The 62,801-nt window shown below is 40.1% G+C and overlaps 1 protein-coding gene across 2 annotated transcripts; it reads right to left on the bottom strand.

Moving 5' to 3' along the window:
- Positions 1 to 10,137: 10,137 nt before the first annotated feature.
- On the bottom strand, positions 10,138 to 51,896 carry syt9b (synaptotagmin IXb). 2 transcript variants are annotated; one of them, XM_062420668.1, is made up of 9 exons: positions 51,749 to 51,896; positions 34,609 to 34,784; positions 32,911 to 33,119; positions 32,086 to 32,626; positions 18,691 to 18,811; positions 18,359 to 18,530; positions 18,142 to 18,271; positions 14,426 to 14,432; positions 10,138 to 10,199 (listed from the first exon to the last, which is right to left on the bottom strand). In XM_062420668.1, the coding sequence occupies exons 1-9, from the start codon at positions 51,894 to 51,896 to the stop codon at positions 10,138 to 10,140; spliced, it is 1,566 nt and encodes a 521-aa protein (XP_062276652.1). The 2 variants fall into 2 exon arrangements, with proteins under 2 accessions (XP_062276652.1, XP_062276650.1); XM_062420666.1 differs by lacking the exon at positions 14,426 to 14,432 and having other exon boundaries at positions 10,138 to 10,215.
- Between the last annotated feature and the right edge of the window lie 10,905 nt (positions 51,897 to 62,801).

The raw sequence follows: 62,801 nt of genomic DNA, 5'->3' as shown, positions 1-62,801 counted from the left end.
TATGTTGCATCACGTACTGTAGAAAAATAGAGTGGGCTGTAATTTGATATAGAGGAAATGACTACCAATATGGCAAGTGTAGCTCTCATTAAGTGTTTCATCCCAAATTGGCTAATCAGACTTTGAGGTTAATAACCGTGTGCGTTCATTAGAGCAGCAGAAGCCTTCTCTCTCCTTGCCACTGCCTTTTCCTCAGTAGCTGCCATCTTGTTTACAGCGAAAAAACTGGAAGCAACAGCAGCAGCTTTCTGTAAGTACTTTAACACAGAAGTGAAGTGGCTTATTATGGCCCTTATTATGTTTCAAAGTGCCTGGTTTTCAGATCAGTCTTTCAGACAGAATGTTTTCGCCTCACATTACTTATGGATGTTTCACCACTGGACCATCTGTCAAGTCAAGTTGAAACATTTTACATTTGTGTGCATACATGCATGGTTTTTTGGGAGCTTACTTCGTTTTGCTTTTCTCACTGAATATTACCCGCTCTTCTGAAGTATATTTAAAGGTGCAATGTGTAGAATTTTATGACATCGATGGGAATGCACGTGACAGAAATGGAATATGATATTCCTATGTATGTTTTATTTTCTTTACTGCTTATCTTCTACAGGGAGGATAAGCCAATCTCAGCTGGCACTGGGTGAGATGCGGGGTACACCCTTGACAGGTCACCAGTAATTCACAGTGCTAGTACGTATCATAGAGACATCCATTCACGTTCACATCCACACCTACAAGCAATTGAGAGTCACCAATTAATCTAACCTGCATGTTTTTGGTCTGTAGGAGAAAGCAGGCCTACCCACAGAGAACCGACACAGGCACGGGGAGAACATGCAAACTCTACACAGAACGCAGAACCCTCCAGCTGTGAGGTGACAGTGCTAACGACTGCACCACTGTGACCCCAAGTATGTTTTCATTATTGTATTATCACCTCATAATGAGAATCGTTGTTTTCATTCCTTAGAATTAGACCTTTATATCTACATAGGGAGCGGGTCCCCATGTGCACCATGTGTCCATGTTGCACCGCCATGTTTTTACAGTAGCCTAGAAGAGACAAACCAAACACTGGCTAGTTTCTCCTACACACTTGGAAGGGCAGTGGGAAGGGTATTCAATTGGTTACAATCTGCAACATCACTGCTAGATGCCACTAAATCCCACACACTGGTCCTTTAATTCAGTGTCAGTTGTGTGTCAGTTTAGGCTAAGCATTCTGTGGATTGGGCTCCTGTAAGTGCTGTTTACTTACAAAAAAAAAAGAAAAGAAAAACCTTCTGTCAAGCGCTCTCTCTCATTGCACTGGTACCTGGTCTACTACTCTAGAATTTGTACCATGGCTCCTTCAAAGTCACTGCCCTCTAGTTCTTGATTGTCTTGCCTTGGTTGCAAGTCACTTTTTTAGTTGCGTCTTTGCATTGACTTTGTATGTAATCGTGCTGCTTCTAAAATTTGTTTGGCATTCTGTCTGAACACACAGTTATGCAGCAGTTTATTGAGGTCAGACTTTGAACTGACAAATTAGAGTTTAGCCCGTGGCAAAGCAGCTCAACCTATCATGGGGCATTTTTGGACGATAGATGTTATCATGAGTCTCATCTCGCTCTGAACGCCCCCAGCAGCCATGGTAAGAAGAGTGAAAAACATCCACAGAGCAATACACACCTTTCCAAAAGTGCTTGGCAGCAGCTTTCTGCAAATTGCCTTTGAGAGCTCAAGAGGGATAAATTAGGTGGACAAATGAGCCCCATATGCAGGCTAGAGGTGCTTCAATGTTGGATCAGTTTTAGTGCTTCTTGATAAGTTGAATTACATCCAAGATGTACTTTATCTTCACTAAAGCCCCTGATTTTGTAAACAAGGCAGATTCCTCAGAGATCTGTATGAGCTGAGACTTGGAACGGCGGAAATAAATGACTGATAATGTCATCACAATCAGCATAAATACTGTGTCAGCATTCTGTCTGGTTAGTTCTATCTGTAGCAGTCTCATCATGGAAACACTTTTCAGGTCCCTTGGAGCCTTTGTACACTGTGAAATTGAACTGTCACCCTCATTGTATTAGAAACACAGAAAGACTCAGACAGAATATTATCCCAAACATCACTCAGACTCCACATCACTGTGGCTTTATAGTCTCGCTGTTGGCTCAGCTTTCACTCGCCTGAGAGTCTTGTTCCTGTCTTCCCTGCATTGTCATACTTTCAACCGCAAGACAACAGGGGAAATCTTGTTGAATGGCTTAATATATTTTTCCGATTCTTTTCTTCTCATTTCGTTCCACCAGGTTAGCGAAGATATTCCACAGGGGTAAAATAAGGTGTTATTACAGGTCAAACAGCAAAGTGCCTCTTCAGCAGGTGTTTTGTAGGGTGTGAAGAGAGACGAGCCATTGTTATAAACTGAAGATTTTCCGCCAGCAAAAACTGTTCAAACATACAGTGCAAGCATCACATGTTTGAGTGTGTGTCATTAGCTTTGTGTGCCTCTCTCTCGATCTGCACCATGAATTTAACCTTTCCCCTAATCTGACACTCCTGCTGCTACTTCTCTGCATGCCACCTGTCTTATTAAACTTGTAATGTTAAGTAAATTAGATGAAGCACTCACTGATGTTCCAAAATGTACTGCAGATATCTTAGCAACAGGATCCTTTGTTCTCAATGAGAAATATGTATTTGTGTATGTGATGCAGTGCTAAAAATAATTGAACACAGTATGTTTAGAAAACTTTCTGTCACACATTGTTTGAAGTCAGAACTGAGAAAATTAGTTGTTTTTTTGGTCCATTTGAAAACCATTCTGTACTTGGTGTGTTATGCTAGTAGCGGCTAATGTAGCCTGAAGCTACTAGCCTCTAGCCAGCCCAGTCTTATGGCAGTTTGTGAAATAGTCACAAAATTACTTTCATTACATTGAATTACTTTCATTAAGTATGCACAGTGATTGTGATTTGACAACCACTCTGTAGTCGGTGTGTTTTGCTAGTGGCAGCTAATGTAGCCTGAAGCTGCTAGCCTCCAGCCAGCCCAGTCTTACGGCAGTTTGTGAAAGAGTCGAAAAATGTAATGTACGGATTCGTGGACATGGACACAAATTTTTCCAATTATTTGACACTCAACACACCGTTGAAACTAATGTATTTGAACTGGAAGTATATTTTGTGCCCACGCCACATTTGAGTGACTGACGCTATCTATGACGTCAACATAACATACACATTTCCATGTTTGGAAGTGGCAGGTTTTCATCAGCGAGTGTCAAGTTACAAATCGGAAGTAACCTTAATAACTTCATCATTTACGTGATTTTAAACCAAAGCATGATCTTTCTCTAACCCTAACCAAGTAGTTTTTGTGCCTAAACCTAACCAGACCTTAACCACAGCATTGTCACACCATATAACATAATTCTTTCTAATAAGTGATTTGATACATATATAGCACACTCAGGAGGGCTGGGTCCATATGAGGTTATTGAGTGCTGAGATGGCAGACGGGAGGAGTTTAACTGAGCCTGATCTCTCAGAAATACGTGAAGGGGGCACGACTTCTAAACACTGAATTTCGTGATGGGGACATCCCATCACGGAAACAATACCAACAATACCAATGTAAAATCAATAGGAATCCTTTCATGGTGGACAAACGGATTCCCCGATTCAACAACGTCACGTAGTGGGCGATAATTAATACTGTTTTCTAATCTATAATTCTTTTATTTTATCGTTATTTTTAATAGTCATTTAACTGAATTTATTATAGTGCATTAAATACGATTTTTTGTTATCTAAAAAAGAGGTTGTGTATGATATAACTGTCATTTTGGTGTAATGAGGTAGTTATTATATTTATTACCACTGGACTTTAACTTTACGTTATTAAAAAGGGAAATACTGTCCTCTTTTAGCATTTTACCACATGAATAATATTATAATCAATAGTTTTATAGGCTGTTATTAGAATGAACCAGGGAATTCGTGTGTCCACCACGAAAGTGGATTCCCATTGATTTTACATTGGTATTGTTTCCGTGAAGGGGACACGAAAAAATTTGACACATTGCGTGTATCCACCACGGAATTCAGTGTTAACAGGGGTCGTGCCCCGTCGCATATTTCTGTGAGATCATGTCGGTTTAACTAGTATGTTACCAGGATTGATGGTTTCCCACCAAAAGGTACATAACAGATCCCTTTGTATCTTTTGTGTTTGTACTCCTGTTGTTACGTCTCAGTTGTATTTTCAAATACCGCTGTTAGACCAAGTGATCAAAAATAACTATAAAAGATATTTGGTGAAAATGAAATCCTCCCCGTATTGAGCTGTGTGTTGGCAGTCACAGTAAACTTGCTGTGGCACTGACGAGCTCTTATGGGGCGTTCAGACCAAAAACGTCTGACGCGAATTGAGCAGCAAGTCTACATAGAAAATCAATGTGAATGGCGCGATAACACGCGATTTCATATCAGGCGGCGCGAATAAGCGTCTGAAGCGAATGAATGAATCAAGCGTCTGAAGCGCCGCAACATCCAATCAGCGGCGAGTTTCTCCCGACGTCACAAGAGCGAATGAAGCGATGATCCAAAAAATTATATTTATGATCAAGCGGCGCGATAGAAGCGATTTTTTTCGCATCAGACGCTTTTGGTCTGAATGCCCCTTTACTCATTTACTTCAGGTGGCTCTCGCCTACAGTTGCTGCTTTGTGTGAAGCACACACTGTTAATCACCCTGTGCTGAAAACAAATACCTGCCACTAGTCAGACCAGCAGTTAACCTGTAAGTAGGGGGGACTTGGTTTGATGCACCGCAGCAGACACATATATGATGCTGTTATGTGATGAACTAAAATTAAAATTAACTCAATTAAATGCTTAAAATGACCTGCATTTATGTCAATATCAACTTTTGCCCTCTATTACAAAGTTGGAGGTTGGGTAGCAGGGGACAACATAAATCCTAAATCCAACACAAAGCCTGCCTTTGGAGACACTCGCCAATAATCACCCAACATCCTGAGGAAGAAAAAACTCACCTTGAGTTACTGTGGAAACAGTTTACCAAAGAAGAAAATTTGGATGCCGCCTGAAGAATCTTGATGATGTTGTGATTGTAACTCCCAGATTGCGCTGCAGCTGCTGATATAACTAAATTTGAGAGGCTACAAATGAGACACATGCAAAAGCACATGAATTGGGGAGTGACAGTGGGAGCATGCAAATGTTTGAGGACATGAGCAGTGTGTAACAGAAACAATAACCACCAACAACTAAATACATTGTACCTACTACTATGGGCTGAGATATATATGTCGGGATGGAGATGGTCAGAGTGAAAGTTGCAATGACCAATATTTTAGGCCTAAACTATGGATCAAATGATGTGTAATGTGATAAGGGTCACTCAGTGATGTGCATACAAATAATTATCACCTAAATCTATAGTTCCCCTCTTCTCTTTTGCATCTTTAGGCTAATTGTTTTCATTTCGAGACAGGGAACATTTTCTAACTGCTGTCAACCTTAGTTCTAGACACAACATGCAGCTGCTTTCAGCAAAAAAGAGGCTCTGATAAATCTACTTTATACCACCAGCACAAACAGCAGACAGACAAAATTAATGCTACTTTATACTTCCACCGCTCTACTATACTCCACTGCATTTATCTGACAGGTTTAGTTACTTTTGAGATGATGATTTGACACAATGGATAATATAACAAGTTTTTAAAATACAACACATTGTTAAAGATGAAACAAGTGGTTTCCAACCTTTTTGTCTTTTGACGTCTTACAAAAAGCAGTGTGTAGTCAGGCTGACATTTCAGATGTCTATGAATTGTTAACAGCTCCACCAAATAGTGATTTTTCCCTCTAAACTTCTCACATGGTTTCATTTCAATAAATGTTCAAATTATCCAATATTTCAGCAAAAATCAAAGATTAAAGAAAAAGTCCAAAAACTGAAAACACATTTGTGTATCAGAACTTTGTTTTTCTTCTTTCCTCTCCCATTAATCATCTCACCACCCCTCACATTTATCTGCTCACCCTTTGGAGGGGCCCCACCCCTAGGTTGGGAACCACTGGACTAAACTAGCTAACTGTAGGCCTACATAAAGTAGTGTAAACTAGCTCCACCTCCAGCAGCTCCAACAGTAACATGCTGCTCTAACACTGATGCTTCACTATTAATAATCTAATGATGTCATATATAATAATATATCAGTCAGAGGGACCAAACCACTATTTTTATAACTATATTATGTTTCTGATACGTACAATATATAACAAAACTGAGTACACTCCTGCTCAATATCACTGAACTATGAAATAATTACGAATCCTTTCCATTTAATAACATTGTATTTCTTTTTAGACAAACCCCAAGAAGAATTAAGCCCATTCACTTGAGAAACAGAATCATAATTAAACTATAATGAAAGGTCCATATTTAAGAACGAACTGTAGCTAAAATTAGCACACTTCATTAGTGAGGCTCCATTCTTTTATTTTTTTCAACATTTTTATGCCAGTCTTCAATCTTCCTGGGCAGGGATGATACCAGCCTAGCACCAATATGTGGAGAGATGTTCTGTTGTTCTTCACATATGATTCTTTTCAGCTGCTCTTTGCTAGAGGGGTTTTGCTGCTCTATTTTCTTCTTTAAAATACTCAAAGTGTTCTATTGGATTGAGGTCAGAGGACATACTAAACTCTTGTGAAGTCTGCGGTGTACATACACTAAGAATGGACTTTAAAGTTAAATAGGTGACATCTTGTGTATGGCAGTTAAAGTTTTGACATGAAAATATTTCTATATATTCTGGATTTTGAAATGATGAAGGCGCAGAAATTAATGAAGCAACGCGTTAGTTCATGCAGGACACGGAAGTCATACGCATCACATCTAGAGGAGTCTGCCCCTTGTTTGTCTTCCTAACAAAGTTCCTGGTCATTTTGTTATCTTAAAAGAAAGAAAGAACTACATATATCACACCATATATGTATATACATATGAGTGACAACCAACCCCGAAGAGAATGTGACAAGCATCCCCAACTGGGATCTTTTGCTACCAGTAAAGCTACCAAACATCTGTTTTAGCGTAGCTAAGAAAAAAACCTACCTAACTATTGCTCTCTCTTCATACTTTTTAATGGTAATAATTGTTTGATTATAAACTCGTTGTGTGAAAGCCCAGAAGAGAAACACTGAAGAGTTGGATATTTACATTTTCACATGAAAAACACTAAACGTCCTCTCATCTCAATGTCAAGCAGTTTACTCCAGAAATGACCTCTGAAGTAACATCTCACCTAAATTCTGAAACGTTCAGTACCAAAACTTTTTAACAGTGTCCTCTAGGGCCCGAGATCTGATGAATGTGACAACCAACCCGTGTGACAACCAACCCCGTTCTCCCTTACTACTAATAGAGCATCTTAAAACATGCCTAGAGGGGATCTTTAATGAGCACGGCTTTTAGGTTATTGGCAAAAATCCCAGGAACATTTCCACATACACACCACAGACACACCAATATTTTGCCTTTCAGCATCTCGGCCACCATGAGGTCCTATGTCAGTGTCAGCACTAGTGAAGGTGTGTATGTATGTTGTCAGAAGCTTTTCATAGGTCTTTCAATCACAGCGGACAGTTGGGAGAGCTCACAGCACAGGTGTGAAGTGGAGGAAATAAAAAGCCTGAGGGGGGGGATATGTTTGTGTTTATATCATCTGTCTCGTTCAATCTCTCTCACTCTCTCTGAAACATTTCTGTTTCTGTTGCACAACCCCCCATAAACCAACCCATGCTATATATAGAAATATTTATTAATAACATCTGAATGGACCATTTACACAATCTGCCTTAGTTTCATAGTACACCTTGTGTTTTACAATATGATTAGTATCTCACAACAAAAGAGATATTAAAAATGACTCACAGAAAAATGATGCATGCATTGTACCTACAAACACAGAAGAAATTGTCATTGTTATTTGTGACAGTGTCCAATACAAAGACATAAACAATACTGGCATTAATTTGAATTTTCTAAAAACAAACACTGGCTTATTAAAACAACTACAGGGTGTGGTCTAAATTCAAGAGGAAAAGCATGGTCTCCTCACAGTAGGATAGGGCAGCTGCAAGTGTGTTTTTATAAATCTATACTGATGTCATGGCAAAGGAATGATTGATTACTAATGACAACATGATTCTGAGTGATCACCTTCATTATTTGTTAGACATCTTTCCAAATGGAAACCTTCTGCAGTGACAAAGCCCCGATCAAAAAGGCACAAGGAATTTCCCACTGGTTTGATAAGAGTGATGTTAGCTACACAACAAGGCTTTCTGAAAAGAGTGCATCTTTCTGAACTGCAGCTTTATAGTTAAAGGATAATTCTTCGTAATAATTTTAATAGTTTAATATGTTTCACAGTTTTTGCCATCTCTTTTTTTATGGTAACGCTGTCTCTGCCAGGGTCCCTTAAAGCTGCAGTGCGTGTTTACTAGTTGCACATAATTTGATTTCCTGCTAATTTAAATTAGGCTGCACTAACTGATATTTCATATTAATAATCAAATTACTATGTGTAATGTAAAGGGTGTCACTCAGAGTAAAAAAAGTTACCACCCAACTTGATATTCCCTCTTTAATTCTATACATAACATTTTGTCTTTAACAGTCTACAACGTTATTGTTTTGATTTAGTCTTGTGGCTCTCATTAACTTAATTTTCCAGCAGCAACAAAGCTCTAAAAACCCCACTGTAAACTAAAATACTTACCTAGCACCAAATGTTAGAGACCAAAACAGAACTAGAAGAGACTAAATATTAGACTTTCATTCATCTGGTGGCCAAATTAATGACATATTCGCAATTTATCTGCTAGATGTGTAAAAACACAACAACACATCTATGTTTGGTTTTGCTGCCCCCAATTGGCCAAAATATTAATTATGATGCTTTAAGTACAAAGTCAATGCTGCTTTAAGTATAATGTAAATACGGGTGGATCCTGCATTATTACATAATCTTTTGGCTGTATCTTATAAAATCATTTGGCTGTGCTCACATGAGTGTAATTATTAAGTTGTGTTTTATCAAACTGCTTTAAGCAAATTGCAGCCAACTAGACTTTCTGCACAGCAGCATCAGTTGGTCACCAGATCTTTTAACTTGGTGGGTAAAATCGTTAAAACTACAAAGTAATATCCATCTTGTAATCCAATAGAATGAACCTTTAACTTAAAAGGCCAAGATATCAATGAGAACCATTAGCTGTCATACTTAGAGATATGCAATGATGTTGCATTTGAAGAGATTAGTGGCCTGACCTTTTGCCAGAAGAAGATGCCAGTTTCAAACACTGATGACAACTATGTTTGCATTTTCTTTATTTTGACCACACCCTGTTAACAAAGTTTGACAATTAACATGCTATAAATAACACACTTTATGTTCCCTCTGTCAGCTGCTTTACACATTCATGAAGCAAATCCTCCTCCGTTTCTATCTTTACAGGAACTTTGAGAAAGTCGCCCATAAAGTTTGTGGTCTTGGTTGATTCGAACAGGAATGTCCTCTCTTTCACTTCTAAGTATGTAATCTCACCTCTCTAATTCTTACTGTAGAGCAAACACTGTACTATGGTAGCTGATCACTCACAAATCGACAGTTACAGCTTCACACGTTCGACTAAAAATGAATGATTTGGTCCACAGTGTGATTTGCTAAAAAAAAAAAAGAAGAAGCTTGATCTGTTAGATAATCTCAATCTGTTAATACTTCACAATCTGTTAAGTCAAAACGATGGATGAAAGTACCGTCGAAGCTCACTTGGAATGTAGTTAAGTGGTTTTTGGTTGTGAAGACACAAGAAGAAGTAAAAAGTGGGGGATTAACCTTTGCTGCAGTCTTAGCACACTAAAGCCTAGTTCAATCTTAAGACATCAGTTTGAGTAATGGCTTTTAGCTGATGTTACTACTGTAGTCACTTGTTAGTCAGACCTTGTACTGGATGTTTTAACATTTCAGTAAGACTACCTGCAGGTCCATCGTTCATCATTCTACCACCCTGAGGCTCTATGTGTGTTTGTGTAAGTGTATGTTGGGGGTCATGGTGACGGTGGTGTCTTCAGGGAATTGGTGGATCCTCCTTGGCTTCCGCTCCCCGTCGCTGCCTGTCCAACCCACTGGACCGAAACAAAGAGAGAGAGAAAGAGAGATGGGGGATCATCCAGTTAGTTACAGGCAGAAGTGAAACAAAATAGTCTAACAAAGTTTTGGATTGCATGAAAACCATAATGACACCATGCTATTTTTAGTCTTACAGCTTGAGATGGTTGAGAAATGAACAACTGAGATGGTTGATCAGGTGGTTGGCTAGGACTACATGAAAGGTCATTGCATCATTTGAAACAAAAGCGTTCATCCACTTGACGACATGAATGTGAATGTTAAGTATCATGTCAATCTGTTAATGTGGAACAGGGTCACAGATTTGTAATGATATCTGCAATGACACCGTTACTTAAGCTGTTCTAATTTTTTATTTCTGAAATTGTGGTGATGTGTTTTTGGATTTCAGGCTTGCATTGTTTAGTTTTCATGTTCAATGTCTTGTGCTTCTTCATGTTTCTTTTTTCCACTACCACAGTGCTTCAGAATTCACCTTGAATTTCAAGAAAATACAGAAATTCATTTTAGGGATATTGTGACAAGGACAAGTGTTAAGCTTGAAAATAAATACCAATTTAAATGGAAATGTGGATTGGATGATTGGAGACATTCCAAAGTAGTGAATAATGGATCAGGATATTTCCAAATCAACACCTTTCCATGAAATCTGCCTACAAGCAACATGTAGTACAATCCTTTAATGTGCGTCTGACTTACAGGTATTTTAAAACTAGGGTGAATATGTATAGCTTGTGTAGCTTAGTGCTGCTAAAGGTGGGTGAACCTGTCAGAGGAATTAGACATACAGTCCAGATGTCATGTCAGCTATACAGGGTTTTCTCTAAATAAACCACTGTCAAAGTAAGAGTGATGGCAGCTTGTATGACCATAGTACACTATGGGCCAGTTTCCCAGACAGGGATTAAGTCTACTCTAGACTTGTTTCTCAATGGATATTTTAACAGAATCTTATTTTTAGACTAAGATTAGTCTCAATCTCTGTCTGAGAAACTGGACAGATAAGATTAAGACCAGATGACCTCAGACCTGGATGAAACCTCTGTCTAAAACTATGAACTATTGTAATACTGAAAGGTGTAGCTATAATATTTTATCCAACTAACATGCTGCCGGCATCTGAGCACTTTGTTCTGTCTTTGTTTCTTGAGAGTTGATTGATGATGTTGATCTGATCCTCTCTGATTGGAATTTCACCTTCCCTTGTGCAGCTGGACTGTACAGGTTACCATGGCGATTTACCCTGGTTTAACCTGAGCCAGCCCTGTGAGACCGAAAAGCCAGGGATATGAGCTCAAAGTTGGCTTGCAAACACACTAACCTTGTTTAGTGAGAGCAGCCCCTGCAGTCTGCCTTTTCTGTTATTCAACTACTCATTCATGTGACAAAGTGGAGTCATCTGAGCTCTCTGCCTTCTTCACTTCCTTTGCTTTCCGCTCAATAGCATCAGAGCTGCCTTCAAATCACTCAGGGGAATTCAAGAGCATTTTGTTGTGGGTCTTGGTGTGTGCGCGTGTATGTGTGTGTGTGTGTGTGTGTGTGTGTGTGTTTACAACCCCTGGCTGAAGAGATCAAGTTGGTGAATTATTAATGCTCTCAGTCTGTGGTCAGAGGGTCAGTGAGGCTTACTCCAACACTTCAGAAAAAGCAATAAAGCCTAAAGTGGAAAAGAAAACTGTGTGCGCTTGTGTGTGTATGTGCGTGTGTGTGTGTAAAAGACAGCATATTGCATGTGTTTGTATAGGATGAATCTAATCTTGTTTTGCCATATGAATACTGTATGCATGTATATCACCATCTGTACTTTACATAGGTAGGTATGCATTATTGTAAGTATGAGTGTGTGTTTGCATGTGTGACATGTCAAGTGGGCCAGCTAGGTCCCCTCAGGAGTTATGTGTGGATCTTTTGAGGAAACACAAATAAGCCATTAGTCCAGATCTGGGGCTGTGCTGCTGTAGTCCAGTACTGCTGCTAATGGCCTCCGATAAGACACAGCTAATGGAGAGTGCATGTGCATGTTTTCACGCTATACAAATGGCCCAAGAGACGGCAAGAGAGCTCTTTTAGATTCACCACTGCTGGCAATACCATTGTCACTGACCTCCCACCAATACTGCAAGTCCTCTGGTAAACACAATGTGACAGCTACTGCATCAGTTACTTGTACAGCTTGATGCAGTGCTGGGTGTCTAACTGGGAGAAGTGGGAAGAGTGCTGATGTCAGGATGCAACTTAAGAAAAAAAGAAAAAAACGAGCTGACTTATGGTGTAAAAGGAGCTTAAATAGTGTGCACAACCATTTAAAAAAATCCTATGGGACTTTCTGTCTCCTGTTGCTCCTCTCGCTAGCTCTCATTGAGTACACCCACACACTTACACACATAGACTGAGAGGCAGATCATTCACAACTACTTTACTCTATGCTGCGCAGCCACACTACAACATACACGCGGCTGCGCACACCTCTTGAATAGAAACTCCTTCAAAAAGAGCCCACGAAGTCGCTAGACCTCTAGTGGAATGTGCACGTAGGCCAGCCGGAGGCTGAAGACCCTTGCTAGTGTATGCCAGGGCAATAGCCCCCACAATCCAATGGGAAAGACGCTGCTTGGAGACTTGGCTTTCCCACATGTGGTTTCACCCACGACACAAACAACTGATCACTACGTCTGAAACTCTGGGTCCTGTCCAAGTAAATTTGCAGTGCACGAACCGGACATAGAGTATGCAACCGCCGATGCTCCTCAGAGGAAAAAGGCAGGGGATAGAAAGCAGCCAGCCAAAGAGCATCTAGCACAGTGGGAAGATCCCACGGTGGAGCCAGTGGCCTAGACGTAGGCAATTTACGGCGTGCCCCCTTCATAAATTGGCAGACCACCGTCTTTCCGTCAAAACCAACATGGCAGGCTGAAATAGCTGCCAGGTACACCTTGACAGTCGAAAAAGCCTTACCCTTCTCAATAATGTCCTGTAAGAATGACAGAATCACGGTTACAGAACACTGAAAAGGGATAGCTTGTAACGCCAAAACATACGCCACTTATACTCATACAGCGTCCTGGTTGATGAAGCTCTGGCGCAATGAATAGTATCAACAACATTAAGAGGAAGTCCAACCGTATTCAAATTGAACCGCTCACGGGCCAAGCCCATAGAGCTAGCCTCTCTTGGTGGGGATGGAATATCTCCCTCCATGCCTGAGACAGCAAGTCTCTGCGAAGTGGCAGTGGCCACGGCGGGCCGGCCAGGAGTTGAAAAATATCTGCCAGCCAATGCTTCCCTGGCCAACGTGGGGCTACCGGGATCATAGACAGACCGCCCTCTTGTGGTTGGGGCGAGCAACACATACCGTCCATGTGCTCCGCCGCCACCGGCACGGGGCATGGGAGCGCATGGGCTGTCTGCGTTGTCACAGCTGTGGGGATGTTGTACCCTGCAGCCTGTGTTATGACAGACATGATTGATTTGTTTTCCAACATATCTTTTATTTTGTATGTGATACGCGTGTCGGGACATTTTTATTACAGAGTGCATGAACAAAGTGCTTGTTTGACAACATTGAAGACACTGATTGTGTTTCACTTTGGTGGGCACCGGAACATGAACGTCTGCCCGATTTCTGCACCCTGTGTGGAACAGGTCCCGTCGAAGTTGCTCTGGAACGGAGCAGGGAGGGGATGGAGCAGCCCGCGAAGGGGGGAAACGGGGCTCGCTCTCCCCCTGAGGAGAGGCTATCAGGCCGGCCGCTTCTTCTTCCTCACGATCGCGGTAGCTGGAGGAGGAGGCGGCGGCGCAGTTTGAGGTCTGGGCTGAGGAGATTGCTTTCTGGACCACGGGTTCTTGGGACCTCTGGGAGCCTGGGGGCCTGCAAGCGCTTTAGGTATCTTCGGGATCCTGAAAGCAGGGGCCCGGTGGGAAACAGCCTGCGCGTACGATGGCTGGCGCTGCGCCGTGGAAGCCTGCTCCTCGGCTCCAACAGGGAGCTACCCATGATGGGGTGTCTCTCGCTATATGGCCTCAGCTGCTTCCCTGTCTTAGCTTTGGGCAGTTTCTTGCCGTTGAAGCGCGATTTCACAACCTCTGCTTGGGCAACGGACCACGGGATAACGAGCCTGCTAGCCGCGCGCTTACCAGGGAAATGGATTCTTCATATTCGTCCGACTCGTCTCCATCATCTTCCGCATCTCCTTCTAGGATGGCAACAGTGAAACTCTCGCATCCTTCCTCCATTTCCTGAGACGGGAAAAGGGGGGTCAAGGGCTGGGGGTCTGCATCCGCCCAGCTCGGTCCAGGTGAAGCGGTCACACTCCCGGAGAGGTCCGCTTCTCCCTGCGGCGCAGCTGCTCCACACATCAGCGGATCTCCTCCCGACAAGCTGGCCTAGCGGGCCAGTCGTCGGCGGAGAAGCTTACGCAGGAAGGCAGCACAGTCTGTGGAGCTTAAGGCAGCCTGAGCGTGGGGTAAGTCCAGACATGCCGCACACACGGGGTGAGTGTCCCAGCCAGATATCTTATTGCCACAGGTACAAAGCTTCGGGGTTTTCCCTACTTCACTGGGGTTGTTAGCCGCAGCCATGGTCAGCTAATGGGCTATAACCGCCAGCTACTGAACAGCTTGTGCAGCTACCAGGTGAGCAGTGGGGTAAATATTGCTATTTCCTTCTGCTAGCGTATGAAGAGAAAGTATTGCTACTACCCTGGAGGTATTGCTACCTGTTGCTAATGCTTGTATCCCAACAGGTATTGCTACCAGTCGGTATTGCCAACGTTAGCAATTAGTAAAAGTATTGCTACTTTGGTTAGGAAAATATTGCTATTGTCCTAAGGGGAAAGTATTGCTACTTGAGTGTTTAACCGTACAATTGGGAATGAAGCACCCGGCGACCGAGTTGTGCACCCGAGTCAGTGGACAGTTTAGCTTAGCACCCTAGCACAGTTGTCAACAGGCTTCTGTGAGAAGCGAGAAGAGGTTTTTGAATGACGAGTGCCGCTATGTCAGCCTAATATATAGGAGGAGGTCCCGTCCCTTCCTGACATAGATGTCACTGATGCCAGCCAATAGGGCTGCTCTGTTCAGCTTTGTTCAGTAAAAAGTATTAGGATAAATACACATGAAATAGTCAGTCATCTGGATTGTAAAATAATCCAAACAGATACAAATTTCTACTTTAGTTGGCCTGATTTTGGAGGGAGAGGTCATCAGGCTAGCTGAAGAAAATCACTGACATCTTCATTATAGACAGAATACTATTGCTGGGGTCCTTAGTGTCTGTCCTAATGAGCATCACCAGACCCCCTCTGGTCAAAAATAATGATGTCTAGAGAGGGCTTATGTCGATTCTCTTCATGCTGATCAATGTCAATAGCTAACAAGCTAACTTCCGGCTACCTGCTGCCCATCTCATTTAGAGAGGAATGCTACCATAGGGTGACCAGATGTCCCCGAATTCCGGGGACACTCCCCGTTTTGGGTGACCTGTCCCCGGTCAAAGCTTTCCCCGAAAATGTCCCCGATTTTGACACTAAATGGGGGAAAAATGCGCGCAGACCCAAACACCAGTTATTACGGTAGCCATCTAACGCATCGCCAGAGAAGACGTTATATGACGTACAGACGTTATCAGGACGTACGACCAGACGCAGCAGCGTCAACAACAACAACAACAATCTAGAGGCGGCAAAAAGGAGAGAAAAGAAGACCAGCGGCCGCGATAAATGGTATGTTGTGTATGAACTTATTTATTTTGTGTGAATTGGCAGTAGACTTGGCTGTGTGTGTGTGTGTGTGTGTGTGTGTGTGTGTGTGTGTGTGTGAAGTGATGTAACGTTAAAGTAAGTATGATTGTTTATCTGAACTGAAGACCTAACGTAACTTTATAAAAGTCAGTGAACGTTAACATTATGACAATGTTTTCATATCTGTCATTAGTGAAGCTGTAATGTTAACGTTAGCATGAGATTACCAGGTGATGACATTGTATGTGGCTCAGTTTTGGAAGAGGGGGAGGTGGAAGACTGCTTTGGTAACATATGATTTTCCTGTAGGCATAGGGACATGAGACTGTTAAAAATAATTAATTAATTAATTAATAATAAGTCAATGGTTGACTGTAGTAGTTATATGTGCAGACCATCTGATTAGCTGATGCCCTGAGTCACTGTTTTGTATGTCACTGTTGTTAGTAAAGGTGTAATTTGTTATATTAGATTACCATGAGATTACAATATTATCTCTATGTTGCTCTGTTGTAGATTAGGGCGAAGACAAGTATAGGAGAGACTGATAGTAAAGAGTGAAGGAGAGAAGAGGAAAGGAGCAGGAGAACAGTTTGGAAAGGTAGAAATAAAGAAGTAAATAACAGAGTGATGTGACTTTTGTGGGTGCACTTTATAAATGTAGGTTTTGATTTTAATACAGTAGTAAACTATTACTATTGGCTCTGTTCTTGCAGTTTTTCTCATGTTCTCCTCTGCTCTTATTCTACCCAGGCTCCTGAGGCGGAGGTGGATGAATGAGGGGATCACGGTAATGTCACCCATTTTTTTGATTGCCACCTTTTGTGTCATAAATATCAGTTCAGTATTCAGTTGTGAGTAGAAACTTTAGACCAAAAAATCCGTCCTAACTCAAGCTAACAAGACTAAGATATTTTTGTCTTCCTCAGTGGATGGATGGTTGGTGATGTCCCCCATTTGTTCTTTGTTTGATTGCAACCTTTTGTGTACAGCCTTCTTACAAGAGATGTATTTTCTTGTTGTGACTTTTTAGTACTATTTGGGCCAGGCCCACAGTTTCCAGTGGCACACATTACAGTATGTGATCCACTTACATCTTGATGATATTTACTAGCTACTGGTCTGGCAGCTGTCTTTGCACATGACACCTAACTTTGGAAGAGAGATGTTTTTTCTCATGTATTATTCTATATTTGTGTTTTTGACACTGCTGTTCGCTACTGATACATGATATTTGTGGGTGCTGATATTTTGATTTATTAACCAGGTCCTTTTGTGTAATAAAAGCTGGTTAAAATACATGAAAAGTACTTGTCCCCATTTTATATTTCATAATGATAATATTTAATGATTTTTCACCGCCGCATTGAAAATGTCCCTGATTTTCATTTCAGAAATCTGGTCACCTTATGCTACCAATGCTTGACAAAGTTAACATTTTCTAAAGAGAAAAAGACACATAAAAGCTGGCAAATGCTAATGTATGTCATCACTGAGGCTAGGTGTTACATTTATCTGGACAGCGCTCCATTTTCAAGAGTTTTATCTTCTGACCCTTTCTGCTGAGTACCAATAGACGTAGCTATGACAAGTCAACACGAATTTACATGAATCAGTCCAGCATCTGTTTTAGTGTGCTCTGTTTGTTTAATGAGTGTGGGCTGGGAGTTCAGAAATAGAAACAGCTCTGTGAATGTAGCCACCTCTCTCTGTCTCTCTAGGTGCCTCTGTTGTGGCAATCACAGCAAAACAAGTCAAGTATACATGACGGTTATGCAGTATTTTCGTTATGTAATTGTTTTCCTTCTTTTTTTTAAAAAAAACTGTACCTCGGAATGGAATACACGGAGTGGGAACATGGTTTATGAAAACTCATTTAGATACGCTTCTGAAGTTATTTCCGTTCTGAACGAAGCCTCTTTTTAGTTTAGAAGATTACACACTGCTGTATGATGTTCAAAAGGATGGAAGAGCATCATTAAACTGACTGGTGTAATAGTGTAACTGAGCAGCTTTTCATGTATTTTTTTCCAGCCTTATAACCTGGACCCACATGACTGCTTTTTTATATTTGAAATCAAACCCATTACCATGATAATGGTGCAGCCTGTTTATGCATTTGTTTCTCAATGAATCAAGTTTCACCTCTGTCCTCTTGTCCTGCATGAAAGGTTTGGCCCTTACCTCTATGAGTGGGTGCCAGTGTGCAATGGGTTTGCGTGGGTACGTCAACATCTCACTCCAGTGGTCTCGACCCAGACTCTCAGCCTCATTGCCCACCCTGCACACTCCGATCACTTCGTTGTGTCCCACCCTGCAGGATGGCAAACAGATTCACACATGGAGACTCAAAAATGATGCTGCACGAGAGCGATACACAGTATGTGAGTAACTAACGAACCGATCATAGTCCATGACAGCTATGAGCAGGCTTATCTGGTCGATGTTCTCAGGGGGAACATCAAACACGATGGCTTCGTTGTACACCGGGTTCAGAGTGTTGCGCTTGGTTGATGTCTTTCGCTTCTTTAGCCTCCGGCCTTCGCACATCAGGGACACTTTAACATATGGATCTGGAGAGAAGTACCATGGTCAGTGAGGGCGCTAAAATCTATTGACATGGACAGCCATGCCATTTAACAAAATACTATATTGACTAAAACATTGAGCACTTGAACACCTTGTGTGTAAATGTGATTATACATCACTTCTGCATTGGCAGTGAATACCCACCTGAAGCTCCGGTGATGTCCATGGCTTTGAGATTTCTGGCTTTGATCATGGTGATGGTGAGTCTGCCAGCCGTTGGGAGATAGCACAATGAGAACATCAGTTCTCCCAGGTCTACGTTGTCCTGTAAATCAACATGACATTTTTTTATTAGTACTGTTACATCAAAGCCCCTCATGCTAAGCATCACATCAAAAAACACGAATTTCACCATCATTTTACATAACATAATGATATACTACTTTTGACAGTCATTAGTCACAAGTGGCACATACAGGAACCCCTATATGTACTTAGTCTCAGCTTTTCGTTCCAAACTGTGAACATTTAGGACCACAGTTTTAAAATCATAAAAATCAGCAGGCTGATAATGAACTGTGTGACCCTGGCACATACATAATGCCTGCCAGCTAATAAAAAAAGTTTTGCTTTGCCATATTTCAGCTTTAGAAAAAACTAAGTGAAAACTTTAGTCTAGTTTCAACGATGAAAGACCAAAGAATTGTACTTTAGCTATTAAAAAAAATGAAGGGAAAGAAAAAGATAACTTGTTCAAGGTCTAAAAGGTAGAAAAGGAAACTTTTCTCAAAGGGTACATTATTGATGGGAAAAGAGTACAGGCAAATAGTAGTAATTCTGATATGCTACTTGCCAACTAATCTTATTGATTAGTCCGATCTCATATTAAATGTTCATGTGAAAATGTTTAAATGTGTAGGATTTCTTTTGACAGGGATTATCTTTGCTTTTAGACATTTAAAAAAGGAGAAAGTAGCTTTATTAACATGGTCACACAATCAAAAATATTCTACTCATACAGCAATACATGGGGCCTTTAAATGTACTCTGAAGGACCCTTCTCAAAATTAAACCAAAAGATTTTTCCCACTAGGGGCAGCAGAAACAAGTTGTGAACACAACACTGACATAGAATCAACTTATAAATTGATTGACTGATGTTAAAGTTAGTAGCAGTTAGTAAAACAGTTGTTTATTTCCAGCAGTTACAGAGCTACATTATCATTCATTTGGAGTCAGGTTTTCAGGTTCTACTGTCTACTGCTGCCAAAAATGACACTACGAGAGCGCTGAGAGTGAACCAAAACATGAAGCTGAAGCCGGACACCTAATCTTGCTTTATAGCTGCATAAAACCAAAACTGATGTCACGAAAGCGCATTGTGTAGCAGTGCACTGGTAGCCTACACATTGCATGTGTTAGCTTGTGCACAAGATATAGTGCTCCTAGTGGTCAAAACTTCACGAGGTGCCTTTAAGTACCTAAATAAATACATTTTAAATACTACAGCTAAGGCTAAACTAAATTTATTCCCCAGGTTTTTACCACTAAATATGCCAAATAAAAAGAAAAAATAATACACAGCATGTATGTGTTTGAGACTCTGAACTAAAACAAAATTTTGATTGAGGGTTTACCAATTAAAGCAAAGTAGGTTAAGCTTTAGTTAAGGTTAAATAATTAAAGTCAGAAGCCTGAAAATCTAAAGGTAGATTCAACAGAAGGCACATCATAATATGCTGAAAGAATGACACGTCAAGTCTTTACATCTCAGACGGACATGAATAGCGCCTGTGACACCTTCAGCAGAAAAAAACACGATTATCATCATGAACATTATTAACGTTTCCATATTTGTTACAAGAATGTCATGCGTCAAGCTCTTAAATGATACGCACAACGGCCATGGTTACTTGTCGCATCCCCTGGTGTGCAGCTACTTGAACTTGTGCATTCTTGAATTCTTGTCATGACGTTTGACTACTCATGTTTTCCTACAAGAATAACCCTGCTTTCACAGCTCCTCCACATTCATGCACATACCAAACTCTGCCCAATTAACACATCTGAAAATAACGTGCAATGGTGCTAGAGTGAGTGCTGTGTTCATGAGACAAAAGCACTCACAAGGTTTCTTACAGGGGAAACTCTGCTTTGTGGTTTCACACTTTTCCTCCACACACTGGACTTTGACAAAATCTTCAATAGCAAGTAAAATAAGCTTTTAAACAACTTATTTCTTATTATTTATTACAATCATAAAGAAAACTAGCAATTAGTTTCATTAAGTTCAATTATAGTTCTAACATAAATTCAAACTTCTATCTCACTACTCTGAATTCAGCTACATTGTGTCAATGCACACATGTGCAAAACAGGTTAACACAACCCTCTGATGAGTCGATTTGCATTCTGCCCAAACAGTGATTCATACACAGGATGTTAGTGATTTTGCATTTAGTCTTTGTCAGAAGCGTCCAATTAGCTAGAAAGCATAGTTAAAGGTCAGATGTAGTGGTTACACTGAAAAATCATTGTTTCACTCAGACATCAATAATCTCTCTTTTTCATGCTGATCAAGATGAATTGGAGTCAGTCTAAGAAGGAAGTGCACATGCACACACAGGCACACATTTGGATGCTGCTGCTGTGGGTCCTCTGCTCAAAATCGCTGAAAATCAAATTAAACAAAATGAGTTGATTCATCATGGGTGTCAGCATAGACCATCTAGATGCCTCCAAGCACATAAACACACACTCCCAAACACACACAGCTGATATTCTGATTGCGTGATTGCGTGATGAGTTGATTCATCACACATGTTGCTGAGGCAGAATACACCTCTGACACTGCATCATCGCTGTTACTTCGAGCCTCAGATGTTAATGATGTGCATCTTATGATGTCTTCGAGGTGTAACACACAAGAACATGGATGAGCACAGATATACTCAGATAGGCCGGCACATACAGAGACCATGGATCAGCAAGCCCTTTAGCTCTTCATAGGTAATGTGATCTTTCTCCCATTACACACACACAAACTCACAGAGCACACTTAAGTTTTCAGACTATAGAGTGCCAGTCACTACTCTTATGAGCTCTCATATAAAGCCTGTGGTCAGGATTATGGTCAGTGGTGCTCGGCCAATGAAATTAGACTGGTGCTCTAAAGCAGGGAGGGAGAGTGCGGACAGTCCATCTTCTCCAATTATAATACTTGCACCTTCTCTCCCTCAGGAGCAGCGAGGCTGTATCTACAAGCTTCTCTCTTGCTATGTGTTTAATAATCACAGGCTCATTTTAACTCTCTCTCCATTCTTTTTCATTCATTTTCCTCCATCTCCTTATTCATTACTTCCTCTGTGTAAGTGTCCATGCAGAGTGTGAGACACTGTGAGTCACATTTTAATTTTCTCATAAACCCTGATGAATTTACTCATGCACCCCGCCCCCTCCATCCTTTGCTGTCGTGTTCTTTTGTCTGTTGAGTTGTCTGTGAACAGCCTGTTCATTATTGAATGCTCTGATGAGGGTTTTGAGCTTTTGGGTCTGCTCAAAATGATGTAAATACTGCATAGATCTAAGTGCATGGAAATCTCTTTCATGAAGTTTGATCCACATGTTGATGGGAAAGGAAAAGTCAGTGGGTCATCAAAGTCATTAGTCAACCTGCAGGATCCGTGGATGTCTGTCCAAAATTTCTTGGCAATGGTAAATGGACTGTACTTATACAGTGCCTTTCTAGTCTTTACGACCACTCAAAGCGCTTTACACTACAACTCATTCACCCCATTCACACACATTCATACACTGATGGCAGGGGCTACCACACAGGGTAAGGGAATCGAACCGCCAATCTTCCAATATATATGTATATATATGGGACAAGTGCAATACTGTGTAGATCAGAAGCCTGTAATACGAAGCTGGATTTTTTTCTTATCGAGGTAACTTTAGGGTTAACCCTGGGTTTTCCGTCCTACGACGCTGGTTCACTTCTTACCAGGGTAAATCACCATGATAACTTAAGCTGAACGACTAACCTGCTCTGGAGCAGGTTATGTTCTGGATAAGATATCAACGAGTATAAAAGCACCACCTCCTGACCAATCAGGTTTCTTGGAAAATGGCCTGCCCATTCTTAGAAGATCCTGTCGACATTGGTGCGCGGATCATGAGAGTAGCGCTTAGGAGAGAAAGAGTTTTTAGGGATAGATGCAATCCTTTTGATGTCCCCGATGACATCCTATACGAAACGTACAGATTGTCTCTCTCTTGCTGCTTTCTGCAGGTATTTCTGCCTCCAGCTGTGTAATCTGAATCTGTGATTGCAAGCCACCCACTTCCCCTGTGATCCTGCTCAACACCCATTACTACTATTGTTGTTGTTATTATTATCATCATCATTATCATACATCTGATGACATTGTGCTATGCTCTCTTTCCTCCTGTGCTCTCTCTTTCTCTCTCCCTCCTTCTTTCTCTGTCAACCCAAACGGTTGAAGCAGATGGTCGTCTACCCAGAACCCGGTTTTGTTTAAGGTTTCTTCCTGTTTTGCCTTGCATCTGTCACCAAGTGCTTACTCATAGGGGAATGTTGGGTCTCTGTAAATAATACTGTAAAAAAGTACAGTCTAGATCTGCTTTCCATGAAAAGTGAGCTGACATAACCTCTGTTGTGATTTGACACTATATAAATAAAATTGTCTTGACTTGACACGACTTATACACTGGAGATCCACAATACATGGGGGGCGATCAACAGTACAATATATCTGCCTGGCTGAACATGGCGGAAGTAAATAAATCACTGTCAGGCGGAACTTTTGCTGTATGGATGAATATGTCCTGGCAGAATGAGGCTAACAGAGCCTCCATAACTCTCAGTCAAGGATAGGAGGACAGTTATATACACTGTGGGTATAGTTATTTTGTCATCGCTTTCAAAGGAATTGTTTTCTGACACTACATGTTAAAGTCTACCTCATAAATTGCAAGTGGAATGTCACAACCATGTGTCTCTCATCAATTAAAAATGTATTGTTTTGTATATTGTAGAATTTGTACAAAAGTAAGTCAGTAAAAAGTCAATACAATTGTATTTATATAGCACCAAATCACAATTTAATGTATTTATTTGTATCTATAATTTATAGAGACCCAATATTTCCCCATGAGCAAGTACTTGGTGACAGTGGCAAAGAAAAATTCTTTCAACGTGAAGAAACCTTGAGCAGTACCAGGCTCTAGGTGGGCGGCCATCTGCCTTGACCAGTTGAGTAAGGCAGATGGTGTGATAGCATAGCATATTTAAAGTTGCCCTCTGATAAATAGTCCAACTGATTCTAAAGGAAAGCCCAAGGTGCTGGCATTTAAACATCAATGAATCATCCCCATATTATTCTGGAACTAAGGGCGTAATTACTGTAAACAAACCAAGTGACTGCTGACAAGCATCTACCAGTTTACAATGTTTGTTCGCATTGATATCATGTATGTGTATGGATTTTTTATTTTTAATACAACTGTTTCATTGTTGAGCTTCAGAGATGCTGGTAGTTGTAGTTTTTAACATCAGACAAAGCTAGGCTTTTCCCCCCCTGCTTCCAGTTACTATGCCTAAACTAGGCTAACCTTATCCTGACTGCACCTCTGTACTACTTATCATGCAGCAATGAGACTGCTGTCATATACTTTTCATCTAACTTTTGGCAAAACAAGCAATTGGCAAATAAGCTTTTCTCCTAAAAAGTCAAACTAGAAGAAGAAACCTATATAGAGTATCCATAGAAAGTAAGGACACAACCAACAAGCTAAAGGTTAACTTTTTTTTCTTGCACTGGCAAAACAGAGAGAAAAATGCTGTACACATCTGTGTATAGGTTCCATGTGTTTACCCCTGTGATATGTTCACAATCTCCAACTGACTCAGTTGACCATATTCATTTAGAGAATCATATTTCTTGCTTAGTCAATAAGGGCAAATGGGACGACAAGTGCTTCTTATATGGTAACCTTTTTCATTGTTGGAAAAATGGGAACCTCCTTTACTAAATTAACCACACACACACGCACACGCTGACCTAATTATAAGCCATCAAGACTGTAGTCAATACTATTGACTGGCCCCGCAGGAGCTGCAGGTTACAATGTCTCTGAGCTCTTTGTTGTCTTTGTCGCCAAAAAATCTTCAACTTTGGAGAAAGAAGGCAGGGAAGTACACAAACAATGAGATTGATGTCCTAAAGCAAACTCTTCACATGCACCCAGTTGCTGGAAAATCTCTTGAAACTCATTTAAAAAATCATTAAATGCACTAATCTGTACCGGGCTAGAGCAAGAAATGATGGAACTATCAATAAATCATCGGAACAAAAAACACTTCAGTCATCTACGCTAAAAGAAACCGTGGCGATGTAGTGACTACTTCTAGAGATAGCCCCTATTTTGCTTGATTGTACATTTGTTCAATAAGGAGTTAGAAGTAGAAAAAAGCTCTCTGCGCTAAGAAGCTTGCTAGCTGTTTGCTAACTGCCACTTAGCAACATTGTTAGCTTGGTTGCTATCAAGACAGTACAGGGCTCTCAAGTCTCACGCATTTGGCGTGTGACACACGCATTCCCACCAGTTCACACGCTCACACGCCACACATTGCATTTCTCACGCATTTAAATTACCACGGTGACGTCCACCAAGTTGCACCCGCACCGCTTTAACAACAGGTAGGAACCAAGCTCCCCCTCCCCCGAGAGATCAGAAGCTGCGTGTGCGTGCCACGCGCAAGCCAATCAAATACATCTATATCTACAGAACAGCCAATCAGAAAGTAGCACTGCTGTATTTTGATATTCCGCGGTAATAAAAAAAAAAAAAGAGAGACGGACTAAACACATCCAGACATTCGCCGAAATTAAGCAGGTGGTTTCATAAGGACAGAAAGACCCAATGATTACAGTAAGTCACGTCATCATTTATTTGTTGCTGTGGAATAGTCTCTTTTATACTGTCTATGAATATTTTGTCCAGGCAGAGCAGTGGGAGCGAGTGTGTGTGTGTGTGTGTGTGTGTGTGTGTGTGTGTGTCAGGGATGGAAGTTAGCCTAGTAGTTAGCAGCTAGCAGCAGATTAGGTTAATTTATTCCAGTCAGATCTGGGTTCTACAAATCTATTTAGATCCAGTAAAAAGTATTTTTCAGGTGCAAGAAGAAAGGTAGGCAGGAGGAGCTATTTTTTTTGTCGGAGTTTACATGAACTAAAGTCAAGGCAAGATTAAGATCCCCCCTAGCCTTATTGGTATGGCATAATAATGTAAATGAGCTAACGTTATGGTAACAAGTACTGATGGGGGAATACTATGTTCATGTCTTGCACAAAAAAAAGTTTCTAGGTTGTTATGCACACATCAATCCTTGAGTATAAAAGTGGCTGGTAGTGGAAGGTAGATTTTTAAATTTACAAAAAAGTTAATTTCCATCTCTGGTGTGTGTGTGTGTGTGTGTGTGTGTGTGTGTGTGTGTGTGTGTGTGTGTGTGTGTGTGAGACAAATATTTCATTGTATTTTATCCAGACAATGCATAGTAGTAATTTTTGCATTTGCCTTCAAAGATGTCAGGGAAGAGGCAAAAAAGCATCCTTTCATGCTTCTCCCAGCTCCCTAAAAAGGTGGCCAGATTAGGCCAAGAAAAGGAGACTGTGGAGAGGGCAGTAGTGGAGGACACTGTAGAAGAGGCTGTAGAGGAGGCAGTGAAGAAGACAGCTATGGTGTCAGTAGAGAATGAGTCAGTGGAAGAAACTGAGGAGGACACTGTAGAAGAGGTTGTAGAAGAGGCAGTGAAGAAGACAGCTATGGTGCCAGTAGAGAATGTATCAGTGGAAGAAACTGTGGAGGACACCATAGATGAGACAGTGGAAAAGCCACTGGAAACAAGAAAGAACAGAGGATTAAGTGGAGCAGCCACCTATAGGTGTACCTATGTACACCTATAGGTGTGTAACACACACACACACACACACACACACACATGCAGTAAAATGCTCACAAAGTTTAATCTGAAGTCAATAAATAGTTTTGTTTGAATGAATTTATGCGTTATGCGTCATTTGTCAGACATCCATCCCCAGCTCAACCAAATCCCCGCTGCCGCTGGTAAAATCTCACTCTGAACTCACTTCAAAACTTGAGAGCCCTGCAGTATGTTCACACAGATTATTCATAAAACCCTCTTGGACTCTCCAGTTCCACATGCCCTTTACAAAAAACATTTGGTCACAAAGGTTTATTGTAAAAGATTCACATGGATTTACTTACTAAATGTAATTCAATTGAAATTAATAGCTTTTACCGTTTTTAATGCTAGTGTTTTGATCCTTTCATTTCTGTCATGAACTTTTTTCTCAACTGGGAATGTGGTTACTCCTAAAGTACTAGACTTGATGAAAATCTGCTGCGATGTAGCATTGATATCTGTGATTCACTATAGTTTTTCTATGACTGTAGAACAAACTCCATATAAATAATTAAAGCAATGGGGAGCAAGAGATTTACAGTAAGATCCCGTACATAAAAAATGATTAATTAGGCTACTCGTCAATGCCACAGGGGCATCATGGGACTGTTAAGCCAAGGACAAATGCAAGGCGAAGTCATGCAGGATTCATTCTTGAGCCAGCAGAGGTATGTGTGGTTCACAGAGAGGGGATTTTAATTACTGATTCAGTAATTAATGGTGTGTGGATTAATGATGAGGTGCTATAGCTTCAACAAGAATCCACACAAAAAAGGAGTCCTGCAATGGCAAGCTTAAGGTTGGACTTCTTTAAAATCAGATACTTATAAAAGGGATATGTCAATTTTATTTGTAACACTAATCATGTTGTAGTATAGGCTACAGTAACGATTCGGGCACTATACTGTTAGTGCTTCTATATATGACTGACCATATATGTAAACAGTATGGCAAGAATCCAATTTTTTCAGAAATATGTGTACATTACAGTCCAGTGCATATGGCTGGGGATGGTTAGAGGCTTGTTCTGTGCCAGGAGGCATGATTAATGCACACAGACTAGAGACTGGACCAGTACAGGATCTCTCCTTGGAATCCCAGGGGAGGTAACCTAGTTCTGCTGGGGACACATATTAAGAGAGTAAGAGAGATCGCCACAGATTTTCTGTAAAATTCATGTCCTTCTGGAAAACTACATGTTTCTTTAGACCCCCCTCACAGATAATGATACTCACACACATGCACACACACACATATGCAAACACTCTGCAAGCATTGACAGAACCTGTTGAAGCTTTGAACATAGATTTTCACACTAAATAGATTAATATCTGATTAAGGCAGCACTATGGCAACAGTAAATGTATTGTAATGAATTTGATCTGATATTGCAATCAGATTATGACAACCATAATTTAATTAGATATTTAGATTTTTGCTCAACCATTTTGTTTAATAATCAGTTGAGCGGTTGCTGTTGTTTTTTTTTAGTATTTTGCATTGATACATGTGTCAGAACAGTCACTGGAAAGCGATCTGAAGATAGTGGTATTGCAGAGGAGGAACAGAAATCCCCCATTTTCTCAGGTTTCATTTTAGCCATTATCTAATCAACTTCACGTAAACGGTTCAGTCAGTAAAAGCAGCAGCAGCAGCAACTTCAGTCCTCCATCAGTGTCTAAATAGGATGCATTCATGCATGGGACAGAGTGTAGGTCAACTGGCAGTGCTCGGAGCCCAACACACAATCACTGTAGTTACACACGGAATATGGAAGAAAAATTGAAGCCTAAGAATATACTTTGGATCTATCCGAAAAGTAAACGCCAGCTTAACTAGATATAATTCTGTGGAAGAGAAAGCATCCAACAAGTTGTTTTTAATTTTCTTTTTATATGCAAGATGTCTATGTTAAACAATGTTCCAAAACTTGCTTCCTGAAAGTCAAAAGTCAGGGCTTAAACCTGATCGTACAGTTTGCGAAGTTACCTCTACTTCCCCACTGAACTGATGTCAGATCGTTCGTTCATCGATTCCATCGCAAACCAATCAGCACAGAGTAGACTCATTGGTAGGGAGGGACTTCAACAGACATTAGCTAAAACTGTCTGATAGAGGCTGAACTGTTGGGCAGTATAAGATAAATGAGGTGTTTTTTTAAAACTGTAAATCATCAAAATATATTACAGTATTGCTCCAGAAAATATCAGGCCTGAAAATGTGCATGTTATATACTCTTTAAAGCAAACACGTTGTAAAACTGGATCGGAAAAGTCCAGTAATTAATAATTATTGTGTTGGGTAAATGGATAATTAATAAAAGATTAAATTTAGAGAGGGGACCCCTCAGACTTGGACACAGGAGACAGAACAGCTATATTTCACAAGCTGGATGCCTCAAAGGAGGTTCTAACCCATTTCTATTGACCTTATTTAGCTGGGAATGCTGTTAGAGTTTGGAAGGTGTTAAAACAATATTTGAGAAGCAGCTTGATTAGTGTGTGTGTTAAGGGATGGAGGTGCTATCCTGTTAGGTCTTACTGTAGTTAGTGATGCACAAACAGGTCAGAACTGGTTTGGTGCTGACCCAGCTAATGATCATTTTCTTGCTTTGAACTTAATAACATGATGAGAAGCAGCTGTGTTGTCCTTGCACATTTCAAAGCCTTTCCAAAACATTAAGCTGAGTAGTGGCCGTGGTCCAGGAACCAGGGGTAGGTTCTTAGAACACTCTTAAATGCCAAACACAAATGATATGACATCAGATAGAAAATGGTAAAGGTATCCTAACCCTAACCCTATAGCTTTTGTTTTATATTGTTATGGTACAGCTTCTATACACTAAAGCTAATTTACACTAGATGTTGATATCAATGGGACCTGCCTGTTGACAATATACATAGAAGCTGCATACAAGTAAATGTCTACTGATTGTATGAAAGACTAGCCTCACTTAATTACACATAATACCTGAGGCTGATGATCAAATTCTAATTTGTACCTGTTGATAGAGCTAGATGAAAGGTCAGTTGATTACCAAAGGAGGACGTTTTACTAAAATCAATAAAAGTCAACCTGCTGGATGCCCCTGAGGAAAAGTTAGGATACATTGTTGGGAAACCCTGACTATCTGTCCGAAATGTTGAGCCATCAAGTCCATCAAGCAGATATGTGACTGTATAAATAGAAACTGTGACCTGCTGGTAGCCCCAGATGAAGAGTTCCTTGAGCAGACCACACTGCAAAGAGTGGAAAAAAAGTATCTGGATATAGCTTACCTCCAATAGTATAACTGGATAATAAAGCAACTTGTGCCCATACTGTATATTTCTATATAGAGCACAAGGTAATTTACCAAATCCTTTTGAAACACGTAGAATGGCTATATATTGAAATGCACATGCAATTAATCTATTTTACATTGTGTACACCAAATTTACATTTTAGTTGGAATAATATAACCTTCGCACAAATACAGGCACTAACATTACAATGACCTAATACAATTCAGTACAGCCTATTCAACCTGTGCTGAGGATTCTTTCTAGCTGTTTTCATTCCTCTGTCCAAGCAGTACAACAAAGAAAAGCACAAGAACAATTGATTAAATTAGCAATCAAGAGTCCCGGCCTCATTTCTTTATGTAAATGATTTCTTTATATTATGTTTACAGCTGCAAAATTTCACTGAACCTCGTCTCCTCAGCCTTTATTCAGTTGTCTACCTGACTCAAACAACTGTTCTCTCAAAAGGCCCTATTCTGTTCAGAAGTAGATTTTGTAATAAAAAAGGATTTAAGTAATTTACTCACAGTGGCGTAAGTTCTCAACTGGTATTTTTATTGTGGTAAAGTCCTCTGAATCAGTCCCATCAACTCTCTGCTGCTCTTGTATAACTTTCAGCTGAGCCTCTTGAAAGGAAAGTAATCAATACTGGCAAAATTGTCTGTTCACGTTGCACGTTTCCCTGCATGCAAGGAGCAACATTAGGACATGGTAGGAAGTAGTGTAGTGGTTTCTTGGTAGATAAGCATACTAATGCTGTTATGTAATCAGACCAGATTTGGCTGGGTGAAATGTACTCGCTGTGGTATGGCGAAAAGCAGGAAAGAGAGGAAATAACTGTGAGAAGAGTTGCAAAAGACCTCAGCAACTTTTCATATCAAGTTAAACTTTTTGATTGTGCAAAGGGAAAGAGATCATGTCATATTGCAACCAGAAGCAAATATGTCTCATTCATTTACTCGCTGAAATGAATAGGCAGCGAAATCAGGTCTGACTGCATCTTAGTTCACCACAGATTGAGGTAACAGCTGTCTGACTGGCATTGATCAATAGCGCTCAAGGATGCATAATATCATTGAATAATGTTACATCTGATACATCAATGCTTTTTTCCCCTAGCTCATGACAGTGACAGTTGACTGTGTCATCTTTATTAGACAGTTGGGGTTTTTTTTGTTTGTGTTTTATTAGGTTAGGTCTGCTTCATACTTATAGTTATGTGACTGTACAATTAGCTAGCTGCTGTCTTTAACAGGAAGTTGATTTAACCAATTTAATACCCCCAAAATATCTATACTAGCAGTAGAAAAGAATTGGACTCTTGTTCAGAGTCTAGCCTCAAGACAACACTTTTCCCCCATAATCGAGCAGGACTTATGTTTCCTAGGATACCTTCATGAGCTAAAGTCAAGACACAAGAGTCTCCGGTTTACAGAAAACACCACAAACTACACTGAAAATTGTAGCATGATTGGTTGGAACCTTGGTCTGCAAGATGGACATTGATACGTATCTCTGGCCAATTTTAGGTAGATACAGTATAACGTATCAACTCTTATTCCATAAATGGGTATGTGATCGTGGTCATAAGCTAAGTGTACTGTGCTCTGATTGTTTGCCCATAAACCAGAAATTGGGATAGAATTTCTATCCCAATTGAACACAAGACTACAATCCTCACTCAAAAAGACAAGCATACCATAAGGAATTCCCTGGCTGGAGTGAAAAACTTCCTTACGGAGTTACACAATGTACCAGCGCTGTAGATTTATCCAAGTGAATAATGTAATATAGATAGTGTCGCTGTATCTCTGTCAAACCAATGCCAGTCTTATGTCAGTGTAGATCTGGGTCACTACCCCCAAGTGTTTCCTACTGCTTTCATTAAACATTAACTGTGTCTAAGTATATTTCTATGTCTCTGCCTCCTGAAACCACAGATGAGTTCCACTTGGAGGGGAAATTAGGTATAAGTTTGTTGATATATATCATTCCCTTTGCTGTTCTAATAACGTTTTACAGGATTGTTGTCTCTTGACTGTTTGAGCAGATTTTAGACAAAATGAAGAGAGGACATGGGATTTCAGCTGGTATGGATACTTCTGTCCTCATAAACCACTAATGAATCCATCTGTAAACATGCTGCAACATGTTGGTCAGTTGCTCACAACCTGCCATGATACTGACAGAATTCTAAACTGAGAAATGTGATATCCTTATTGTAAAGATGAATATTAAAAACACACTGCATGGAGAGATGCAGTGACAGAATGTGAAGAAATTAGTAAAAAAAAACTGGTGTCTCACCGAGGTTACATATTGTATGTCCCGGCACAGTTTTGTCTCCCGTGGAAAGTCTGCAAGATCCAGGAAGTTGTCCACCACCACTTGACCAATCACATCATGGCGAGAGAACCTGTCAAAGTCGTAGACACTGAAGTGCAGCTTACGGTTTGACAGCTCGGTGTACGCCACTGGAAAGAGAAACACCTCATCAAACACTGGGTTGAGTGTCTTGCGGTGCACCTTGGTCTGGTGCTTGGTTTTGCGGTCAGGCAGCAGGTAGATCTTGACGTAAGGATCAGAGGTCCCTGAGAAGTCCTTGGCAGGAAGGTCCTGGGCCTTGTGGATCTTCACAATCAGCTGCTCCAGGTCGAAGTCAAACTTCAGGATGAAATGGACACAACCGCAGCTGTTGATCCGACGCCCATCCTCTGCGTCCACTGAGCGCTGCTTGTAGAGTTCTGGTTTGATTCGGCCCAAACCAGACAGAGATTCCTGGCGCTGGAACTGAGCAGGGTTGAAGTCCGGATTGGACAGGTTCATCTGACGACGGATGGAGTTGTGACTGTGACAAAAAGAAAGATTAAAACATATGATTATTGAAATAATTTTTATTCTCTCTATATATTTTTGCTCATAAAATCAGGGTCATTTTTCTGTAAGGCAACAGATGAACCTACTGTGTTCCATTAAGCCTGATGTATTACATGCTCTCAACTTTGTGATAAAGTATTTCACTGAACCCAGAGGTCCAGGTGTCTATGATTTTGTGACTGTGTGTGTCCATTTGTGTTTAACCTGCCAACACCAAAAGTTAGACAGTAGCTTAAGGCACTGATGTGTACTGACCGTACAGACGATGTAGGCTCTGTAATCTGTCTCTGGACCCTGTCCCTGGCCAGAGTGTGGACCTGGTTTTTCTCGGCCTTGGCCTGGGCCTCAAGTGGGATGTCAGGCGATGTGTGACTTATCTTTAAGGCTGACTCTGGGACAGCAACAGCCAAGGGGGGCTCCTTCACGAAGCCATCCTCGCTGTACTCCCTTTCCTCCCCGTCCACCTGTGCACCAGACATTTGTGTTTACAGTGTTAGTGAACACTGTTGAAGAAATGTTAACGAAAAAAGGAGAATCCTCAGGATTAACCATAAAACTGGGCTGTCAAACAACAATTGAACAGATGAGATTAACATATCTATATAGCCACTCTTGATGATGTTACTTGTCTGATCCACACTTTTAACACACGCACACACACACACACTCCACAATTATGGATAAAGTGGCTTGTAGTAAAATTAGCTTTGTTCCCTCCGTCAATGCATGGCAAAAGACAGTATTTGTTGTTTCCAGTGTAAATGTTGGAGGGTAGAGTTACAGTGGAAATCCACCAACCTCCATGTGCACATCTATATTATCTATATTATATTCTAGCCTTTTATTTCAAAAGTTTAAGAGAAAGTTGTTGCCAAAAAGCTCAGTGCTGTCTTGACTGCTCACAACATTTTAGATAACTTGTTATGCTCCTTGACAGCATTCCACTGAAACAGCTCTTCTCAGAGTCTCCAATGACTTAATGATGTCTTCTGTTGTGGATGAATGCTCTATTTTGGTGCTGCTGGATCTTGGTGCAGCGTTTGATAATGTATCACAGAATTCTGAGTGAAAGTCTTAGGAAGTCTGTTGGCATCCCTGGAGTGGTTCTCTTCCTCTCCTACTCTCAGAGAAGAGTTTTTCTGTGTCATGTGGTCCCTACATGTCTGAAAGTGCTGTCCTTTCCTTTGGTGTGCCCCAGGGTTCCAACTTGGGTCTCATACTATTTGTTCTATGATTACCTTAAGTCACATTATTAACAAATTTAAAGTAACCTTTATCATTCTTTTGTCTTTTTCGCACAATTGTCTCACTGTCATTAAGGACCAGATGGTTAACAACTTTTTACGACTAAACCTGCATGGCCAGACATCTGTGTACATCTCTGACCTACTCTGTCCTTATAACACCAGTAGGTCACTTAGGTCTTCTGACTGGTTGGATCTCGCACTCAAATGAAAACAAAATGTGATTGAGCCTGTGTATGTCTATAGAAAGAGCGTTCCACAATGTTGGAGCCACCACTTCAGATTTTCAGATTCAGATTCAACACTGAATCTGAAAATCTGAAGTGGTAGCTCTGTGAAACTCTTTCTATAGACATACAATCTGAAGTCTCTGTTGACGCCTTTAAAAGATCTTTTAAAGAAAAGCTGAAGACTAATTTATTCAAACTGGCCTTTGTCTCACCTCATAATGTCTAGTGTTTGTATTTTGTGTGTTTTTAATTTATATTGTTGCTTATGTTCTATTGCTTGTTTCTTTTATTTAAACGTACGCTGTACTATTTTTATGGTGTTTTTTTATTTACCAATTTTACTCTTGTAATATATTAAGTAAACTTTACTTACTTCAAGCATGCTCAATTTAAATTAAGGCAAAATAAGTGGTCTAGAAAACGAAATGTTGCTCTCAGTGACACTTTGAATTTTGAGTGTGAGCCTCTTTTCTTCTTACCTCTGTGAGGACAGGCTGTTGGTCTCCTCCCAGAAAGTGCGCCCCCTTGAGGACATCTGGGAGGAAACGGCCACTCAGTGGTACCCAGCACAGCTTCCATGAAACAAAGAGGGAGACGCTGAATAGAGCCAGACCACAAGTGGTCACCAGCAGGGACAACAGACTCACCGATACATCTAGAGATGGAAGAGAGAGGGAGACTCAGTGAATATTGAGCACATCTTTGCCAGTGAAGAAATGCTGGCACAGACAATCCTGGCTCCCTGGGGAGGACAGACTGTGTTTATTCAGAAAGCTAAATGATAAGAAAAAAGTAAAACATATCCCCACTGTAGGCAAAAGTTGAAGAGAAAAAACTGGTGACCAACAACAAAGACAAATGACTCCAGTACTCATGACCTTTGACAGGAAACCAGATAGTTAGTGTTGTTTTTTTTTCATATATGGATGACACATTCTCAAATAAAACATCTTTCACCATCACAGAGATGCAAGTGACCAAATATGATGCATCTATCGTGGCTACAATTCCATACATGTATGGACCTTTGCATTAATGTCACAAACGTATTTAATACACGATAAATGGACCATCAACGTATTTCAGTATATTGGTTGAATTGGTACTCATGATTGAATGTTTAAACATTAATGTGGTTACAAAGATGTGAGCAGCGCTTTATAAGAATTGCCACTAGGTCCCATAGTTGCAAATACAAATGGGAAGAGAACACAGCTTCAACCAGATCTAATTTGTATTGGCAAATAAAATGAATAGCGTAGCTTCACTTACAGTTTTTGCAGTATAAATACAGATTTTAATTGCACTTACTATATCTTAATTGACATTTTCTGTTTTAGGGTACTTGTGAAGGATGTTATTGAAAAGATCTAAGAACATTTAGTCAGTGCTAGAAAATAGTGCCCAATTTGTACTTTAAATTTGTTTTATTTTTTATTTTTTTAAACATAGTTTTAGATCTTTTTAAGTCATTTGCTAGATTTTAAAGTTTTGGCTTCCAGTCATTTAATTTCTCAGCTTGTTGCAGTGATGTAGAAGTGTACTCCGGGGGATGTTAGTACACTGCTGGGTGTGGTTACAGGTATAACAAAAGTATACTTCTGATACCGCACAACCACATCCATCAGTAATGCCTTGTGTGGTCAGAGGTGAAACAGACTTTGAACCAGGAGGGGTAGTGAGGCACAGCCTGGTGTTATTATTATATAGTGTCTTTGAATTTTATAATAAATGTACAATTTGTAATGTGATTCCTATATATGTTATGTATGTTATAAATGGTCATAGTTCCAAAATTTGAGGTTAACGTACTGTATCTAGAAATGCTCCCTGCAAGCCCAGCAGATGGGTTTTTTTCTACCTTACTGACAGGGGCGATTGTAGGATCAGACCTTTAGGGGGACGCAGCACCTAATGAGAATTTGACATACATTGCCCTGCAGGTGTTAAAAAACCCCAATAATTATTTATTTATTTTTAGGGGTGCTAGAGCACCGTTTTGGTGTCAAAAGGACTTCCGTCTCTATACAAGTCAATGGAGAATTCACTAACTTCTCACTTGATTTCTAACCTCAGTAAACGTTTTCAAAATGTTTTTTATGGTCTCAATCGCTAGTTTAAAGCCTTCTTCAATGCAGTATGATGTTCATTTGTGAAATTTTGGCCTCCCTGATTTTATATTTGACGATAAAGCAGGGTATGCATTAGGGCGGGGCTACGTCGTGATTGACAGGTTGATTGGTTCACAGGTTCAGGAGGGCTCCTCATGCCCCTCCTGATGCCCATATAAGTAGAATCCGTGTTTTTATTTTTCCCGGCATGCACCTGAAATTTTCATGATGGCACTGCTCAGATCCGATACTATTGGCGTCCGAGCAGCAGTCCACAAACCAATGAACCAAGTCCAAAAACCAAAACCAAGAAAAATACTGAAATCCTACTACCATAGTTTGTATTCTTGGGCAGAAAAATATCATTAGATCTGTGTGTAATGGAGGGTTTCCACACTGGCTCTTCACTAAGGTCTCCAAGAGCACAGATGCCTACACTAAACAATCAGCCAAAGCATTAATATGTTAGTGACAGGCCAGCACTTGTAGTCATCCTCTCTACAAGGCACAGACCTGCACTGTGACACCATGCAAGAAACAGACACAAAACGTTATACAAATTAATTGGTATGTTTAACAGGTCATAACAGAAATTGAGCACTTCAGTTTGACAACTTTTTGATCACGAACACCTGAATGATGGAAATTTATATTTCACTAGTGTAAAGTTTCCCCCCAAAAAACTCACTATAAGCATTAAATTGACTTAAATTACAGATAACACCGGAAACAATTGTACTTTATCTGTAGCTGTATATTTTAATATTATGTAAAGTGCAAACCACGCAAGGCTTGTGTCCATACAGAGTTTCTCTGTGGCAGAAAAGTGCGGTCAGGGCACTGGGGAGGGCTGGGATAAAGTGCTTTTACTGTGAGATGATCATGCCCTCTAGAGAGTAATGACCACAGATGACTAGGCAGTCTGGCCTTGGTTGACGGCTTAATACTTTGGCTGACCGGTTAGCGTTGCCATCTGTGGTCTGGGAAAACTGGTGTGGGAACCATCCTTAACTACGCATATAGTTAATCATATTTTTCTCACTTTACATTAGCAAAATGTAAATGTCCATCAAAGTTGTGTCAAATTGGAGTACTCAATTTCTGTTATGACCTGTTAAACACACCAATTAATTTTCTAACATTTTGTGTCTGGTTCTTGCATAGTGTCACAGTGCAGGCCTGTGACCTCTAGAGAGTAACGACCACAGACCACTAGATACGCTGGCCCTTGTCTAACATTTTAATTCTTGGGCTGACTAGTTAGCGTTACCATTTGTGTTCTTGGAGACATAGGTTGAGACCCAGTGTGGGAACTATGCCTGGGTATTGGTACAAGATACCTTTAAGGTATCGCCCGAAATAAATCTATACTAAGTAGTATCGAAACGTCTCCCGTCAAATGTTACCTGCAATCGATCCTTTTTGCACCCAGAGCTAGAAAATACGATTATTTGTATGGACTTGCTCACAGCCAATCAATGCAAGCGTTCCTTGATTTAATGCAACATGTGATTGGCCCACTGCCATAGCAGCTACAACTATTCAGATGATGGGTATCGAATGAAGTAGTCAATTGTACTTCAGTTGATATCGGTATCAATTTAATCATGAACTATTATGATATTCCAATATCTGTATGACTACATTTATGGGGACCATTAGTTTCCAGAAATGAACAGAAAATTACATTTATTTCAACCTCTGTTTTTGTTAAATCGTCATGGGAAAGCACTACTATCTTCAGTTCTTTTTTCTTAAAAAACTGGACTCATCATTTATAGATTTAGCCCATACTGTGTTGAAAGGGTATCTTACACTGAATTACAGAGAATTACAGCTCTCACATCAAAATAAATGCATCTTTCTCTTCACTGTAGCACTCCTCTTTTCTTCTTGACAAAGAATGTAGAGCAGATTCAGGAGATGTTGCCCACAGTAAAATACTTCATAAAACAGCATTATTACACATAATCATGCTCCTCAACCTAAATATATGCCACCTACGTCAACTCCACGTACGGAACATGTAATTAAATGACACAATATATGGAAATTATAACACTGAATGGTATCCATAGCAACAACTATCATTGGCATCTCCAGCAAAGCAGGTGGCTCAGAGCATGATTGTAGGGTGTTAAAGATCTGTGTGTTGTTGTTTTTTTAAAATATATGCCGGATTTGTGATAACACGTTCATGCATGTTTGCACTTCTGGTCACACCTCAATCGGCCGCCATCAGCTTTTCAAGGCAAAAGACCTGCTGTGACACCACTTATTAGCATGTGGCCAACAAGACCAAACATTTTTACCCATAGATCGCAGTGCAGCATCTGTGGTTCAATGTTAGTTTATCTTCTCAGTTGGCCCTACGCCTGAAAATGCAAGTATATGAAATAATCTAGCTTCAGCTGTAAAATATACCAATTTCAAGAAAAGCTCACATATTTCAGAGGATATAAACAAGAAGTCTAATCTTGGGGGAGATGGCATTATAGGATCCCTTAGGTGGTTCTCCTCACTGTTACTAAGCATCAAACCTTGATACATGAAAACCACTTGGAACTTAAATAAAACTGATTTGTTTCAGCCTGTGGTCCTCATTAGAGTCCTTGATTGTTGTCCCCAGTAGACGCCCCAGAACACAAGAACCCTGATTAAGGTACTATGAAGTTTTCAATGCCAGAAAAGTTGCTGGATCTTTGGTACTTCAAGTCAAGACTGCCTCCTTCTTCACACCTGCAAGGAGGTAAAGTTGTGTCAAACCCAGACCCACTCCTCCAGTCCTCAGTGTTTCCCCAGCTTTGAGATATGATAGAAGAGGCGTGATTTTGAGGTTCAAATCAAATGTATTCTCCTAGTTATGGTCATGAATAAAGCCTCCTTTGTTGATTCAAAGTTGGATTATTAGATTTTTGTTTTGTTTTGCTTTATGAGCCACTAGGTGACAGCACAACAAGCAATTTACAGGCCGACATCATCACTCTTTAAAGTTATATTAATTAGGTTATATAATGTTTCTGATCACCTGATGAATGTAAGTCCAGTCAAAATCTGGTTTAACAAAGGGTGGCTGACTTTGTAAATTACTGTTTTATACAGTGTTCTCATTAGAATTAGAGTCAAGTCAGCGTTATGATTTGTGAAATGAAGCAGGTATGCTGTGGTCAGACCTCTGTGTGCAGCTCGGCGCTGGGCACCAGCTGGGATGAATTGAAAGCAGTGGACAGATAATACACAGTGAGTGTCCCATCACAGTGCAGGGCCTGTGTTCTCAGCTGGCTCAGATAGAGAGGATGCAGCTTGTTCCACTCTGGTCTGACTTTGATGTGCAAAATAGTTTATGCATTTGTTTCATGTAAAACAGGAATATTTCACATCCAAAACTGAGTTCTCCTGCATCGAAATGAAATTACAGCTCAGAGTATCAGTGATTTCTTCTCATATTAACTTTGTTTGTGTCCAAGTTCATTTACATTCCTGTCAAACAACCTTTCATTTTAAATATTTTAGTTTAAAAAAAAAAAAAAAGAATAAAGAAATACTGCTGAAAGCTCTTTTCTCCTCTGATAACGTTGGCCTTTAAAATGAGTATAACAGCCCAGACAGCCCTGTGGCTTCATTCAATTACCTTTGTTAGAGCCTTTTCTAAAGCCACAGGGTGTCTCTGCTTTTCAAGTCGTCTTGCAGGGTGCAATCAAGGCACCAAGGACTCAACCCTGTACAGCTGGTGACAGTTATTTGTATTCAGGAACTTCAATAATCAGCAAGCTCACTCTGCACTAAAGGAAGTCAACAATTATAATTAAAAAAAAGGTTAGAGAGGTTTTGATTAGTGTAATTGTCCATAGTGGGGTTGCTTGAGTTTACGTGACACAGGAAGGAATAACTTGTACAAGTAGAACGTATCCATGACTTTCTGAGCAATGGCTCTCCTGTCAAAGGCTAAGTGATCAATAAGTCAGTAAGATCCTTTACTTTAAACATCATTTAACAACCATCCCACATACATGAAAGCACATGACAAATAGGTATTACTTAAGCTATTTTTTCTATACATCTATATTAACACTGCAACTGTTTATCTTGAACTTTGAAATAGTGACTGAACAAAGCTCACTCTTGGCCAAACCTCTCCCAAAATGCCAGATCATAGCTCTGCAACCACAACTATGCACAGAACTGTTAAGCTTTGGATTTCTACACATGTTGAATCTGTGTGCTATAGTAAGAGTGATCATCCGTGACACTCAAGGGGTGATGTTTGCCTGCTCAAATATCTATGTATGTCTATCTCTCTATAGCACCAAATCACAACAAAAGTTATTTCAAGGCACTTTTCACAGAGAGCAGGTCTGCAACATACTCTTTCATTTAGATGTAAAGTGCAAACATTAACATGTAACTAACTATCTAACTAGAGACATCAGTAACCAAGTATTACTTCCAAGTTCAAGGATCATATCAAACATTATTTTTGGATAGAGTATTTCCATGGTTTGCAGTGTAAGCAAGGTAAAAGTTGTTTACCTATTGGAGGTGTGCTGTTTGTAGAAAATGCATCTCACTGTGGCAGTTTCTGCTTGTTCTATTCCTCCCTGTATTATTTATTATTGATCTGCTGACCAAATAGCTCCAAAAATATCCTTTCCTTTCAGTGTAGACCTGTTTTTATTGAAGAAGAGCACATCTAATGAAGCTCCACTAATTCTTTGAACAACATATTAACAAAAATGTTGGTTTTTCATCAGCAGTAACTTAACACAACCCCAATACAGCTGAAACTAATCAGGAAACAGAAAACAAGGCAGCTATATAAAAGTACAAACAGGAATACAGGACAGAAACTTCAAACCACAAACATTCATTTAGAAGCTATTAAAGTACTGAGAACTGAAAACAGAGAGACTTTCAAAAACATAGCTTTCTTTCTGGTCTCCAGCACAGACACATGAGTTGAGTGTCACCACTTGTTCAGGGAGAAGGTGGGGGGTCGTTACAGATTGGCCACAGTCAGCCCTGCCAGCAAGCAGGACTGCAGCAGTGCAGCTCACCATGATGGCTATAAGTCACAGCTCTGCTCTTCCTACCACTGCCACTGATAAATTTCCAGTTTACCCCAACTCTGCTCCACTCCTGCCAGTGAGCCACACCCACTGCTGGCAAATTTATATTTAAAGGTGACCTAATAAGCTTATTTCCAGCTCCTAATTTTTATTTTTGGACTCCGCTAGTCGCTTTGCATGATTCAAAGTTTAACTCCTCGTTTATCATATACTGGCTTTTAATGCAGCCCATCAGTTCAGCCTCTGTCTCTAACAGGCAGTTTTAGCTCCTGTCTCTTTAAACCCAGATGTGGAGATATTTGGAGCTTTTTGCTCAGTAGATGAGTCAGAAATAATGCAGGGAGGAATAATACAGGGAGAAACAGCCACAGTGATGATGATGTTTGATGAAAAGCTGCAGCAACAACCAGCACACCTGCATCAGGCGATCAACTCATTTTACTTTGCTGTGCTGTGTAATGGAAAAACGCTCAGTGTGCCAGCTCGACTTGAGTCATGGCTCGGCTCGACTAGGCTCAAAACAATGGAATAATGCCATCATTTTAGCAGAGTGGATCAGTGAACTCGCACACTGTTTGATTGCATTAAGTTCAGTTGGGGAAACATTACAGAGCATCTATTTTTAATTATCAGTATAAAAAGAAAACACAAGCCAGTTTCACAAATGTTGTCAACCAGTGTTGCATCGGAAATACCTGATGAAAGCAATACATTTCAAATGTGAAAGTCACTCTGCCAGCAAAAGAGAGAATGTCACACCACTAGGACTCACACCAGTGAAGATCAGTCAGACTCTCCTTGTCCAACAATGCAAATGGATTTTCCTGATAGAAGCCCTGGCAGAGGTGTTCTTCTGCCTCTGAAGTGAATAAAGCTTAAAACCACAAATTGAACAGACACACAGATGGCTGCTTTTATTGATTTGGACTAAATCTCCCTGTGATGAGGCGTTGTGCAAATCAACAAAATGCTCTAGGTTGGCTGATTATCCAGCTATGCTGCAGAGAGGCGTATTTGTATTGAACCTCAGAAGAGGTACTGACTGAAGCAGAGTCAACACAGCTAACTATGAAACTTAAATGTCCCTGCCAGTTCCACATGTTTAATTTAGCATGTGTGTCATTGTTACATGCACTCACTCGCACACATACAAAAAAACCCCATCACATTTGTCTCTTGTCAGGGGCTAGGAGAGTCTCCAGGAGCAGGAATAAGAATTTATGTATTAACTTTTGAGTGTGTGTGTCCATCTGTCTTGTGCATATGTGCAATATTTATTGTTAACCCTCAGCATCAACCAGAAAATGTTTTCTTTTAAATTGAAACACACAGATATCATGTACATATTTCAGGTGTCAGTGGGACTTTCAAGTGATAGTGCAGCTTCTGTCTGTTGGTGATAAACATCCACAAACCAGTGTAGAAATCATGTCAATCCTTACAACTCTAGAATGGACCCTGCTTTATAATCATCAGATTTAGCTTATTCCATCAGTATCAAAAGTCATCTTGTGATTAGTGTCCATGCAGCTATATCTGTGCACACAGGAACTGCTAGATTAGCTGCTAATCAAACATTGCTTCCCACAGTGTAGATTCACCAATGTGTAAAGTAAACTAGGATAATCTGGGCTTTCCATTTTAAACTCTCAATACACTTTGTGACGCTACTTAGGCTAAAAATGTCCCATCAACATTCTTCTTATATCACTGGAACATTGAAAAATCTCCTTTACCAATTTATAAGTTCTAAGTGGTTAATCAACCAACTATAAGCAACTAGCACCCCTAGAGCCTTACTATGCATGTTTTGTACATTGTATTAACCATGGTCTCTTATTACAGCCTTTAATTTAGCCAAATATTTTTAAATAAACTGTTTAAAAATCAGCTTGTAACTGCTATGAGTCTCCTCCTCATGTCATGTTTTAAGTCATTGTGTGTTCTGTCAGGAAGGGAATAGATGTCAGCCCACTGATTTCTTTTCTGAATTATTCTATGTCCTGTGCTTTTCTATTCCCTGTTGCTAACTCTCTCTCTCTCTCTCTCTCTCTCTCTCTCTCTCTCTCTCTCTCTCTCTCTCTCTCTCTCTCTCTCTCTCTCTCTCAACTTCGTCTCATGCATTTTGTGCTCAGCCTCCATTATCATCAGCAGTGAACATGATTTTCCCTGGCACACATGCCTGCTTCCACAGATTGGTATTCGAGGAATATTTGGTGAGTCAGTTCAAAAAACTCCTTATTTATCTTTTACTTGTCCTTTATGCAGCCCCTCAGTTCAGCCTCTGTCTCTAACAGTCTGTTTTACCTCCTGTCTCTTTAAGACCCCCTTCCAATGATTCCACTCTGTTTTGATTGGCCAGCTTTCCGGAAGCCTGCTGAGGTGCAGCTATGTTAGAGTCGAGTTAAGTTACCGCTGATGCAAACCCAACATTTCCTGCTTCACTATTTAAAATCAAAAGCTGACAAAATGACTAAATAACAGGAGACTTTTATTGTGAAGATTAGCAGATATTCGTTAGCGATGCTAAAAATGGTCAACACAACAAGATATGGAGATATTATTTCTTTCTTGATCAGATCAGTGAGAAACAATGCAGGGAGGAATAGTACAATCAGAAACAGCCACGATTATGTTTGATGAAGAGCTGCAGACAACCAGCACACCTCCAAAAGGTTACTTTTACTTTGCCCTGCTGTTTAATTCAGTCATGGCTCAGCAACACTTCCCCCAAAACAATGGGAAAAAAGCCATAATTTTGGCAGAGTGAAGCAATGAACTGGTGTGCAGTGCATGGAGCAGATGGTCATATAAAGAAATCCATCATAAGAAAAAAAAAAGCGAATACAGAGCAGACTGAAGTCACAGGGATTACTTCTACATACATTTACCTTATTATTTGTTACATTGGCCAAGTTTAATATGAACATCCAACAGTGTAACATTATGACTGACAATAAGGAAAAGCATAATAGGTCCTGTTTAAACTTCAAATCAGTCTTGAATCATACTTTTGATTTCCGGCTGTACCCTACGAGGGGATAATAGATGTAAGAAAAGGCCTGTAGCTTAAATAATGCAATCACTAAAATAAAATCAGAAACTACTATACTGACCAGTAGAGAAAAACAAATGTAACACAATCCTACTGATGTGTGTTTGGTCTTTTCAGTAATCTGGCAAAATAACTCTACAAACCATGTGTTACATGTGGAATGTAATCCCCCCACTCTCAGATACAAACATTAGACTAACTGTGAAGAGCATGTGAGGTGATTACAGTAAATATTACCAATGGCTCATCAAGACATGCAAGATACCCACACACCTGCTGATTTTAAGGAAGACCTTCAGAAAATAAACTTGCTTTAAAAAATCTCTATAAGTCTTTGTAACTGTGCAGGATTTATAAATGATAGTAAAAGACAAAGTGATGTTTTATGTCTGTATATATCTGACTGACAAGATTCACACCAGCCCTAATGTGTGCTTGTGTGTGCATAGGTTAGAAGGGGGGCCCAGTGCGCTCAGTATGAGACAGGAGCGAGCTATAAATATCCCTGAACACACACATATGCTTTGCACATCAATCAGATGCATACCTTAAACTCATAAAAGCAGAAGTATTATAGATTAATGGAAATACAGCATAATATTGTTGGTATAGATTAATCAAATCAATAATGAATGAATAATGAATGGGGTCATCTGCATACATGGGTACATCCAACAGAAAAAGGGGACAAGTGAGGATGAGATCAGTGCAGTTGCAAAGCTGCAAACTATAATCACAACTACTGTATCCACCAGCATCACACCCTTACTTTCCACCCTGCAATATAAAAGACACTAATTCTTACATTGACACTGGACTTTATTAGTGAACATAACTTATGCACTGTAGAACTGTCCCACGTGAACATGATTTCTAGGGATACTACGCTGTATAAACACAGACTACCATGCAGAGCCTCTCTTTCCTTCCCTTTGCTTCCTCTTATTAACCCCATACGTCTTGACATTAAACATGCACACTATTGACTTTAGGCAGTAGAGGGATTTTAAAGTCTGGCTTTTTTTTATTGTAAGATTTATTTTTGTTATATCAGTATGGTGTCACCTCTATGGTTACAAGTATTAGAAGTGATGAGTGGATACCAAGGTCCCTGTGCCGATGAGGAAGGTTCATTATAAGCCCATCACACCCACTGTTTAGTTGCCGAGTCGGGCAATGATGCAAGTTAATTCCTGTTTACTATCCAGCACACCTACACAGATAATAACCTGCAATTAGACTACTGTACTGGTGTAAACATCACAGCTGAATGGCTGATTCAAAGGGACAACAATTTGCATTGTTTTCTCAACCTATGTGTTATCTTTGTATTTCTATTTATAACTATAATTGAATGACATCATCCCTCTCAGACATATAGGACACTAGAATGAAAAGTCCACTTTTAATTATTTTCAGCCACACTGGTTGCATGGCCCTGGACATGTCTATGTTGATCTGTCCATCACTTTGGTCTAAATTGAAATATCATGTGCACTGCCATAAAATTTGGTACAAACATTCATATACCCCAGAGAATGAATCCTACGGTCTTTGGTGATCTCCTGACTTTTAATTGATTACTAACAGCATACCAAATATTTCAGTTATCCTATGAAATATTACATCATAATATTATCATACATCTATTAGATGAATTGGCACAAACCTTTATACATGAATACATTTACGACTCCCATAGGATGTATCTTACTGGCTTTGGTAATCCCCTGACTTTCAGCGACACCATGAGGTTAACATTTGTGGTTTTAAGTGAACTGTCTCAACAATGGATAGCCATTACACTTGGTAAAACATCCATGCCCCCCACAGGATGAATTGTATTAACTTTGGAGATCCTTTAACTTTTCATGTAGTGCCACCAATGTTTCAAAATTTTAAGTAAATTTTGTTTATGACCAGACTAATGACAATTACCCTCAGTTGTAGTTTTAGCCTTAGTTGCAGTTTATGCATGCTAACATGCTAAACTAAAAAGATGAACATGGTTGACAGTATGATAAACATCAGCATGTTAGCTTTGTCATTGTGATAATGTTAGTATGCAGAAGTTAGCATTTTGCTCAAGCAACTGTAGCATGACTATACTTTTAGATTGTGTGGTTTTCTAAATTATATCACTTTCAGCCTTATATGGAAGCCTGTTCAAACCCCCCTGGACAATTCAATAATGAATGAGGGTCAAACTGAAAGCATGCTCTCTTGATCCAACAGAAAACATCAATTACATCATTTTCAAAAAGCCATAACAACATATATTTCAGAATAAAATCAACCATATTGACATAATATTCCTGGAAAGTAGACTCTTTTATATCCAGAGGCTGATGCAGCCTTCAGGTTAATTAGATTATTAAGAGCAGATTAAGAGGCAAAAGCCTATTATCATGACCAATTTATTGTTTTCTGCTCCTGTCAGAGTGGGCCTGGGGCTAAAGCCATCTCATTAAACTCTTGGATGTACAGTATTCCTTCCTCTGGAGAGCCCAGCACTGAGTGTAGATCAATAAGCTGCAACAGCTAAGTCAGCAGTGGGTCAATAAGAGACAATAGCTGAAGTGAAAGGGCATGGGAGTATGGGTCCAAGGGGAAGCATGGGGATAATGTCCTGGAAAAGACTTTTACAGTGCAGATTTGGGGTGGGAGGGGTATATTGTTGTGAATGGAGAGTTCAAGAAAGTGTTGTGGAAGATTAATTTCAAAGTAAAAGGAAGAGGCGAGGAGAGGAGAAGAGAGAAGAGGAGACGAGAGAGTCATTGACTTTATTGAGCTCATCACCAGAGACTCAAAGATTTCTAACCCAAATATGCAATAAAGTTATGTTGCCTGGCAACAATACCTCGAAAATGCAATCAAGGGCATAATGAAACCTAACCTATTTCCCCCCAACATTTAATCAATCCCTCATCTTCAAGAACAAGAAATGAAAGTGTTTTCTGCCTTACAACTTTCCAGTGAAACATTGTTCACACGACTATGACTTGTATCAGTCTCTTCTGGTTTAGAGTGTAAGGACATGAAGCCATCATGTTCCATTCAGAGGCAGATATTGTTGTCTGTCACCAAAAAACATGTCAAAACATGTCCTGGCATGCTTTCAGCTAGTGGTTTGAGCATGAGAGGGGTAGACAGATAGGGATGGAAATGTTATGTTCTTCTGTATGTGGAGGATGAAACTTTGTGACTAGGAGCCAGCTACAACAAACGTAATTAAGGTACAGTACAATGTAGCTGTTTGTTTAAGAAGCAGATATTTATGTATCATTAAATGTGCACCACACAACGTTGTTCTTTCTTGAAGATTAATTGTTACTAAATATTTACTAACTAACAGGTGGAACTGTTGCATAGCTAACGGTACCAACTGACAAAACTTAGGTTAGCTTGCTAATACCATGTAAGACCGGGTAGCGGTAATGGCATATGTTTGGCACATTTGACCTGGCACTGAATCAAAACGCTGACAAATAATGATGTAAAGTGGAATTATTTTATATTACATGTAACAAGGAACACAATATTCCTCAAATTACAATATTTTACTCCAGTAAAGCTATACTAAATAAACAAATTACAATATGTTGGTGAGGTTAGCATAATCAGATATTTCCCATGCATATTTCTGCATGTATGATTATATAGATTATTTTTGGAAGTTTTGTTACACCTTGTGATGCTTCCCAAGTTACATAGTTGATTCTTTTCTGATGGGCATTGCACACATTGACACATTACTAAGGTCTTAATTGCTATGAAATATTCATAAAGATCCTTTCCAGACATGTATTGTTAATTACCACTCTGAAACTCCTACATCTACTCCTTCTCCCTCATTAAAAATACCAAAATCTACGAATATGCAAATATTTCTCATTTTAGATGTCTCCTACTTCACTGTAGAGTCCATGTTCAGTGTTTGTTCACTGGGGGCTTTAATATTGGACCAGGATTGGCTCCAAACTAGTTGTGATGTCACAATTCATGCTCATGGGTCGCCCCTTTAAATCAGATTTTCAATGATCACAGAGAAACTTTCCACCTTCAGCAGATTCATTTGAAAACAGCTTCTAGTGTCAAACTCTGCACATACATCATTCTGCACACCCAACTGTAGGAAAAAGAGGAAAAACATACTTTTGAGTAGAGGGGGGGCTTTAAGTTTCATGGTCCAACATGATTTAGTCAATCATTTGAAACTAGCTAGTAGTTAACACACTTAAAAAAGACTTAAATACCTTAAATAGCTGTTGCAACGAAATCAAGATGAGTAAAAAGTATTTTCGCACAAGTAAAAATCTAAAAGGCTCAAAACTTAAATAGCTTATATAGCAGTTCAACAAAGTCCACACATATACAGTCCTATTATTAAAACTGTTTTAAATGGAAGCACTGAGGAGGAGTAGCTGGGAAACACCTGGAGAAAATACTGAGGCAAATGTGTCTCTGCATGACATTACAATAATTTTGCATTCTGTATCAGCAGCATAAATCAAGAGGGGTTTCTAAGATGACAGCAAGTGTACATATATGAAGGATATACATGACATATAATATGCCCTCTCAGCTATTTGTCACTCAGGTAGAGGGGGGGTAGTTTGGACAGAAAGACTACAAATTGGGTCAAGAAAAAGACTTTATGATCGCGTCACCAATCTAGCAGCCACAGCTGGTGCCATCATGGAGGTCCACTGAGGAGCAGGCTGCACACTAAAAATAGAGACATAGGAGGAGTACATTTTTCACAGATCCACCATAAGGGGCCCTTGAGAGCACATGGATGATTTGATTTGATCCAGAGTTACACATTTCTGAAAAATTTGGGGTGCAAATTTAGTACCAGTTGAGCTTCACAGTGTGGCTAATGAAGTCAGTCAGTTAAAGGTGCCCTCCAGAATTTTGACCGCTAGTAGTACGATGGAGAAAGGTTCAAGACACAGTTCTGCCTTCATAATATTACACCGACTGAAGAAGAAGATCGCTAGATGGATTTAATAGAAATTACGTTACAAATCATTCCAAGGTGCTCAGGTAGTGGGAAGAAAAAGAAAACACTCATCCAACACTACTACTGAATGCCCGGTTTCACTTTTGGCAGTGATGTTTTTGGTTTTGCCCTGTCAAGCACTTTTGGCAACGTTGGTGAGTGGGAAGCTGGTGAGGGATCAGGTCCTTCTCACAACTTGCTACTCTTTCTGCTTTATATGATAGTTCATGGTGTATACAGGAAACATAAGGAGGGAGAGGGATTTAATATGCAACAAAGGTCCCTGGCTGTGGTTATGTGGTATGCGCCTTAACCATTAGGCTACCAGGGCACTCCTCTATCGACTCTTGCTGTCTTTTGTGTCTACACCTTCCTCAGACCAACAGCATGAGTTATCAACAACTTGTTAAGTATTGTTTATGTATTAAATGGCAAAAACTGGCCTGGAGGAAAAAGTTTTCAAGGCAAGGTTTTCAGCTAACACCAATTGTACACCTAAGAGGCTTGTGAACCTAAGAAAATCCAAATCCAAATACATACAGTATAAAGTGCCAAATAGTAATTGTAATAGCTTGTTGCTGTGCCCACTGTAGTCCAGAGGAACGCTACTGTAATTTAGCATGAGTTTGTACTAATTTGCACCTCAATATTCAAACCCCATGTTGTATATTGATAATGGAACAACGCATACACGTCATCGTCTCATGTGGGGTCCATTATGTTCCTGTTATGGTGCTAAAATCTACTCGTCTTGTCTGTTGCTCTTCTTTTGAGTGTGAAACCACTTGTTTGGGTGATGAGGCCCTTTTTAAACTGTTGGAAAAAAATGTGAAACTCCCAAAACTTCGAGCATCACGGAACACATGCCAGGCTTCATTCTCTTCCTCCCTCGGCTCGCAGGGATAGTTGTTTGTTGTGGATCAAACTGTGTGCGTGCGTTTAGAGCAGTCTAATACAAGAGGAAGTGGGTCATAGCTCCTCTGGGGAACCAATCTGGTAGCTTGAACTTCCTCTTCATCATACATGTTTAATGATGGATTGTAACATGTTTAAAGGCTGCGGCCCAGCCACGGCTGCAAGTACCAAAAACCAACATACATGTAAACACATGTACACACACACACACACACACATACACACACGCAAAGGAGGAGGAGGGGTGGAATATATTCACAAACATGCATGTAGTATACATACTGCAGATCATACATATATGGGGAATACAATCTCAGTCCCTACATGCTCTGATATGTACTGTATATCCACGGCAACAAACGCACAAACACACACACTATTGTGAATATTTTTCTCAGTAGAGTAGATGATAGATTTTGTGGAATTGTCCTCAGGAAAATACATTTTTTTCAATACATAGAGAGCATACCAATATCTTCTCTCTGTAATATTCCTACAGTTTCTCTCTGGATTTTTGCTGTGAAAGTTCAATACTGCCTAAGAATGTTGTGCTATTATTTGACAGTGTAGATGGAGCCTTTTCAAAGTTTCAACGAGTGTCAGGATGATTTTCAGACTGGTTTCTTTTCTTTACAAATATTGTGTCTAATGGCCATACTGAGCCAACCGCCACAAACTGGGAGTCAGTCAACATTAACTGGTTCTGATTCTGATCACTGGTCTTTGTTTTTGCTAGAACTATGTCTGCATAGTGCTGGGAGCCATAGGGAATATTGGGTGGGGCTCTCTCTCTCTCTCTCTCTCTCTCTCTCTCTCTCTCTCTCTCTCTCTCTCTCTCTCTCTCTCTCTCTCTCTCCAGCCACAGATTAAAGGAGAAACCAAAGCAGCCCTCCCTTCCAGTCTCCTCAGCTGTGAGGAAGATGCCTGACGAAGACACACACATATACTGTATAGGACTGAAATGCTTTGTGGATTCTGCATAATACATGCAAGCAACAAGTTCACAGTTCACACTCTTCTCACATCAAAAACACTGTGCTGTGGGTAAATGTGACTTTTTTGTTTTTGGGAAATGTAGGGTTCCCCCCCCCCTTTTGTCTTAATTAACTACTATAGGAATAAGAAAATCATCTATTTATGGATGCACATACCTCTTAATATTAACTAAGAATGCCTTTAATCTCTGAAACACTTAAAATAACTCTTCATTTTCAAAGCAAGATGATGAATTGCATGTAAAGACATCAGGATGGGAGATTAGTTTAATGTTTAAATCTACATTTGTCTTCATTTGTCTTTAATCCCAGTTTTTAAAGTTTTTAAAGATATATTGCGGCGGTACATCAGCTATGAAATCAGCTCAGTATGAAGTCAAACTATCAATTTTAGCCATACAATCTATGCAGCCTATAGCAAAACTCCAGCCTCTACTTGAAACTGTCAATAAAAAAGTCTGTGGAGCCTGACCTGAGTCGGTGTAACGGGGTCTGGCCAGATCCCTGAAGTAGTAAATGAAATCCAGGCAGTTGTCGTCCTGCACCTCTCCCTTGGAGCACAGGTCTGAGAGCAGTTCCAGCGCCTTTCGACAAATCTCATCCTCTCTTTCTGCAGGCATTGCCCTCCAGCATCCTTCTGACTGGTCGGCCACTCCGGCTGATCCTCCACCTCTCACACACGCTCGCTCACACACTCACGCAGCCAGTCTCACAGCTCGCACCCGCGCAAAGACGCACCAGATGCACCGCGGCTACACCCCTGGATAATCCGGTGCGCGCGAAGCATCCACGAAATTAAATGAAATCCGTATTTGTGTGGAGTTTGGGTGATTGTTGTGGTAAAAGCAGAGGGTTTTATTTGCCCTCGGAGAAGTTTTCATCGGTTTAGAAAATTCTCATAAAATTCTCAGCAGTAAAATAACGGCTCCAAACCAGCGCGCAGATTTCGCTCTCCTGCTCCCACTCCTCCTCTCCTTTTTCTTTTACTTTCCTTCGTTTCTTTTCTTCTCTTCTTTCTTTCTCTTTCCTGTCCGCTGCTCTGCGGTGCTGCTGAATCACTTCTGAGCCTCCAGGCTTCAGCAGCGCCAGTCAAGGTCCCTGAATGAATGCTCGGCTTTCACTGCGCTCAATTATTCTCAATTCACTGGATGGAGAGAGACAGACAGGAAGTTCTGCCTTCATCAACCCCCCTCCTCCCCCTCCTTCATCACCAACACCAACACCATGCTATCCAAGCAGCAGCCTTCCCACCTCACTGAGAAGTCTTCTAAGGAAGAGATTTCACTGGATAGCTCAATAGATGAACCTCAAATGTAATGAAATCCCTCCTTTTCCCTTTTGACTTATGAGTAAAGTTGAAGATTGGATTCTTCCCACCAGGTAAACACATGAGTATTGGATTCTTCCCACCATGTAAACACATGAGTAATGAATTAATATCCTCAAGGCTCCCGGGTAGCAGATGTTTAAACAGGATAAACACCGAAACACCTGAGAGGGCCCACATGCACGAGACTGACCTTTACTGATGGAAGTAATGAAGGGTGAGAACGGCAGATAAATGTCACATTAAAGCCCTGATGAAGGAGCTAATAAAGGCCTCAAAGACCGATTACGGTGTCTTGATCTCTGTGTGCGTGTTTGTGAAGTGGCAGGAGAGGACCTTTAAGTATCAACAAATACCTACAAGCAACACAGAAATAATTTGAAGCTTTTATTATACCCGTCGGCTGTATTTAATATGAGGCTGAAAACCTAACTGATGTCAAATAAGTGCAAGCACTGAAAGAGTCCCCAGACTTAGCAGTCTTCTTTCCTTAAAGCTGTACTAATATTTATATGTTATATATCATATTCTTAACAATTGATCAAACCACTATGTGTACCTTGAAAAGAATCACCCACAGGGACAAACTCAGAGCTCTAACTCTGGAGTCTCTCCTCAGCTCTACAGAGGCTTTTACTGTTTTTCAGCTTGTCTGGTTTTTACAAACTACCACTTTCAGCGCTCTCATCACCTGGTTTCCAGGCAGCTGTTTTCATCAAAAAAGCTCAGATAAATCAATCCACTGTACACTACCTGCCCGGCACCAAACTGCAGTTGTAAGTGAAGGCAATAATGTAGCTGCAAGGAGAGTGGATATTAGTCTCCAGTGGTGAAGGGAAATAAGGTGATAGGATGAAGACTCAGAAAGACAAAAAAAGGTGATTTATTTAGACCCTGCAACCAAAAAAAGAAAAACAACAAAATATAGCTAACATGGTATGACTTGGGAACACTGACCTTGCCAGCCTTGAGGCATGCTCACTTGCACAAAGCAGACAATACACAGATATCCTTCTTTTGGTTTAATTGTTAGCTGGCAAACAGTTTCCAACTGGATGGGTATTCCAGGTTTATTACCACAAACTACTGTATTTTTTCAGTTCCACAGTGCAAACTATTTACAACATTCACCCAAAGTGTTCCCATTCACATTGTCCATGCTATAACCAAGACTACATTGCCTGAGTTGGTGCCAATTCCTTCCCCAATGTTCCATCCATCAACTCTCCAGAAATGTCCATAATGTTTAAGAGTCTCCTGGCTACATCCAATACCATCTTAATCCTTTCTGACTTCCCCTGTATTAACAGTCTGATTGGTAACCATGGCAATGAACACCAACACTATTGCTTGTCCATGCAGATATTTCTCTGTACTCCATTTCGTTTCTGCTTTGGTTCATTTTGTATTTCCACCATCTTGTTGTTTCTCTCCACTCGCTTAACCGCTTTGGAGCAAGACCTTTCCTGCCCTGATCCTCCTCACTTTCACTTCTTAAATCCTTTTTGGACACTGTGCTGAGTCCACACTGTGGTTCCCCTTGCAGCGCCATGCTTGCACTTTACAATCCTCCAGTTTGCAGTTGTCCTTCTCACTTGTTCCACATCTTTTGACATCTCTAAACACTCCAGAAACATGTCTATACTCCTGACAGCAGAAACTCCTGAGTGGAACTCTCTCATATGGCCTCATTTTGTAGCACACATAGTCCAGACACACTCTTCCTTGTATTTCTCCTTTAAAGGTCAAACATAATGACTTACTGCCCTCTTTTTCTCCTTCTCTGAATCTTTTAATTCTTCTCGCTTAACACCTTTAACATCCTCAAAAGACTCTGTGTCTACTGACAGCGGCATACCACTTATGACTTCTTTCTTCATTGCCTCTGGTCCAAGTCAGAAGAATCTCACCCAGCTATGATCTTTATATGTACTAATATCCAGGACTTTCAATCCCTAAGGCTTGGAAACACAATCAGTGATGACCCTCCCACTTCTAGCAATCTTGACCGACTTAACAGTTTCAACTTTTTCTTCAACAAACTTTCCAGCCTCGTGGATCCTTTAAGATGTGTTTCTGTCACTGCTATCACTCCAACAAGATACAACCCTTCTTTCCTCAACTGCTAACTGGAACCACTTGAAACACTTTTTGTGTTTCGTTTTATCTTCAAATCCTCTCATGTCCTCAATTTGAATTTTGCTCTCCACTTCCTGCTTCGACACCATTTCTGCCATTTTACCCTAAAAACATCATCCTTCTTTCTTAATCAGAAACCAACTTAAATAGACCTTCTAAAGCTCAGGCAGAACCACATTTCTCTCAGGGTGTCTCAGTCTCACACACCTACAACAGTAACCATTATTCATAAAAAACATATTTTAAATATTCCTCACCATCTGCCACGAAAACTACACACAAATCAAACATCATTCAACTAAATCAACTAAATATTCAACTATTCAGTACATCCCCCATACTTAGAGACTTTACTTTATTCTCTTACAAGAGAATAAAAGCAGGAGGTTGTTGAGTCTCTCCCTTTCATCTCCAGGAAAGGGTATGATGACCAGTATGGTACCATGAGCATGGTAAGTAACAATGCAAGCTTATGACAAATTCAAGAAACTCAGGACTAAAGCAATAAACAATAACTGAACTTAAACAATACTTATCTGTCTTGAATGTACGACAATTAGTGTTGGTAACTACTGGTGATGGCGAAACAAGGCTTTCCTGGAAGAATTAAACCTTGCAGCCAATTGCGTCACCATATGATTCACTACGCAAAACCACATTTAACACAATGCCTACTAGTGACCCCCACTGGTGAAAGTAATTAAGAGCAGCCAAATTACCGTATAACGATCATGTGATGCTGCCATGACACAAATGTGCTGTTGTTGGCTTCACATTTCTGATATTGATATTTTGAGTGATTATGTTGTAGTTTTGGCGAAAACAGGAGATTTTAACAAAGAGCAGTTCATTTGGGGAAGTGCTTATTCGACTGGGGATTAAGAGTGCCTGTGTAACAGAGAGGAGACATTTTCATTGATTTTTATGTAGAAACTGAAGCTTCTTCACTGTGTTTGGGCTCAGAAGATTTCTCTTTTTTGATATTACATCCTCGGCCTTGGAGTAGACTCTCTCGCAAAGGATGCAAAAAAACTAACCTGCCAAGAAGAGATGAGGGTAAATGTGTTTTTGCGTTCTCCAGTATTCAAGGGGATCCTGTTATCGTGCGAGGTTGGTTTTGCCCAATAGCAGCATCAGCTGGTCCACCTTACAGTGCAGCAGATGCCACAGGTTTCCACCTAAAAACAACACATGACATTTGACCTATCAACAAATAAAGTTCTTACACAGCATACAACAAAACTGAAGACACACCTTTGTTTCTGAGGTGTCAGTCTTGCCCAAACCTGTGGAGAGATGTTCTGCCATTCTTCACTGATCATTATTTTTAGATGCATTTTGCTGGAGGGATTTTGTTGCTCCATTTCCTCTTTAAAATACTCTAAAGATTAAAAGGAGACAATAAATGAAGACTCCTTTCTGTGGTCTCATACCCTTGGCATTTATAGTGGGGTGATGTGTGTTGCTGCTGCCACCACCTCCCTGATAATCCCCGGTATCCGGGTAATTATCAGCCTGTGCAGCCTCATGAAGAGCTCAATAATGCCTCTGCATTAATGAGATATTATTGCTCTATGTGAACTCTTTGAAGCACAGCAAGCACTTTGCACCTTCAAAATGAAACAGTATGTGATGTGAGAAACAACGCAGGTAGATGATAATGATAGATACTAATGAAAAGGAAAAACAAATGATAATAATTTAAAAAAAAAATAACATTTGAATAACTCCCCAGAAAGCTACACATGTACTACTGTCTGTTTGGAGTTTGGCATAATCTGCGACTGTGGCCTTTCAAAGTGCAGAGTTGAGTCCAGGTGTCAGTGCATATATTATATTATGCCATATATCCTTTATCTTAATGGGAAATATTAATTCAAAAATGTTCCCAAACAGGAAAATATTTCCTCTTTTTCCCCCGCTTTTTTTTTCTTTTTTCCTAACCCTAACCTTAACCATAACCCTCCACCTCACCTTCCACCAACTGCTCTTAGGCAAACTGTCAAACTTTCAGCACTTTCTGCAAACCAACCAACCAACTACACCTACAGAAGTTTCAGGTTTTGTGGTCTTTATATCAACACATTTGTGGCCTCATTTGTCAGAGGTTACATGATTCTCTGAAAATGATACAAGCCTCGGTATGAAGCATCAGCGGAAAGTGGATAGTATGTGCTAGCAATGCTACGAATAAAGATGGTGATACTGGCTTTAAAAAACAATAGTGTACATAGGACAAATAGTGTGGTCCCATCCACTTTGTCCTGGGTGTCCAGAATGACTCAAAGTGAGTGTTAAAGTTCATTTCATAAGGAAGCAATGTTGTATTAGGTGTGAGAGAAAAACTGAGCTAAATAAGCTTAACAAATAAAAAGCTTCAGTTTAAATTTAGTCACAGTTGACGTGATGTTTTGGCTTGTCCAACAAGCTAACACTAATGTTTGTCCAGAGTTATGAAATATGTTTTCAAAGCTTACAATATTGTGTCACAGCAGACATTTAAGATGATTGCATTGCACTATCTTTGCATGTATTTATGTGGGGATCTGACAGTTAATTACAGATTATCTACACCCGTGTAGTCTTTGATTAAACCTGTTAACCCCAGTCCCTGCAGGGCCTATGGGGTAGCTGCCGAGTCCGACCTGCACAAGACATAAAGCTGTCCGTGGCATTGTGAAAGCAAGAGGCAGAGGAGGAATGATGGCAGATGTGACGTCTATATAGGTCAACAGGTAGAGGGGAATGACAGAGCTACAGTCAGGTGAGGACCAGGTGTGAAGTTTCTGATGGCTGTGTGTCTCACACCAGTGTGGCAATGAAGAATCACAGGCCTTCGATTTATTAAAGTCCACGTTTATTCATGAATATTTCTTTCTTCTTGTTCCTTCAGTTGGATGTTAGAGCTGTGCAGAATGATATATGTGCAGAGTTTGACACAATAAGCTGTTTTCACATGAATCTGCTGAAGGTGGAAAGTTCATTGAAAATCTCGGGCCTACGAGCAGGATTTGTGACATCACAACTAGTTTGGAGCCAGTCCAGTCCCTGACCCTACTTGGAACACTGTGTAAGTAAACTTATTTTCTATTATCCTGTTGAGTCATATATTGTAATTTTTTTTATTTTTTACAATTGCCTGCAAGCATCTCTTCACCCTGACTTCACTTATTCAAGGCTGTCAATGCAGCTTTCACCAGTGACACGCTGCCTGAACATAAATAGTGATTTTACAGCGTGAAAAATGCCGCTGAATAATAACATCCATGAGTAAGCAACTACCGACCTAGAAAACACTAAGACAGCTATTAGTGCTGCTCTTTGTTAGTCAGCATACACATAATAGAGTACAGAATGGAGGGAGGAAACACAAGGGCAGAGTGAAAATATCACAGAGAAGGCTCGCAGGCTGTACTGTAATACTAACAACTAATTAGTAGCGAAAACAAACCTTACAATACACTGACACTGAAGAAGTAAAGTTGCACATGTATAGTTTTTTCCACTGTGATGGAAACCAGCAGTTTGATGTGTTTTAATGCTGCGTCACTAAACCCTGGAATGATAAATCAATCTTATGTTATATAAACCACTCTGAATTGCTTTATTATTGAAAGGTACTCTCCGTTAAACTTACCTAACCTTATATTCATGCTTTAAAAATATTTCATAATGATCAGCCTATGTATTTATTTATTACATCTCCTCATCAAAGCTTTAACATGTCTTTTAGATTATAAAACAATACTGGTGGAACAGTACTAAAAACAGTAAACTTGTTTGGGAATTTAATAATTATTAATAGCTTTGAATAAAAAAACATGCAAAAAAAACAACATATGCAACTTGAATAAAGAAAAAAGGGTCAAATATAGATAAAATACTGCCTATGTAACTTTAAGAAATAAAAATGATATATTAACACATATCGGACAACATATTCACATAATACAAATATATCTGTGATAGGTCAATATCGTCCCATAACATCAACTGACTGATATATCGGTCAGGCTCTAGTTTTCACATCTTCAAAATGTGGAGCATTGCATTGTGGGATTGTTAGCAGAAGATAGTACTTTTTTTCATTCCATGGTGGAATATTTGAGGGGACAATACAGTGGTTATATGTACACACTCAGCATTTTGACAGTCAAATAAAATAGCAGAGGGTAGATTTAGTGAACTGTATAGTAAGTGAGTGGTTTCGGACACAGACTTAGTTTAGTTCCTGTTTTTAAAAAAGATCATTTTAAATTATCTTATCTAAGTTATCTTTACTTCCTGTGTTTTCCCACCTTCGTTGATTTCCTCATGTGCTTCATTGCTGTTATACTCACCTGTGTTCAGTTTTCAGTTCAGTCTGCTACATTCTGCTTTATCATTGTGTTTAAGCTTCTTTTGATTATTTTTGTTTATTTGCTTTTTTTCCTGCACCTCCCACAATAAAGACCTTTTCTTTCGTCAGCCCGGCTTTTGGTTTTCGGTTTATACAGTTGGGTATAAACCGGTCCAACTGCCCTCCATGGACTTTTCCAGTATCTGTGTGGGTTTCCTCTCAGCGCTGCACTCCGAGTATCACCCGATATGACTCTTTTTCTCCAAATATGTTTTGACAGAAACATAATAGTTGCCACATAGTAATGCTAAAGAGGAAGACTGAGCAGATGGTGGACAAACAAAGCTCAAGATGGTGACATCAGAGCTTGCTGTTCTCCTCCAGAAGCGAAACACTTCGGCTCAAGAAAGATCATGATGAACTTGTATTTCAAGTTCAAGTTTGGATGATTTTATTAGATAGTGATAGTAAAGGAAATGAAAGAAAGATGGGGAGCAACTGCAGAAGCTTCAAAGTTTTACTATTTAACCAAGACCATGATCTTTTAAAGTTGTACGTAATCCTCCAGCAAAATGCAGTTTGAGGACGGCAACCTTCTAGACAACAAAAGACTGGAGCACACTGATTAATTCACAGCCTGTTTGCACAATTAAAGGCAGTGAATTAATTTGGGAGCCCTGAACCATCCCCTAACCAAATGTTCTGTGGGCCTAAACATAATTATTAAAACGTTTAATAATGCTAAGCTGCAACAAGGTGATATTAGGTTTAGAGAGCAGATATTGCAGGGAAACAAATGGAACAGCTTTAATGTTCTCTGTAACATTCTGCAACTTGGTGGATTTGTACATTTAAAACAGTTCCTCATTACGTTGGTGCAAAATATCCCCATTTCAGGTGGAATTACATGTCTAGCTAAATGTATTTACTGTTGCAAATTAGCCTACCTGAGTTGGGATATGCTTTAGATGGAGGATGTATCTTGCAACAATTGGATCCCCCCCCCCCCCCTCACTCTGCAGGACTGACACACTGGGGAAGAAATCCTCAACACCTGAGCCGCTATCAGCCAAGGATTATTCCAGTTTGTGCACACAGGCAGAGACACAGGCTGTACTCCAACACAGAGAGACTGTGAATCTTTTCACTGCCCTGCACCTTTAGCACTCAAGTGGCACAAAATGATTGCATTGTTTAGTTTTCCTGACAACTATGAAACGTTATTTCTCTTTTTATACAGGAAGTTTTCACAGCACAATTATTCCTATTAACGTTTCATTTACAGCAATTTTGAATCTTGAATAGCTTTTGAAAACCTTTCTTCTAACTTATTTTTTTAAAAAGCCAAACAATATGCTTTGACCTTTGTTCCAGGTACATATAATCAAGCATGTAATGGAAAAGAACCCTCAGAATCATGCAGTCAAAGCCCCTCAGGGACTTTATTGGAATTGGAATATCTCTAATTCTTTGTAGACAGATTCGGTTTGATTCAAATGACCGCATTGATTTATTTTTTATGACTTACCTCATCGGAGGGTTCAGGGCATTTTCTGGCTCGCGCTGCTGATGTAATAACAAGAGCACGGAGGTCAAACACTGCTGTACACAGAACTATTCTCCTTGATCTAGCCGACACTGGCAGCTAAATTCAGTGATGTAATTCTCATCTCGGGCTCGTGCGGGTCAGACGAGGGTCAGAGGTGAGGTCTTTTTTTACTCCGAGTGACCATGACGAAAAAACAGAGCAAATGGATTTTTGACAGAGGTAAAAAAAAAAAAATCTTATGTTTCAAATGTTGAGGTGTCAGGTGGAGACTTTGACCAGCACTCCTCCACACCGATGTGTCAGCAGCACCGCACATCAAGTCTGACCCGAACTTGATCCAGTTGTCTGGTAATAATAGCATCAGTGAAATATGACTTCAGCATTTATCGCATCTCAAAGGATTCATCAGGAGGAGACGTGATTCATCTGCTGTTCTGAATGAAGGCATCCGACTGAGGGGACTGTACTGCATAATGAAACTGCATTGATTCATCTTCTCACTGCTTGAAAGGAAATGTTTTATATTGAAAGGTCAATTGGCAGATGATGATCTTGAGAGAGCTGGTATACCTTTATCAAATGTATATGATGACGAAGTTGATGCTGATATGTCATCATGAAGAGGAGACGAGCCTCAACGCAAACTACTCAAGTGACACCGCCTAACCTTTTGACTTTATTTTGCAAACAAGCAGAGGTCACATGGAGTTTTTAATACTGAATAGCTCAGCTTGAAGACGTATTACTCCACTTCCAACACACTCAAAACACTGACCACCCACTAGTGGGATACAGCCAGGCATAATGCACAATAAAACTGCTCCTCCAATGGAGCAATCACTCGGGACGTTATCTGCTTATGAGCCAGATGATGTAATCCTGTCGGCTTTAGCGGTCAGCGGTGGCGAAATATCGATACATCATCAAAAAGAATGATGAGGAGCTGCTTCTGTTCAGCAGTTTGGTTTGTAACTGTGTGTGTGTGTGTGTGTGTGTGTGTGTGTGTGTGTGTGTGTGTGTGTGTGTGTGTGTGTGGGAGTGTGTGTAGGCGACTTTGCCCTCGTGCTCGTTTGCATCTTTGTACATGTGCAAGTTTACTTTTGAAACTGATTGACAGTCTCTGCATTCAAGAGACTGTCACACACACACACACACACCCCGAGGTGCGTCTGCGTGTCTTTACGGATGTGGGTGAGTTTGATTTAGCGTTATTTTGGAGGATTTGGCCAGGTTCTGAGCCAACCCCAGCTGCCTCAGAGGAACAGAGGGCATCTGTTCAGCCTCCACACCGGTCGCTCTGTTCGTAAACGCTTCTGCGAGAGCTGCATCCGCATACAAACTACTAACTGAGGTTAAAGGGATAATCGCTATATATAGAGATAATCGATTTAACACTATGCTGTGGCTCAATCTGGCAATTGTGATATATCCGCTGGGGTTTGGTAGGATTTTTTAATTTATTTCATGATTACTTTATATATGCTTGAGATGTTTGGCCTTCAGTGCTTGAACACCAGGCTGTGCTATCAACAAAAAGTCACATATTTAAAATTCAGCACTTACCTAAGTTGTGGTGATCTTTAACTGAAGCCAGTGGAATTAATGGACTATATAATGTAATGTAACCTCTTTGATATAGACTATAAGCCATGAAGGTACACCGTAGACTGTGTTCCTATACCGACCCTTTTGTAATACATACGTATGTAGGTCAAGTGCCTATTTGTGTGACGTATTTCCAATCATTATTAATGGTGCTTTAGTGCTCATTAAGACTGCAGGTGTTTGGAGGATTTTTAGAGCACACCTGGTTAATGAGGTTATTACATTGCTCATCTAAATGGATGGTAGAAACAGTGGAATTTAGTTTAATCTGCTAATAGTATTAAGATATCTGGTGCCGAAACATTTACCTTCCTGATGGAGATGAATAGAGTTTCATTATGTGTGTGATAAGCATGAAAAAAAGAGATACTCCACAAACCTTAATGTGGATGGGTTTAAGTATTTTAAATTTCAGTTTTAAAAAAGCAGTTTCAGCCGGGTTTATGGATTTCTATGATTTTCAAAACACCAAAAAACACTTATCCATTGTAATAGAAGAAAAGATTGCAGCAGCAGATAATTTATCTCTGAACATGGCAAATATGACCAAAACTATATACACTATC

The sequence above is a fragment of the Scomber scombrus genome, chromosome 6 (assembly GCF_963691925.1).
Source record: "Scomber scombrus chromosome 6, fScoSco1.1, whole genome shotgun sequence".
In the NCBI taxonomy this organism is placed as follows: Eukaryota; Metazoa; Chordata; class Actinopteri; order Scombriformes; family Scombridae; genus Scomber; species Scomber scombrus.
This window is presented reverse-complemented; position numbering and strand designations above follow the sequence as displayed.

What these genes read in the sequence shown, in the direction of transcription:
- syt9b (XM_062420666.1), bottom strand. Translation starts at nt 51,896, where the DNA reads ATGCCTGCAGAAAGAGAGGATGAGATTTGTCGAAAGGCGCTGGAACTG. An exon ending in AACAGCCTGTCCTCACAGAG is followed by an intron (nt 33,120 to 34,608) that starts GTAAGAAGAAAA and finishes TCTGGTGCACAG; the next exon opens with GTGGACGGGGAGGAAAGGGA. An exon ending in ACTGGCACCCACTCATAGAG is followed by an intron (nt 10,216 to 18,141) that starts GTAAGGGCCAAA and finishes GTTTCGGTCCAG; the next exon opens with TGGGTTGGACAGGCAGCGAC.